The following is a 72,089-nucleotide window of genomic DNA, read 5'->3' on the forward strand; positions in this document are numbered from 1 at the left end:
ACTCACAGAGTTCGACAGCTACTAAGGCAACTTTTGCCAAATACAATATAAGCCCAAGTATATTGCAACACAACTATATATTAATTTAATAAAATACACAATATAGCTTTTGTACACATAACAATTTGGCTCAAATGCACAGAAATTGCAGTAAAATCAATAAAAAATATGTCAATTTTTTTTTGATGTAAACACATCTAAATTGGATACATTTACACATATAATGATATTATGTATAGTGAGAATGTGAAGGGACATTTTCTTCTTCGCTTATATTTTTGGATATTTGTCTTCGAAATAATGGCAGTGTCCTTTGTAGTTCTTTCAGTTAATACGCCGCTCTCGACCTTAACGCCAGGACACATTTCGTTTAGTTTCCTCATTTCGTCTTCTTTTTTTTTCATTTTCTTACAAAATGTATAAATATTTTTGTTAATATTTGGACACTATACATGGATTCATACATACAGTCATCTATATAATCATATAGATATCATCTTTTCACAGTTGAGGAAAAATGTCCCTTTTTTTTTTACAACTTGCCTTAAGGCAGAGTCACACACATGATAATTCACCGTACACAAGGGACTGAAAGCTGATGACGTACATGTATAGGACAATTCCACAGATGGACAGTTGTGTTTAAGCATTTGTGTCTATGTGTGCGTGTGTGTGTGTGTGTGTGTGTGTGTTTGTTTGAGTGTGGTGAGGCATCAGTGCGTGTGTCAGCGTATGTTTGCGCAAAGTGTAGTGCACGTGTGTAAACTTGTGTGCGTGCAGCTACACCGGTCAGCAACGTGAACATTTAAATAGAGGTGTGAGACAGACACAGCTTACACATGTAGCTACAAATGACAGGTGAAGCATGGTTACACTGGTAATAATTCACCTTCAGCGGGACACTGAAGCCACTCCGACCCCCGAGTTCATAACAAACCCCTGCGAACACACCCCTGATTAACCAATCTTTTCAGACACAGGATCCAAACACTTAGATTAAATTCAAAAAGGATAAGGTCGGCTTGTGGATTTCGGTCTTTTTACTGCCCCAAACAGATTAGAATTTGTTTCTGCGTCCGCGTCGATTGTCGCATCTGACCATAAATAGTCCTTTTTCGATCGTTTTTGATGTCCATCACACATAACAGAAATCCACCTACACACTTAAATATGTAGGATTTCACGAGACCATGAACAACACACTTATGAGCTGGTGGGCACTTAGATAATAAGCTTGCGAGGTGCCTGAGGCGAGAACCTCTGCAATTTGCTTAGGAATCCAAAACATAAGAGTTTATAAATTCAGAAGAATTCAGATGTTTGTTACCAAGTTCCTTTCTGTTGGTAGGGATCTCAGCACCGAAACTGGTGCCGAATGACTGATATATTAAATGTTCAGTGTTTTCTTACAACAAATACAGTGAAAAGAGCTCCTGTCATAGGAGCCATTTAAGCTTTTTTCAGTTTGTTTTGGTGAGAGTTTTGGTATGAGAGTTCGTGGAATAGCACCCTACTCCTCTCTCTACCGTCTTGACTTCTTTTTGCTGCAGTTCTTTGTGTCACTTCCTGAGCGTGCCAGTGGCTTCACTTCCCCTGCAGTCCTGCAATAGTTTGTCGATGTCTCTCACCACCTGGTCAGCGTCCATTCCGTCACGGCTTGCGTCTGGCTCCACCTGCTCCAGGACACACTCCATTTCACCTGCTGCCTCTTGGCTGATCCTAGAGCGAGCCTCTGCGAGCACCTTGGCCACTGGGTCTGAAGGAGGCAAGGATGGGTAGACCCCCTGTTCTCTGGTTTGTTTGGTGGGTGACAGGTACTGACCATCAGGAGGCCCATAGTGACCAGAGCAGGTGGCCGGAGGTGGTTTGCCTTCGGCCCCGTCGGCGGGGCTTTTGATTGAGGAGCAGGGAGACATGGTGGAGCAGCCCTTGGTAGGACTGCTGGATGCTGAGGGTACCTCTTGGAGCAGTGGGCTGAGAGCACGTTTCGCCTTCAAGTAGGGCTTGACGTTGGCAACCAGGATGGTGTGGTCACGTCTCTCCTTGCCAAAAGTACAGAACGTTTTCTTGCCATTGGGGTTGACAGTCTCGTAGGTCTCTGTCTCTGGCACAGTCTCCATCCCTGCTGGCACAAACATATTGTTGCGGTAGTCGATACCCTCTGCCTGGTTTCCTCCAGTGGGGAACTGGGGCATCCAGCAGCGGTCAGAATGACCGAGTACCCGGCACTCCTCTGTACAGTTCAGACAATCCTCATCTGCAGAGAGAAAAAAAGGGAGAAGGGGGGAGTGGACGGAGAAGAAAGTGATATTTATGTCAGTAGTGAGCACAGAATTGAGTACAACCACACAGGGAGAGGGTAGCAGATTCATAGAAGTATCATGGAACTGAGCTGCACAGGAAATAGGAGCCTTAAGTCTTAGAACTAGAGCCAGTCCTAATGAAATGATGCAAAAGAGGAAGTGCCCGATCAGGCTCCCCCTATCAAACCACACATGCACACACTTATATTTATGAACACGTGCACTTATACACATATAGTACGTGCACATAGCTTTTCAAGGGGACTGGGGGACACCTGCTAGCAATTTCCAAAGCTCTGATCAAGGGGATGGCAAAGCATACAGAAAGGATGGGGAGGGAGCAAGAGGAAAAACAACAACAGTTGAGGTTTGGCAAAGGCATAGTGCCGTTATCATAAATTCATGTCAGTGGGCTTTGAAGCCCTCCCTAGACAGAGAGGCTGTGCCAAATGGCTTGTGCTTCTTCCCTGTGTGTTTGTGCCTGTTTATTTGTGTGCTCTTGTTGCTGGCGTGTGCACGCATGTGTGTATAAGTGTGTGTGTTCCCCTCTTTCATCTCTATTCAGAAGGATGCACACTCTGGCTGATTATGGGAGTGTTCATGCCTGTGTCAAACGGATCCAGAACTTGGTTTTAAAAAGAATAATAATAAAAGAAGAAGCACGTTTTTCCCTCCTTTTGGGCATAAGTGAAAAAAAAAATATGAAAAATGAAACAAAACAAACAACCAAAAAAAAGCATCTGTTGTCCCATAATAAATGGAATTTCTCCATTGGCTGGGTGGGACGAAATCAAGAGGACACACAGAATGACAATATCCGAACAGTTCCAAGAGCACAAATAAAATGAACACAAATAGGTCCTTGTTTCCCATCATCATGAGATGTGACCGTGAAATATACTGTAAATGTGACTGAAAAACATTATCACGCCATTAGTTAAAGACGCATAAACTTAAAAAGGGACAGGTTGGGGCAATCTCACAAATGTTATAACACACAGGAAAATTTAACAGCCGTCTCCGGTATAATACAAAGGTTATTTGCACAGACGTCTAAAGAGCTCAAGCTAATTGCATATTACTTTTGAGATACGCCATGTGCCTTTTTCTGTTTGTGGAACCAAATATGGTAAACACCATATTTCCGATTTCTTGCAGAAATGCAACACTAAGGCAGCTGGGCTCCAGGGAGAGAAGCAAGGCAGTTCTAGTCACAGGATTTTCATATCTGTTTATATAGCCCAGTAAAAGTGAGAGCAGAACAGGTGGCAGACAGAAATAATTGAACATCTCTCTTGCTCATTTTCATTACAGCTTGTCACCTCTTTCACCTCTCTGGCTGACTGTTAATGATTTAAACCTTGATTTCTTCATTGTTGCACACTAAGTTTGGAACCAAAGCACATTTAAAAATCAGCGTAATTTATCTTCGTCTAACAAGCCTGTTGTGGTTTCAGCTCTTGAAACGCAAATCGGTAGGTGGAATTTAGAAGAATTTGTTACCAAGGAGAGTGTTTGCCTTGGCTTTGTTTTAAAGGCGACATTAATTGCAGTTAAAATGAGGCTACTAAGAGCAGCATTCCACTATTATTTCCAACTAAATGTGAAAAGACAACATTGCTGTTAAGAGCTGCGACGCTACCCCCATCAATTCCATTATGCAATGCATGAACCTCTGCAGCACGGTGAGAGTGCTGCTTTAGAGACCACAAACTTGGGACTAATACAATCTTTGGTTGATGCGAATGAGCAGGCAGAGTGGATGTGCTTGAGTGCACTTGGCTAGGCTGTCTTTGCTGCGTTGCGGGTCAGCAGTCTAGATTCCTAAGAGACTGCCCTCCTAAGCTGTAGAGATGAGCTTAACACTTCACAAATGTTTGAAGAAGCCAAACAGCGCTGGCAAAGAGAGCTTGACATTTCCCATGCCGAAGCAGTCATCTGAAGAGGAAATAAGGTGAGCTGGAAAGCAGAGGCCAGACCAGTACGAGACGGACTACATTTAAATAGTGTGGGGGTGAGTGCATGCGTCTGCACGCACTGAGAAATGGGAGAGTGTGTGCCTGTGTTTTGTGCAAAAAGTGATTTGGGTAAGAAAGTATAAACAACATGTCAAAGCGCAAAGATCGATGATTCGGTCCAAAGCTTGTGCATGAAAAACAAAAAAACAAACCTGAATGCACTTTCCAACGACAACGCGCTGTTATTGTGATCCATCACCAAGCTACAGCGTACAGGGAATACATGTAACCACGCTTGGTTAACAAACCAGTGCCTGAATTCCAGACACAAACAATTCATCTGGCCTCAGCAAAGTCTGGTGATTGTCCATTCAACACGTGTATATTAAAGTATAAATAATCCATTCTGACATATTTCCCTCTGTTTAGTTGGAGGAAACCTCTGATAGATTATTCATGTCTCAGCTGCACGTTCAACCTTGAGGCGTTCTCCTCATATCTATGACTACCAATATGACATATGAGAGCAGAGGTGACATTCATCTCGCGCTCCTTCTCTCACTTTCTTCACCTAGTCTTGACCAGCTCTCTGGGATGGGCAGTAGATGAAAATGATGGCACACATGGGCAAATGGGCACACATTTGCCTGTGTTGATATGGCCACCAGGGGCATGCTCAGCAGGTTCTCTCTTGCGATTATGTGGTCCAATATAAACTACACCGATTGACTGAAAATCGGCTCATCTGAACTGATACTGTTTATGTTAGCCAATCATCGAGGAAGCACATTACCTGAATTATATCTCCACCACTTTATACCTGCACACGTTTGGCATCTTCAATTGGAAGTCGATATTCTAGATATTTGTTGTAAAATCAAAACCTTGAGATGAAAATGAAGATATTAATCCATATTTACACCATGCACAGAGGATTTTTTTTATCTTTCTTTGTTCACTCATTTGCAAAACTGGCCTAAACACCAGGCATTGATATTATAAAGAGATCTATATTTTTAGACTTCATGTTACATTCAAGTCTCGAAAAGGCCAGTACAGCTTATAATCACAGTGTCTGTGAAATAAATGGGAACCCATGAAAGGCAGGAGGTGATCCACTCATATTTAGCAAAAAATGTGCGATTTCTCAGTGTGTAGGATGACTAGAACATCTTATCATTAGAAAGAGGTAAGATTCAGCTGCAGCTTCAAGGCAACGTGGGACTGTAACACTTATCAAAATTCCAAGTCAAGAGTCAGGCAGGGTTGATTTTTGTATCTTTGTAGCCATATTGTAGACTCTTGACCTGAATCCTTTATTGAAATCAGATATTTATTATACCTCTATTGCCAGCAAAAAGGTTTAATTCCACACACACCTTTTTTTTTAAACTTGTGAATACTTTCTTAACAGAGAAACAGAGCTGCTACATTTAGCAGGGTTAATTGCCTCGCTTATGGGCAAAATTTCAAGAATGTGCGACAATGACTTTGATAGGACATCTCTGTAGCTGCCAGTTATCTTCAATGCTAAAAGCACATTAAAATGGATATAAAAGTCGGAAAGCTGCTCTAAGAAATATTTCAGCAATAGCAAAAGGACACAATGTGTCAAAAGAAAGCAAATAAGTACATGATTCATGTTCACTGTTTTATTTGTCAACATCAGTCTTGTGAGATGAGCCAGAATAAGATAATAAGTTTGGTGAAAAGAACAAAACCTGGCTGGATGAAGGAACTTTATTTTCTTTAAAATGACCTAATGATCAGTAGTAACACCATGTAACCCACAACATCCTCAAATCTCTCTGAGAGCTAGCTAAACTGAAAGCTAGCCATTACCCTTTGTTGTTATGCTACATTTGATCAAATTTATACTTATTAACACCAATTTGAATTCCTCTGTGATGTTGTCCATGGCCTTGTTTTCCAAGGAGATCCATGTACTGTAAATACTTTTTAAGAATTTAAGGATTATCGCAAAAAACACGTCTTCTGAGGAAGATTTAAAGTTGATTTATTAGTAGTGGTTGAATTAGAGTCTTTACATTACATTTTTTTCTGCTTTCAGTCAGTTCAATAGGTCGATCTTAAGGATCTACCGGGCTGAAGCTGTGTTCCACAGAAGTGTAGGATCTATAATACCGGGAAACTATTATAAACCTACTATATGAATAACAATTGAGTTTCCAGAGTTAACAGCCAAGAAAGAATGAAGATGATGTTACCAAAAAAAGGTTGAAAAGTTACACATATAGTGGATTAAAGAACTGTGTCTCGTGCTATCATTTAGTAAGTGATCATATACATTCACACTCTTTTACTGTTTCAAATTTTCAGCTTAACAGAAATTTCCATTCACCTCAGCATCGCAGCAGCAGTTAAGGTGTTATTCTTTAATGAGCCACAAACACCTATCGCGTCTTTCTAAATTACAAAAAAAAAAAAAACCTCCCTCTCATTTGCTCACAAAAAGAAAGTCTTTCTAAATTAACACTTCATTAACAAGGACTGGGCCACATGACATGACACAAGCAGGCAAAGCAGTGACTAATAGAGAGGTAATGGTCACATCTCTCTAAATAATGAGTTGGTTTTTTTTTTCTCCTCTTCAACTAATTTTTCAAAGTTTTAGGCTGGATGCTTTCAATATGATGTGCACAGGCTGTGCAACGAAACCTGTGAGTGTAAAAGTGTGCCTGTGTATCAGTGTGTGTCATAAAGCATGGTGTGATTTCCCTAAACAGCCTTTTCTCCCTCCAGACGCCTGCCCCCCTGGCCCTACATGCCCATCCCTCCTCGCTTTATTACCCAGCCCTGTGATTAATGTCCCACTGTCACACACTGTGGTTCCTGGGAAGGGAGGGATGAACCAAGAGGGAGGTGTACTCAAAGGCTGCAGCTAGCAAAAACATAACACTGGGAAAATCCACAGCATGTTAGAGTGCTCCCTAAGTTCAAGAACTTGTTAAAAACTTACAAATCATAAATTTCATCAGTCATTTTCCTCTCAGTCACACCTGGGGAGTCTTTAGACAGCTCTATAAGCTACAGAAGTAGCCTGTGAGGCTAAAAAAAGATCTGATATAATGTCAGTGCATTTGTGTATATTTGCGGTTGTGTTGTGGTGAATTTCTCCCATACCACCCAAGGTGGACAGGAGGAATGGCAGCTGACGAATCGCGCAGAGCATCTGTGACAGACCATGACTGCACCTGTTCACCTGGGGGAGCTCGCAGTGTGGGTTTAGGTGTGCATGTGTGTGTGTCATTTTCCTTTTAATCTCCTCACCTACTGCTATCTAGCCCAGCTGATCCATCCGTATACACCCACCCACCCCACACGCACACACATTCCCACATTCTCAGCCAATCAGGGTAACTAAATATTTGGACTGCACAGATGAGAGAGTCTCCACTCTGACTGAGCCTAATGTTTGCTAAATATCTGACTTCTCAGGTCGCCGGTCGACCAAAAACAGTACTTAAATAGAGAATTTCGAACTTTGGGTCTTAGTGAGTAGACTGTGCTACATTATCTTGTCAAGAATTCAGTTGACAAGAAAAAAAAATTATTGAAAAAAATTATTATTAATGAAAATCTGTGGAAGTGGTTTTATGCTGCCCTCTGTCATTTACGTTGTTGACAGACCTGTTATGCTTTAGCTTCTTCCAGATTAAAGTCAGTCTATATTTCTTTTTAGCGGCACAGTTTTGCTGTGTTGAAAATGAGGACATTACTCAAGTGAATTACTGCATCTGATACTGTTATGAATCTAAAACAAAGCTGTGCTGGGAACGTTGGCTGTTCTCTACAGTTGGCCAGTATGTTTTGCCAACTTAATTTCAAGAGGCTGGAAAACAATAGTATTTCCATGAAACTGCTGCTTTGGTGTACTCATCACAGTTTGCTAGGGGACCAGCATTTTACGCCGGTCTACTGCTCTGCTTGAAACCAAAAACAACACTAAATTTTGCCTGTGATGTGATATAAATTGGTAATTTGGAGCAAGCTGAAGTTTTAAATAGACTTTTTTGCTCTGTTTTACTGTATGTTCCTGCTAAATTGTGGAGTTGATGTAAAGCATACCTTAGAGTGAGTAGATTTTATTTTTCATGTGTAGTGGGTGACTTTGCACAATGAGAAGGGTAGTCCTCTCCAGCGTGATAGATTTTATCTCAGTCGGAGGCATAAGAATGCCGACTTATAGGCAGAAATGCTTGGCAGCGGCGGTGGGGAGCACTGGGTGGCTGGCACAGGAGAGACAGAATCAAGGGCAGATATCTTAGGATCAAACACGTCCTCTCTTCAGGCGTTCCCTCATGAGCTACAAGTCTCTCCGTCAGCTAATGCCTGGCTAAGTTGTTCAAAGAACACCTTGGGGAAAGAGTCTTTATGCATAGGAGAGAGAGGGATAAAAACCCAAGAGGAAGAGGAAGAGGAGCATAAGCTCATATTCAAACAAAAACAAACAGACAAAGCCCAATCAATGATGAACAAGCACTGCTGTGTGCAGTGGGTGGCAAGAAGGGTCTGTGGGTTGTGTAGATGAGGGCGGGCGGATGCTCCTTAGCTTAAATGACACGGTGTGCTCAAACAGCACTTTTCCTTTAACACAAAGCAGAAATGAGGGCAGTAAAACGTGGGATGCAGTTCTTATAAATACAAATTTGTTTGCAAATGATTTACGTGGTTTTATAACCGCTGCTGCTTGTAAGCGCACATGTGTGTGCCTGTTGACGTCCTTGCGGAGTGACCACTTAGAGTTTTCCCGTGCCAGTGTGCAGACAACTTGAGGACATATCGATTGGTTTTTAATGAACCTCCATTAATATACCCGGTTCGAATATGGATAGCCTTCCCTGAATTTAGTGCGTTTTCAGAACATGTTTTAGACTTGCAATTCACACACAATCCATGTGCTCCCTGACAAAAATATCAATTATTGAAGATTTCCACCCGCTTAATTGTTAGCAAAGGTCAGCCTAGGCACAAGTGCGATAAAAAAGAGGTGGATGTCAGCATTTCTCTGTTTGTTGACAGGCAAATCTCAGACTAGAGGAACAGGTTCCACAGTACTAAACGGCCACGGGAACCAATTCAAGGCCAAAAAAGAGCTGAGAACAGGCAAACTGTTGTTTACCTGTAACCACATCTTTGACATGTGACAAAGTTCCCACTGTTGTGTTTGAGAAACCTGCTCAGCCAAGTTCTGCGTGTTCTTCACTAAGAGATTTTCAATGCTGGAGACACAGAAACAAAGGAAAAGAAGGCTAACTGCAGAATAAACAAAGAAAAAATATATATATATTATCGAGCATGCAGCAGCTCTGAGTATTCGGTGTTCACAGCAGCCAGAGACACTCACTAAATATTGTATGGTCAGTCAAGACAGATTCTTTCCACGGACAATCCTCCCAACCCCCCGAAAAAAAAGTCTTCCTTTCCAACCTGTGACTTAAGACCTTGTATAATTCACATTTCCTCTGGCAATAGATCGCTCCTCTTTCTTTCACCCTGTAAGTGTTTTAATGGTGGAGCAATTTCAGGAGAGTAGCCACAGGGAAGCTATTAGATATAGATGTCTGAGAGGAACAGCCCTCAGACATCTATCCTACTGTCATTAAGCTATTTATACCTAGCAAACAATAAATCTGAAAAATCTATAGCATTGAAGAACATTAGCCATTGTTTATACAAGGTAACTCTACAACAACTCTGCACTAATCAGCTCCAATGCAATTTGTTTATCATAAGTTAATTTAACAAAATCTTAATGTTGCCAGAGTCCAGATGACTTTAAAGACAATTCCTCACAAACATCATGCAATGGGTTATAAATATGCATTTGGCATTAGCCATATAAAGTCATATAAATGCAGGATTACAAAAAATATTTAAAAAATCAGTAAAAAGAAAAATAGAAATTGTACTATCAATAATCTTTAAATGTTGTCTCTTATATTGAAAGCATGTAGAACTACATGAATGTTCAAAAACAGGTCCACAGGTGAGTAATAGTTTCAAACACCTCTTTAAGACTCTTTATGGCGACGTGTTTGAAAGTAAAACATGCTCATGCTCTCTGAGCCAGGCGTGTCGACAAGATGTAACAAAGAAAGAGAGAAAGCCGCAAGTCAATAGTATCTTGCTACCTTTACCTGGAGAGAAAGACATGGAGGGTGGCACAAAGGGTGGCAAGGAGACAAGAAAGGAACTTATTAGAAGATGAGGCGAGAAGCGTGGTGAATCAGTGGCTAATCCTCCGTTTCCTCTAAGCCTGTGTAATTAGGACATGGGGGATTGCACCGTGACAGGGGATGCTTCTGGACCGCCTTGCTTCCCCCCCCCTCTCTCTCTTTTGTTTATTTCTTCCCCCTTTAGCCTGGGTTTATGGCAGTTTGTCATCTAAATATAGCGTGCTTGTGTGTGCCTTGTCTTTAGAGTGTGCGCATCACAGCATGTTCACTCATAAGCAACACAAATAGACGCAGCAGGCCTGCACAATGCTTTATTTCTACTCACTACTACTTACTGTTTGCAGATGTGAAGACAGTGCACTCTATTTTTTCTCTTCTTTTGCCTTCGTCTCTGCATGACACTTTTAAATCGTTTTGGGGTATATTTGTGCGAATCAAATGGGCTTTTCAGTTAAACAGCACTTCTTCCACCGCATGCCAGTTCAAAACAAACGCAATGTGTTCAAAGGGAGCCTATAGCCCAGGATCCTCAGGAGGAGGAGAGCACAGTATGGACCGAGCATTAGAGCAGAGACCAGAAAGGCTGATCAGCATCCTTCTGCCTGTTAACAGCCTTAATCTACTTCCTTCCCCCAGTAGACAGCAAAGAAAGTTGCCTTGGCCCATTTAGAGAGACAGTGAGCACAAGAAATAAAGTGAGAGAGAGAGAAAGAGGAAAAAAAAGAGGGAGGAGGCAGGGAATTAAAAAAAAAAATTAAGCCGAGAGAATCTGTGACTCACCAGCTCATTACAGAAATCCTGTTTCTATCCAAGGAGAAAACAGGTTTAAAACACCCTATTAAAGAAAGAATGAAAGGAAACCTTTTGTTTCTAATTCACATAGGGTCGTCTTTTGAAGTGGTTCCCTCCGACAAATTTTTACATTTTAACCATGCTGCGTTAATGATCCACTTCCATTGCTCTAGAATTGGGGGATCTTTTCTTAAACTGACTCGATTTGTTGCCTAAAAATAAAGCGCCGCGGCCCTGTCCTGATAACCGACCCAAAACAACGAGGAGAACTGTGGAGGCTTCATTCGGGCAACCCATACAACAAGAAGATCAACTAGACATAAAATGATGTCACATTTACTGAATTAAATCACTTTCTTTTATTGTCTCGCGCTCTGTCTGCCGCTCTGTTTGTCGCTCTCTTTTGAACAAAAGGATTTGAACAACTCAGAGTGTCATGGCTTTGTGCAAGTAATCATTCCCATGTGTGCTGCTTTAGCAGGATTAGGGAAAGTGCTTCTGACGCTCTGTCTCCACAGAACCATCACTGTAATACAACACTTACACACACAGCATAAAGCAGAATAGTACTATCCTTACTATTGCATTAGGACATGGTTCCCTCATATCAAATGATAGCACTATTCTGCTTTGCAACTGAAGTCTCAGATAAAATGCATTATCATACAAAAGAAGGGCAAATGGAAAATTCTGCAAGCCTTGTGGACATTCGACAGGTTGTTGCCACTAGCAATACTGTTTCCTTAGCAAGTAAAACAACAGAGCCTGATCAATAATATCAGCGATACATATTATATATTAGCTGAACCGCATTGTTATGTTGTGGTAGTGAGAACTCATAAATAATTATACTTGATAAATATTTTGGAAATTTGTTTAATGTGTGTGAAAGAAGAAAATCTTGTGCAATCTTTTTCAATTACCAATTATCAGTATAGGTCTTAGAAATTGTAATTTTTTTAATCGTAATTTTTGTAAGAAGCCTACCTTAAATATTACTGGGTGATGACGGAGGACAAACCCCCGTGATTTGCTATGACATTCGTTTTTCTCAGACTAAATTATACAGAACTGAAAAACCAACCAATCAGAGCATTTCGCATTTCTTAGTGACACTTTTAAAAATGTGTATTTCTCTTACATTACTTCAGCTGAACTAAAAGCATCCCCTGGGTGAAAAAACCCCCCCCACAAAACAAACTAATTGTGAATTTAATCACGTACCTGACATGACACCACTCAGATGTTTTCAAACAGACTATTCTGACAGACCAAGCCTGCTTGTTAGAGTGTGCATAATATTTTCATTTTTCTTCCACTTTGACTCACTGGAGCACAGAAAGTCAGTCTGTCTACATTAATCGTGTGTAATCACAATTCCTTTAATCAGAATCGGCTTTACTGGCAAAGTGCGCGCACACATACAGGGAACTTGCCTCCGGATACGGACAATATCAGCGTGACATATGCTCTACATATTGTTATTGTCTATTTATACGCGCAAAGGTCCAGAGTGCGAAAATGTTGGAGTAAATGATGAAATAAATAAGGGATGGATCAGCTGTTGCTTCATACGGAGTATCTGATATCGCCGTGTTGTGGTTGCTGTTCCTGCATCATCATCATAATGTTGGTCCAGGAACAACATTAGTCATGTTGTTGTGATGTTACAGAGAAAAAGGCTCTCATTTATATAAAAAAATCTTTTAGAAGAAATGATCAACACTTTAAGCATTTTCTTTATTCATTAATAAAATGCAGTAAATGCTGGTTTTGCTATTCATGGTGGTTTGCTTGTGATAACTTCCTGGCTAACAAAATCAAAGGTCAGTTGCGATGTTAATGTTTGACCAACATTATTGATGATGATGATGATGATGATGATGTAGGAAGAACAGCAAGATGGGAATATCAGATCATGCGCTATTTATATATATATATATATTTATTTATTTTTTTTTCAGGAATGCACACCATTTACATGTATTTTTAAATATTATGGCACAATTTAATACTAGCTACATTGTAACTTTCCACTCTACACAATAAATGGCATATATTCAAGTTAAGATGACTTCTTCTGTATGCATGATCTGTCATATAAAAAATAGTATGATGACTTACTGTCATAAAATGGGATCACCCACACCCCGACTGCCTGCTGAACACTGAAGCGAAGCTGCCAAAGGAGGGAAGTAAGTGTGAAAGCACACCAACTGTAAAGCTACCTGCCACGCTGCATACCACCTACCTTCTCTAAATTCAGCACTTCAGCACATGTACTCATGAGACTAATATGTGGAATAGGAAAACTGCACTTTAGCATCAAGTCATCTGATCAGTCGTGCCAATGAGCAGCACTGGAAAAAACCCCACACCCCCAACCATCCCACCCCACCCCCCCCTCCAAGGATATTGGCGGGTGTTGAACAGAGGCTAAGTGGAAAGGTGAAGTGCGGTAGGTTGAGTCGATGGTGTTGGCTTTCTCAGCCCCGGGGCCTAACACATTTAGAGAGCTAACTGACACACTTTGGATGTATTAGCAACAGCGAGCTCTGCCAGCCTCTCTATTTCTGCTGCGCCACCTCCTCCTCCTCCTATCGCTCTCTGTCTGTCACTGCAATCTCCTCTCCATGCAGAAGAACATGCCTAGTGTTTCAGCAGCATTGCTTTAGCATTGATGTTCCTCCATGCGCCAGCCAAATTGGTGTTTGCCGTCTAGACACTGGTTGCTTATGTCTCTGTATGGATGAATATACGCAAACACTAACACTCTCACTCATCTGTTTATAAGCATGATTAGATTAAAAGAAACTGACGGAAATGCAATAACAGTCTATTAGTATAGCCGTCAGGGAGGATAATCATTTCAAATAGAAATGTGTTTTCCATCTCACTATCTAATTTATACTTTCTTTGCCTCTCCATCTGTTTCACTCCTGAGACTAGAGGGTTATAAGCGCGAGGCTTTAAAATAGGCTGGGTTCAAGTCCAGGCCACTGCAATAAAACACAAATAAATAGAAATATATAACAATAAATACCTTTCAGACTCACAAGACAGAAAACCCCAAGGCTGGAGGACCCCAGCTCTCGCTGACAAATGTATGCATTGAATTTGAAGGTGAGAAAAACAACTCTTGTCAATCTGCACTGCCCCATTCTATGTGACGCTTTAAGATTAGGGTCAAAGATTAGAAGGCTTACACAAGATAAGAATGGGATTAAAGGAGCTCAGAGATGTAAAATTACAGATCAGAGAACCACTAAAAACACACCTGAATTGTAAACAAACTCATAACACGGCAGCCACCTGTCCTGCCGGACAATATCAGCGTCGTGGGGGGAAAAACAAAACAATGTATTCCTGACAAGAGAGAGGGAAGTGGGTATTATGGAAGCAGCATCCAATATTCCAGAGAGGGATTCAGCACACATCAAAGGCTGCCTCTGCAGTAAGTCTGTTAGATTTGGGATTAATGGACTCCAGAGGGGCCTGGACACACACACGCAGGCACACAAACTCACAAACACACACACACAAAATCCACTACCACAACTCTGCCTGATAAGATTCACAACCCAGGCTAGCAAAGCACTGCAGTGCAGACTGAGTATCTATCCTAGTAACTCTCCTCAGTAGGCTCTCAGCTGCAGTGTGATACAGTGTTACAACATGTGATAAGTCAGCGAGGGGTGGTGAATGTAATTTCTTAACATTCCAGTAAATGTTGGAAAATAAACGCTTTGTATTTCCAGGTGATTTGGGGCCAAGAACCCAGGGAATGCGGCGCAGCTTCTTTCGGCCGCGTTTATTAGATTGTTTGGACTAGTTCTTTATTTTGCTTGTCAAATTACAAAGCACATGCCAGGAACGCACGCATGCCTGCACATGTGCACACACAACCGTAAGTTGCCTCCGAGCTCCGATGAGTTCATGCAAATTGCGAAAATGCAAATACGGGTGGGTAGTAAGGCTCAGCTGGCCTCTGATCCATTTTGAGGAAAACACAACAAAAAGAGGGAAACTCAGAATGAATCTATTACGTTTAATCTCGACAGACAGAAAGACAGTCTAATCCGAAATCTGACTTCCTTTCCACGCCAGTGCCCAGCCTCTTCCTATTTTGCCCCCCACCCCCTTCATGCATCCCATGCCCTCTGGGCCGAAACCACAGGTGCAGCCAAATGCAAACCACTGGGTGGAAAATGCTCGTTGACAGCATTCTGGTGTGTTTGCGATTGGTCAGTGAACAATGAGGGAGTTTCCTGAACCACTTGTCGTGCTGATGGAACAGCTGGACACCAACACCAGACACAGATCAGGGTGGGAGGAGACCATGCAGAACAACAGGGAAGTTAAGACCTAAATGAGATTCAGCAGAGCTTAAGCTTACTGTCATTTTGCAAACTGTAAGTCGCAAAGAAAAGCAAAAAAAAACCCCAAACAGACTCATAAACAAAGTCCCAGTTTGTTGCTGTTTCACACTGCAAATGTTGGGGTTTTTCTACCAAAAAAGGTGCACTGGATGAAAAAAACATCTCATAAACTGTTGAATTTTTCAACAGACTTGAACAAGCAAACACTGCAACTTTTTTAAAACAATGGCAAGAAATAACAGTGATGCTTCTGAGCAAATGGCACCATCTTCATTATTTAAATAAATTGTTAAAAATTAATCGATATAAATTTTGGATACCTTTTAAAGCCATAAAGATTACAATTATGTGTTTCATATTATGGCAACAAATAAATACCTCCTTAGGATCTGACAGATACAGCCTGGCTGCTTTAAATCTCTTTTGGTTTAAAGCATGTGGTGCCATCGTGGCAGAAGAAGAAGAGCTCTCTGTTTTAGTGATTTTCCTGCCAACTTATTTCCTAAGAAAGAAAAAGAAAAAAAATCAAATGTAAAACTGAGAAAACACTCAGAAAACTCAAAATAAAACTGAGCACAATTTAAAGCTTCACACAACAACAGATTGGTTTGCTAAGTGAGCATTTGCTAGCACTAGCACTTTCCATCGTTTCAAATTAACATCTATGTTTTGCATGCTGAATGCTGAACTTGCTGCAGTCGTAACTAGAATAGCCAGAGAACCTGATGATGATTCAGTCATCCAGTCTAATCCCAAACATTTTAAATTATCACTACGATCTTCAAAAGTTTGTGATCTTTGAGACCAGCAAGAGGCAGATTTCAAATATCTGACCATCTGATCCGGTATTGGTCCCCTCTGCAAATTCAACAAGACCAACAAACCAACCTACCAGCCAAGCTGAGACAGCTAAGACTTTCTCCTCCAGCTCTACTGGAGAGACACTGAAACTCCAAGTCAAAAGCAGAAGGTGTGACAATCCAAGAAGCTCATAAGAATCCCTCGAAATTCAAATGATTGGATCTGCTGCTAACTCTTTTAGTCGATGATGTCAAGGCACACAAGTCTAAAGTCAGAACAAAATTTGGCAAATCTGATGTATTTGGGACATGTGCCACAAAAATGGCCTTTGTTGGCCAAAAAAAACATTAGAGCTAAATTACAGATTGGAATAAAGGCAAACCAGGCGTTTTTAAAAGAATGTGTTCTGGACAGATGAATCAAAGATAGTTGCTGGGGGCAACGAGTGCTTGGCAGGTGTTTAACTCGATATGACGTGAACCTCTTTTTATCATTCATGCGCTTCATTTAGGTTTAAAGTTAGGGGGAAATGAAGCACACGAAAATGCATGGATTAAAGTTTAGTAACCCCATATTGCTTGTTAGGTAAATGAATAACCATGTTAAATAATCAAGATGAAGATACTGATCGAAATAGTTCGGATTATACTTTTTGTCAAAAATGAGCCGCTTTAGACCAACTCTGAATCTTCGCACAGGCAGCGTCACAGACTTTTAAAACTTGCAGTCATTTGATTCAACTAGAAATTATGTTATGAGTGCTAAATTTAACCTGGGGTCATCCTTTGTTGAATCGTAAGCTGACTTTTGACAGGCTAATGATCCTAAGTAATGGCTCAAGAACAAAAGAAATGATGGCTATGAATAGCCAAGTTTTCAATTCCAATTAAATACTTTTGAAAGAGACAGCACCTGCTAACATCTCACAAGTGAAGCACAGTCAATGTCAGAGACTTGTAGAGACTTATGAAAAATGTTTTAAAGAAGTCATTTCTTTGAAAAGGATCTATTAATTGTATCCACATAGTAACACATCTATTGAAATTTTGTGGAATAAATGAAAAAATGATAACTGTCCTTGTCCTTCAAGCATATCACCTTCATCTGTAGATACTGTATCAAAGAGCAGTACCCACGTATGTCTGCCTGTCTAAATATGTCAAACTGCAATTTGTCTGTAAACAGCTGCATTGTTGCAAACCATCAATTAATATTTCATTACAATTAATCAGCCTAAAACTAAAAAGGAAGATGGTGGCGATCACCTGTTGTTTGATATGTCTTGAATTCTGATGTGGTTGCCTAGATACAGCAACAGCCTATTTTCCATCAGCCTATGTGTACTATTTCAGTGGCTCACTCTGCTATTGTCTGCCTCTTCTCTTTTGAGCACCAACACATTGGCGCACAAGTACATGCAAGCATAAAACCCACAGGCACGAGCACGCCCCAACCCGCTCTCATCCACACGATCATCCCGAGCAGCATTATCACAATCTAGGGAACTAGATTATCCCTGGGCTCAAAACTTCATCCTCTTTGATCCCCACTTGGGAGGGGATGAGAGTCAGCACAAGGGACCATTACTGAGATTTCCCACTTGTTAATCAAGGCAGATTTTGATCACCTCCAGGGGCAGATGGACAACTGTTTTCAAAACATCACCACTGAATGGGCGCTACGCTATCAAGGAAATGTCCTCCAGTAACACTAACCCCACAACGCCGCTAAAGAGCCTACACTAATCTCACTGGTGCTGATTTTCTAAAAACTGCATCAGATTAAAACATTTCAATTAACGTCATTCATTGTGTGTCCGCAAATTACTGCTACTTCCCTTTAAAATGAGTAACACTGAGTTAAAACACGCAGTGTGTTTACGTGTGATAGGACACTCTGGTAAATACTTTTAGCTTCCTACAGCAAAAGCAAAACTTGAATGGATCTGGGGGATATGTGCTTTGATCAAATGCTTTCTTTAAACCTGTTACAGAAAAACCTACACATCAGCAAAACATCCATCCGTCTACCTCACCGTGGCTCTGAATTTCAATGAAGCACGTGTATGCAAACACCCATAAGCACTGTAGGAAGATCCATCACACTTAGTTGTTTACACTGCAAGCCTTCCAAATCTCCATAATAGATCTTTGTTGTGGTTTGAGGTGGGAAGGTGAGGTCAGCTTGTTAATTGGCTGCTGGTGATTACAGATGCATCTTAAGCTTGCTGACATTGTCCACGGGGCTTTGGAGACCCTTGCAGCTAATGCACTGAGGAGACACCTGCAATGTACAGAAAAATTACACAAATCCCACTCGCGCATACTCAAGTAGCAATTAAAATTCCTCCTGTTAAGTCTAACCTAGCGTTAACCCTGTAAAGCAGGAAGCTATGGGAAGAGCATTTACAGTAGCACATAAGCAATCAGATCAACCTTTCGCTGGCCACACCCCTCTTTATTAAAATGTTCATGTGTGTCATTCTTGAGTCCATTGCCAGTAGCCGTGAGGGTGTTTCTGCCCCATCTGTGGGGCTGCTTCGCGAAAAAGAGAGGCAACGCGGGGACATTTGCAGCCACCCAATTAAATCTGCGTTGGCCTCGCAATTCCTCAAGGTATTGCCATGTGACAGTTTAATTAACCAAGCCCCTTATCTTAATTTAGCAGGATCAAAAAGTAACAAACTGAGGTTATCGGAGAAAAACACTCCCAGTCGCCATCCTCACATGCTCGCAAAGAGACACATATACACATGCTCTCGATCTCCTTCGGTAAGGGAAAGCTATAGTGCGCCGTCAAGCATGTGAAAAAGATATTTGATGAAATTCTTGCGGCTACTAGGGCAAACAGCACAAAGTTTACATTTATGTTACAAATGGTTCATCCCACATTTATCAGGGCTCTTTCTTTTTATGCTGCTGCAGTGACACCAAAGAACTTCCTGATTTTGTGTGCATGTGATTGGGTTTAGGCGTGTGTTAGAAGGGCATGTGTTTGCTTTGACAGGTTTTCTTTCTTTTGAATTTGAACTTGAGGCTCAGTGACTGCAGGGGAGCCAGGCACCATGCTACTTAAGCCAATCTCCCATGGAGCCTGCCTGCTGTCCCGCCCCTCTTCATCCATCTTTCCATCCAACCACCCATGAGATTTTCTCATCCTCTGATTATTTACAACTGCTTGAGATATTCTTCCTTCCTTTTCTGCAACCGTTTTCTTAGATTTCTTATATTTTAATCCATTTTTATATATATATAAATATATATATTTCATGCATTCAAACCCCAGTGCTATTTCTCTACATTATATCACATTTGCTTTTGATTATCCCATCCACTGCCATCACATAAACCACATCTCGTCTCTTTGTTTTAGCATTTCCTCTTCTTCAAATACTCCATTATCTATAGCACTGCAGGCAGAGGATGAAAGGACATTACTAGTTATGGTTGAGCAGAGAAGAAGTCCCGATGCCTTGGACAGGCCAAGCCCATTTATCTCCCTGGTTCCTGATGCTGTGTAACATGGGGAAACAATGCCCCAGGGCACCACAGATATTCATTTACATCAGCCAAGAAAATAGCCCAGACAGAGGGGCGCTCGCACTCGCATCTCAGTGATTCAGAGGAAGATGTGCAGAATTCACTGCAGGAATTTTCACATAATCAAAGCGGAGTAATTCGCCCACTTTGTAGCCGACTGCACAGAATTGATCAAACAATCTGTCATTTGTTGTTTTCATAATTTATATTGGTACTCCACTCAATATTGTATAACTGAGCACAATACAAGTCCAACTATACAGCACTGTGGCATCCAAATCTCACAAAAGATTTTAGTCAACTGATTGTGACCGCCCTATTAAATCGCACACGCACAAAACCATCATGTTTAGATGCCCTCTTTAAGCCGGGTCTGCGTTTTTAAGTTAAATACTTTCAGAAGAAAAGATATCAGCTGTAATGTTTACGTTTCAGAGGACATGAAACATGCAAAACAAACACCAACTCAGACCTGGAAAAACTATGCACCTGTTAGAAATGAGGGATTCAGTGTTCAGACTATTATTGCCAGTAAAAGCTTCAGCAGATATCACTGCAGAAGAAAAAAAAATGCAGCAATATCTGCACTCTCTGAATCCAGCACCGGAGCTTCTGCCTTAAATGAGACAAGAATTCATTAAGAGATGGCAGGATGGTGAGATCAGAAACAAAGTCATGTGGAAAAAAAGGAAGATCTCTGCAACCCATAGCTTCACCTCCCACGATATTGTTAAAGCTGACAAGAGAACGGGCATCTCTACTTGTGTGAACTGGCTAGAGGTGTGAATTTGACATATGTAACACGGCCCCGCTTAAAGGTAAAAGCTGTACCTTTCCGTCAGTCACTCTGTAACGAAGGCAGATGCTATATGTGCTTCATTTAAAGCCATAGTATAAAGTTGGGTAAGAGTAAAGCATAGAATAATCCTCAGCCTATTAAAAATACAAACTGTACCCAGAACAGGCAACTCTTGCTGTTGCGACACGCTATCAAAGGCAAAATTTCCAATTTATGGTATTTTACCGAAGACAAAAAAAAGTGCAAAAACACAGCATGTAAATACAATTAAAATTATCGTAAAAACTAAAATATGAACTGTTACATGTCACTTCCTGTAACCTTTGTAATGTGTCTCAAATTTTATAGCCTTTATCCTCTCGGCTCTTTAGCTTCTCGTGATTTGAAAGCGATCACGCTCGCTGGAGGTGGGAGTTTAATCAAATCAGAATTCTTTTTAAGCAGTCTGATAGATGTTAACTTAAGGTAAAAACATAACCTTTACTTTGTCGCTCAATATCATATTCTACTCACATATACTCCGCTGAGGCCTTCAACTGTATTTTTTTATAACAGCTCTGGACATTATCATTATCTCCATGCAAACAATTGGTTTTCATTTGGTGTTTGCGCCTCACTGTCTGGCCATGCCGCAGCTGCAGAGAGTGAATTTTTACTTTCACCTTGTGTTGTCCATAGCAAAGGAACAGCACAGTAGAAATTATATTAAGCCCTATCATTAAGTTTGTGTGCAGTGCATTTAAGAGCATAACGGCTGACAGGTAACAGCATGTAGGGTTAATACTAGTTATACAGGATGTTCCTGAAGTTTAGGAGCTTTCTTTAATGACAGGTAAAGTTAGATTTACTTTCATAAATAACTGTTTGGGGTTTTTTCCCCCTTATTTGCAGGTGCTTGCTGACTTGGTAAGAGTTAAAGGAAGCTATTGTAAAATGGCATATAAAAGATTTAACTTTGGCCTAAAAAAAAAAAAATAAAATAAAATAAAATCTGGATATTTCACTGGCGTAAAAATGTTTCCAAAGTGGAAGTAGGTCATAAATTACCACAAAAACGAGAAGGCAAAAACTCCCGAGGCCAGCACTGCTCTGAGTGCCAAGATAGCAACAGATATGTGCAACAGCAGTAAACCTTCAAGGACTGTTTTTCCCCCACTAACAAACTCATCTTTTGCCTGTAAGCACTGCAAAGAATGACAAGCGTCAATTAGTCAGTTAATTAATTTCCATTTGAATCTAATGTATAATGATTTGAAGAGCAGCAAAACAAGCAGCGCCTTGCTCATTAACAGTACAAGTTAGATATTTTTACTTTGTAAAACCCTAGTGTGCCTCAAAACTGGAAACCCAGAGGTGTATGCGAGAGAGCACTGAGAGAGAGAGAGAGAGAGAGAGATGAGAATGGCCATGTATACGGCTGAAAAATGATAGGGGGGAAGCAGAGGCTATCAAAGCATATGTAAAAGAGCTTGGTTAATGTCTAGAATTACATCGGAAACTCTCTAACACACACACACACACGCACACACACAAAAGCACAAATGCCCGGCTGTCCATGGAAAGAGGACAGATGGCCGCGGAGTGGCTCTGGTCCAGGGAGTGACGATGTTCTGTATCATTATAATCTGCTCCGTAGTATCCTCCCTACTGCTGTGCTGGACAACATGTTTCACCCACTGAGAGCAGATACTGGAACAATTCTGCTGCTGCTCTGCAGCACATACTGCAAGAGTGGCGCTGTGACAACAAACTTGCCTCGTAACTGTTCTTTTGTTTAACTTTTGGATAGTTGGGGGTGTGGGGGGAAAAAATGGTCATTTCGCAGCCCACAATTCAGTGTCACACAATGATCGATGATTTTGTTTTTAATGCAGAAAAAGAAAGCCACAAGGACGGTCCGACTGTAATACAATGCCCGCTCTAAAACCCACTAAATCAGCCTTTTACAAACCGGGGTGACAGGAGTTATTGCTGCCCTTCAGTCTGTGCATCTAACAGACACACACCACTTCAGAATAACCGTTTTGCCTGTCGGATGTTTTTCGCTAAACCTACACTCCTCGTGCCACCCAGGAGCTGAAAAACCCCCAGAACCCCAGAAATTTCGCATGCGAGATCTTCTATCTTAAAATATCTTTGAATCAAAAGTTAGAAAAGATACTACCCTAATTGTGTTTGTTGTAATCGCAAATTTAATTTCCAGGGAGAGGTTATCGCCTGGAAAAAAAAGAAAAAAAAGAATAGAGCTGCACAGCCATGGGGCTCAGGCACACAATGTTAATTTAATTTACAGTACAGACACCACATCTACAAGGTTGTTGTTCATGTGATTACAAAGAGAACAACTAGGAGAGGAGACACGTCTGTCACGATGATGGAACTGATAAATAACTGGATTGTGTCTCTCTCTCTCGTGCACGCACACAGGGTGAGCGATGGTGTGTAGAGTGCAAACACGTGTGGCAGTTATTTTTTTTGTTAAGTTTGCAGAATGAAAGCCTACGCTCCCTGGATGATGATCACGGCGATGATGATATGAACTACTAGTGTGTTTACAGCAAGCAAGACTGTGTGCGTGTATAAACTGTAAATATGAAACATGCAAACTATTCAAACCGCCCAGCCCAGCTTTCTGAGCTCTATTACGCTCAAATGAGGCAGTAAAACAAACGCATACAAATTCATCTGCCAGGTGTGGCGTCTGATACAAAACAAAGAAGATAGAAGCAGTTCTGGGTTAACAGTCGAATGTAACCGAGTGTTTTAATACTTGGTATCATCCCTGAGGTTTTGCAGTTGGCCTGACAGTGGATGAAGCCCTAACAATATGGTTGAAGTGTGATTATGTTTAAATCTCCATGACTCTAATCCCTATACTTAGGGCACCTACATTTTTTTCATCAAGCTTCCAGTAACATTCTCACAGTGTTTAACGGCTTTGTGTGTCCTCTCGATGTATTATGAGCGGGCACACACTTGGATTAATGCCCTGTCATGTTCTCATTACACAGCGGTGCGAGGAGAGAGTGGCCGGGGCACCTGTAAGCATTCAGGTTCAGCGGCAGAAACGCATTCTCTGTGTTGTTTTTCTTTTCTTTTCTTTTTTTTCCTGCAGAGTTTTTAAGATCAGAAGTCCAATCATGCTATGTCGAGAGGTTATAATGGTGCTTAGAATGAAATAAGACATATTTTTACTCACTGCTTCCATAAACATGCCGTAATTATTCATTGCGGCTACCAGGGGAAAGGGATAATGTCAGAGATTTACGGCCCGAGTGGTAAGAGTCTGAGATATTCATCAATCCTCTCCAACACTGTGGTGCCACAGTGCTTGAGAGAGGCTTCACTAGCTGAATGAGGATCAGGGGGTGATGCGCCATGCAGTCGGGCCCAGGTTTAGAGGTGGAAGTCGCACTCCTGCAGCCAAGCCCATCAGCTCCAGCTCGAGAGGAAGGACACAAGAACGGACATTACCCTTCGTGAACTGCAATCATAACAATGGAATTTAATAAAACTTTGTGTATTGAGGAAAATAGAATAATCCCTTTCAATCTCCCGTAATGAGAGAGAAGAAATCCTAAGACTGTGATATTTCCCCTCCCTTCACCCCACAAGATTTTAGGCTTTCAACAGGATTCCACTAGCTTAGCTGCAAATCGCCTCACTGCTGTGCGATACCGCCACATCCTCTAAGAACGGGGTGAACACACGATCTGGCACATGTGTATGAGCACACAAACACTCACAAATCTTATTTGACTTTGAGTGAGAAGTCCAGATTGCTGATGGTTCTCATTTTCCCCACCAGGGAGGTGGCTGGTGATGCTGCCATGAATCAGACTATCAGCCCAGCCAGGGACAGGACACAGAAAGCTGAGAAGATGAGGAGCACGAGAAGATGAAAGACAAATCCTCGCTTCTCAATGGCTTGCACAAACAGTAAGAAGAAACACGAGCATCTGCTGTTTTCAGATGACGGTCGATTTTCTAATCTACTACCCAAGGCCATGCTACACACTTATAAATGGATTCTCTAGTGGTCTGATACTAAGACAGGACAGATACTTAATAAGGAGAAACTAAAACTCTGTTTGTTTTTTTGTTGTTGTTGTTGTTTTAAATTACTGATTACTCACGAAAAGAGCCAACAGGCATTAAAAAAAGAGCTTTCACGCTGCAATGCGAGAGTTCATCAGAACCATGCACATGCATGTCTCTGCTGGTGTAGACACAAAGCACTGGGTGTAAACATACCTTGATGGCCTCAATTAATCATGTTTAAAAAGACAGATGTGACGGCATCACACGAAACTATGACTCCTCCATATGCTACCTGTTTGGAGTAATGTTTGCAAACTGACTAATTACACCAGTCTCAGACGAAGCCTCTCTCTCAGCAGATGTTTGTCCATTAACCTGCAGGAAAAAAAAGACTTTAACATCGTGTGAAGAATAACATATTAACAATGCCCTTTCTCTCAGAGTACGCAAGTTTTGCTATCCCCTTATGTATATATATGCGTTTCCAATGTATGTGCAAACATACATTGGAATACAGTATATGAGGCAAAATCAGTCTTCAGGAGTATTCTTCATGCTTCTTAAAGTCTACGAAAGCCAAACTGTTTCTATAATGTTGGTTGTGGGGAGGCCAGTCCATCACTGATGGTGTTCAATTGTGTATTTTTCTATTCACATATGTTTTTTTACTGCACTTGCAGCGTGTTTGGGATCATTGTCATGCTTAAAAATGAAGCCGTTGCTGATCAGATGCTTTCCAGATGGTATTGCATGGTGGATCAAAATCTGATGGTACTTTTCTGCATCTGCAATTTCATCAATTTCGTCAAGATCTCCAGCACCACTGACTATAATGGAGCTCCCAACAATCACTGCTGTATCTCTCCTGACCTCCATCGTACAGACTTATGATGATTTGAACCAAAGGCTTCTAGTTTGGATTCAGCACTTTAGTCCAGTTCTTGTGTAACTTGTCACACCTCAGCCTTTTCTCCCTTTTTCCCTAAGAATGGCTTGTTGACTGCAAAACTTGTACTGAGACAATCTGATGAGGCTTCACTGAACAGTAGATGGATCGAGTGAAAGGCCATTTGCATCTCTCAGGTCCTATGTCAGGTCCTTGGTGACTTTTTTCCTTGTTTCTTCTGGTTTTCGGGTACTGATCAAATGTGGAAGATATTTTTTAGGCCTTCCACTTCTTTTTTTTTCATCCTCCACTGGTCCAGTTTTCTCAATTTTTTTATGACACACTGGACACCACGCTGAGATATGCCAAGTTTCCAGCTAATAGCTCTTTGGGAATCACCTTGTTGGTTCACAAATGCTATTTTGTGCCTGTCAAACCGGCATTTTTCATTCAGCTAAAGACATGGGGGAAAAATATGTGCTTTTGTGACAGGCTGCTGGTAACAATGTGCCTAAAGATACAATTTAAAATTGGTTCGTGCTAAGTTGTCTATTTTATATAGACACAACACTAGTTCATTTACTGAAATAGGTGTTTTTTTATTCAAAATGATTTATAGCTCAGTGGTAATTGCTTTAAACAAAGGTCAGATACAAGAACTGGATGGAAAATGAGTTAAAAGGCAGAGAAAATTATATGAAAGGTTCAATACTTCTGCACAGTACTGCATACTGAAACTGTTTTCCTGCATTTGTTGTAGCTGATCATGTACAGATGTTCTGTGGACTGCACGTTACGATTTATAGGTATGAAGATGAACCTGCAGAAAAATTTGATCCACATTAAGTTGTGATATTAAGAGCAGGTTTGAAAACCAGCGAGTTCTAAAGCTCAAATATTTATTCTGAGCAAAATGGCAATGAAGGTTATAGGATAGCGCGAAACCCCTCACACCTAAGCAGCCCACTATTTGACAGGCCAGAAGGATTACAGCTGCCCTTTGTGTGAGTATATCCAATTGTAATATTCATTTTTCCCTTTGCCTGTTAAACCTTTTAATGAGCAGCTCATGCAGGACAAACAGGGCGGGGGTTCTAAGTTAAGTGCAGGTTACACTGTGCAGAAATATCACAGGTATGAAGGATCTATAAATAGGAATATGAACCATTAACCACGTTTTCTGATACTGAGTCATCATTTTTCAGCTCCCTCTTTGCTGCTGCTTTTTAGTTTCATCCGATAAATCGGAGTCACGTTCTGGCTGTGCCGTGATTTCATCAAGACTCCAATTTGGATTCAATGCCCGGCGGAAATGTTTCAAGAAGAAGAATGCATCTTCAAGCAGCTTGTCTTTCAGCAGTTAGACTTTTTTTTTTTTTAATGCACAGTGTCTGAACGTTTTTTCTGTCTGATTGCTCCGTCTTTCTCTCACTTTGACTGAAAACTTTACTTTTATTCTAAGCAATAATTCATCCCTAAAAGGAAACCCACAAAAGAATTATTATTTTAAAAAAAGAGTGGCACGAACTCGTCCATCAGACTGTGACAAACCATAATTCACCATAACTGTTTCTAATAAAATTTTGCACTAACAAATACAACCAAGAAAACAATAACATCTCAGTAATATTTGTGCCCAGTCTTTTTGTTCCTTGTAGAATTAGTTGGCCACAATAAAGACTTTGCTAAATATGAATATCTTCAAATTACATAAACACTGTGATCATGATTAAGCACAATAAGCACTGGTTACTGGCCAAAGTGAACTATTTGTATCAATAATGTACGTGCACATAGCGAACAGACAGCGTTCTTACTGAGCTGCATTCTGAATACAATTTCAGAAGGATTCAAATTAGAGATGTAATACACATCTACCCACCCTATGAAAAACATGTCTGCATTTATCTGTCCATGAAATATGAATGACGCTGAATGGAACGGCCTTTTCCACAAGTCAGATAAAGGTTTATTGAAGGCCAGAGAGAGAAGGATAGAGGTTGCCATGGCTACAAGTGTGAAAAGGGCATCTGATCAGACTTCTGACCAGTCAATTAATCTTGGAATTGCATTTTCTTTTATCAAAAGGTTCACTCGCGATTCAAAATTAATTGCTCCGAATAAAAAGGAAGAAAAAAAAAAGGAAAAAGGCCGAGATTGTGGGGAATCAAGACCCTTTGAAAAAATACAGTAACGCAGGAGTCTTAAGATTAAGGCTCCTGCGTAAGGCCACGGGGGGAAGATGGGTGAATATTTAAGATGGATTGAAGTCTGAATAGTTAGTTTGTTCTCAGTGTGCAACGGAAGAGAAAGCTTATTATTCAACAACATAACTTATAAAAGACTTCATTTTCTCCTGATTGTTTCGGACGAAAAAATGTAAAGTCATGCCCTCTTTTATTTTTTATCTCCAAAAGTGTTGCAAGGCCATAATGAGGACTCTATTTTTTAATGATTAAAATAAGTGATGTATAATGTGCTTTATAGCCAAGGAGGCATAGTTATATAGTATGAAATCCTATATGTATAAAAGTAAGGAATTCATTTTATACTTTTATACTGATATCAGCAGATATTCCCTGCATACTGCACATTATGTTCACATAACATAACAGAGTGTGTTTTTACCTATTCAACTGTCTATTTAGCCATCTACTGTAGCAGCAAATACCTTGACCAAGACATAGTATGAGTACTGACAATAAAGATGAAGTCAATATGAAGCCAATGCTGACCGACTTCAAATTTCTTGGCTTCTAATTGTAACGTTCTTGATCTCTTACCAATTTTCAGGCAAGGAAAATGTTTAAAATCCACCAGGGAGGTAATCCGATTTCATAAAATGTACCCATTATATATATATACATATAAACTGTTTGCCTCCCAGCTCCCAGGACTCACTCTCTTCTCATCACCATAAATTGCTGAACACCTACAGAGAAGACAACCATCTTGGAAATGAAGAGCTAAATACGGCATCATCATTTATTTATGCAGCAGATCTGTGCGTGCACTTACATCACTGTTTAGTCATATTTGTGCCAGGAGTTTGTGTGCGTGCGAAAAATTGACAAAAGTCTGACATTTCCCCTTATTCTGAGACATTCACGAGCTGTGGGATGCTGTGGGGGTGGGGATTTTTTATCACCCCTCAACAAATAACAGAGGAAAGTACATTTCATCGCTTTCTACCATGCCGTCACAGAAACACGTCTCTCGCTGTCTTCCCTCACTGTACCCACACTGTCCTTGTAGTATCATATCCTCCCCCTGCCCCCCCACCCCCTCCTCTTCTGTCACACTCGAGTTTCTCTCTTTAAAACAAGGCAGGAGGCGTTTTGATTATCATAATCCAGTCGCAGCTAATTAGGATAGGTCAGCTGGTACAGTTAAACAGCATCCGTCCCCTTCTATTCTTTCTGCTCTTCCTCCATCATCATCTCTCTCTCTCTCTCTCTCTTTCTCCATTTGCTCGGACAGCTATATCAGTGGGTAACATCTCCCAACACCACTGCCGCCTGTCTGTTCGTGATAGCGACTGTGGCAGTCATCTCCACAGAGGCGAGCGATGTGCTGCCAGCCACTCCGCTAGAGCCAGACAGGCCCACATTAATGTCTGCTGCAGGCACGCTGGAGCATCAATTAATCGGCGTTTAAAACTGGCAAAAAAATGCATTTGATATACTTAAGCTTAATTAATACATTGCTACCACTTTTGCGGAGCTAATTAATCAATTTGAGAGTGATCTGTGGTGCGAAGATGTCCAGATTATGTTGTCTGAACACTGAGCATCAGAGGAGACGATGGATTGCACGCACGGTACGAGGTTAATGTATGTTTTTCGTGGCTGTTACTGAAAAAGAGGAGAAAGGAGGAAAAAAGCCAACGAGAATGTTAAAAATAGAAATCAAAATAAAAAACAAAGACACAGTTGTAGATACGCTGTAGGCTACAACCTAGCAAGTATAGGGGCTATGACTAAAACAGGGTTGGGAATTGATTGGGACTTGAACTACATGCTTTGTGCACTTGTAGTTCTGTTTATACGGAGCCAGTGAATGAGGCCGCAGTGTTCTGGCAGGAAAGCAGAGAGAGCTACAGAGAGTAATTGGGAGGGCTACGCTTAGAGGGAAACAGAGGACTTAAGATGGGATGAAGGAGGGAAGGAGAGGAGGGGGGCAGAGAGGGAGAGAGAGAGACCTATGAAGGAGACGCTAAGTGCTGAGATCTGAAGAAAATAAGCCTGCAGGAATACGACCCCAGAGACAGTGACCAATGACAATCTCCCTTTTCTTTCTTCTTTTTTTCTCCCATCTGATAATAGACAGACCTGTGTGCTTCCATGTGCAGCACAAGAGTATGCACACACACACACACACAGTTTTATTTAAATATTAGGCAGTACCTGAATGTAGCCACATCATATTCCCTTTTAATAGTTCACGTTTGAGTTTCCTCTGTTGCCTTTATTCTTTGATTTCTTGTTATTTCTTTTAAAAGAAAGTCTCATCAATTTGGCATAAAATGATTCAGTACCAATAAAGTCAACAGTAGCACTGAGAGTGACTGACCATGACTGCATCGTGTAATATTTAGGTGCGGTTTAACTCACAGCGAGGCCTTTCAGCATTCAACTGGTATTTTTGCAAGTTAATAAAGACAAGCTGGAACACCGCCAGAGCGATGTTTACCACACCTCACTTCTCACTACCACTCCAGCACCAGGGCTTGGCCTCCTGCTCCAGCCCTCCCCCACAAGCCTAGCTAAGCCTGCATGTTATTGGCAAAACACAGCCAGCTGCAGCCAGTTAACTGTCTAATCTCACATCAATCGATTTCCCCAAACAAGGAGCGGTAGAGAAGTGTAACGAAAGTCATGGAGCGGGGCTGAAAACAGAGCAGAGGGTGAGAATAAAGTGAGCGAGAACAGGCAGTTTATAGCCCTTCACTGAGCTTCCAGCACCGCTGGCCTTCGCGCGTATATGTGCGTATTGATGCGATGATCTTTTGTACGAGAACAAGACATTCCTGATCGAAGCAACACGCAGGAAGGGCGGAAGGACGGGTCGCGGCTGGCGCAAAGGCCGACGGGGCCAGCGCGCGTTCGCCCGACACCACCAGCAACAGCTTTTGCACGCCGACTAATGCCCGAAACTCTCTCGTCTCCCTTTGTCATGTGTCTTGTGTGTAGAAATGCAATCCATTTAGTCCCTCTTGGACAATTAAATGAGAACATTTTCAAAATGAGAAACATATGGAGCTTTTTAATTGGCCAATTTCTCTTGCCAACATGTGTGGGCTTTTTTTCCCATTCTAAAAACCAGTGAAAAGGAAAAAAAAACGCTATCTAGTGAGACATGCATATTGCAGCACAGAGTGTTGCACAAATTGTCATTGTCCTTCCGCAAGAAGTAAAAACAGCCCGTCTGTTCCCTGGATTAATAGCGTCATTATTGAGAATCCATGTTCAGGATACAGGACTGTACTTCTGGATCCTGTCAGCCAGACTTGGGAAATTTGTATCTCTGTGGGAATCTGTGTACTTCCTAGCAGGTAATGATGCACGCCGATGTACACGACTGGCTTAAACTGCAGGGAGAATTTCACCTCCCGCCCCATCACCTTACTCCACACTCGTGTGTGATCTTGACTTCCTGCTTCCTTCCCCTGACCCTGCACGAATCATGCGAGGTCGCTGGGGTGCGGGGGACCGCAACAACTCATATCTGGGGAGTTATTGTTCTACACATGTCATGTGTAATCTGCCCGACCCGCAGCGCTTAGAATAATTATTCATATTTAATCACCGCACTACAAAGCTACATCGCCTGCCGCTCACTAAGTCATTTTCCATGTTACATTATCAAAGTTTCAGAGACGGGTGCTCGAGGAAGGGGGACTAAATGGAGAAGCTGAAGTAGTTGGGCTTATAAAAACATAATGGGCTTGTCTGCTTTGATAAACTGAGGACGTGTATAGAATGCACACTCGCTCACACCCTCCGATACAACCGCACACCCCCATGCACTTTAAATGTGAAAAGTGCAGAGAACAAAGTAGGGGAAATAAAGTAGCCAAGTATAAGTTCAGATTGGGAGCGCTCAGGCAAGTCAAAAGCTCAACCATTAATACAAATAACTTGAGCAGAGAAAACGGAATGAGAGTCCTTTTTTTTTTTTCCTCATTCAAGTGTGTTGGCCTGCACGACGCTCCTTTATTTCTCGTGTAATCACATTTTTTTCCGGTAAGGGCTCACCTTGCTCCAGAGGTGGTGGTTTCACGCCTGCAGCCTTCAGCTTGAGGGCTTCTTTCGCAGACATATCACAGCAGGAGCCTTTGTTGGTGTCCTGGTCACTGTCAGCCTGGTCGCTGTCACCATGACCGCTGTCTCTGAGGCTTGCTCGCTCAGGGTCTTTGAATGTTGAACTACTACACAAACAAACAAATAAAAAAAAAAACAGGAGTGTGAGTGCTGAGTGTGGTGGAGGATTTCTTAGTGGGTGTTTTTTTTTTTTAACCCTCCAAGGAAGTTTAGAGACACCATTCTTGAATGCCAAGCAAGGAACATTATTATAATGATTTAAGGATTTAGGATGTAATAAAACGCTTCTAAAAATACTGCACTAGCTTTGCTGTCTGCTGTGAGTCCAATCCTGTGTGTGATAATGTTCTAGTAACACAGAATATTTTTAGTGACCGACTTTCAAGCTAATTAAATGTACACGACCGTCTTCTTCCTTTTATTACTCACTACAGTTCATTGTCAGCATAGTTAATGTTAAAGTAGTTTGTGGGGAATAAAATAAAACTGAAAAAAAAACAAGGGTCTGATGTCTAGTCAAGGCCACAGATCCCAACTCTTACCTTTGAACAAACTGTTGTCTGCTACCCATATAATTAGGCTCAGTGGGGAAATTGTCCGTCTGTAGAGAAGAGAGAGAGACAAAAGTATGCTGTAAGCAAGAAAGAAATGAGTCCTGCTGCGAAACAAGAATTCCTAGTGACATATGATTAATTATGCATAAAAAAATAAGGCAGAGGACAGATTAGGGGTGATAAAAGCTATAAAATTAAAAAAAGGGAGCCCTTCATGGCCGAGGTTTGAGCATTTCATTAACCACATAAGGCAGGCTAATTAGCCATTTGAGAGTAAACCACAGAGCCGAACATCAAATCTGGCAGACATCATATAATCAATGAGCGCTAGGACAACAGTCTTGATGAAAATAGAGAACATTGCCGATACGGTTCTGGAGTCCTGGTCGGGGTGTTTGTGCAGAATTTAAAATGCTATTTGCTCCTTGTTCCTTTAACAACATCTCCACGGGAATCTGCTGACACTCTAAGAATATCCTGCACTTTTTTTTCTCTTCTCTATTTTTGTGCACGAAAATAAATTGTTTGTGAGGAACTGCATCTTGCATGTTCTGGACCCTGTGGTGCTTTATTTCATATGGGTAACCCGATCGTACACAGGGGCCTTCTAGTAACGTGAATCGATAGGAAACTAAAACACATGCACATGCTTTTACGCACATGGATGCAACGAAACAGAATGGCATCTGTGATAAACCATAGCAGTATAATGAAATACTGGTAGAAGCCCTACTGCATAAACAGGATAAAGCACCGTATGATTTGTCTCAGTTTTACAGGGTAAACAAAGTCCCTGCAATGCTCAGGTAGGGAGGAAAGGCGGAAACAAATGTCTTTGAGAGATATAGCTTTCATAGTGTTATAGCAGTATTCATCACAGCAACACAAATAATTACCCTGTGTTGTGCACAACTCTCTGTGTCTTGAATTCGTGGCGGTTAAATGTCATGTTTAGTGAGTAATGTCTACTTGTGCCAGAGTTTTTCACATGCACAGCTTGACTCACAGTCGATAGAGTATTTCAATGTCATCCGTGCGCAGCGGTGGCTCGGTATGAAAAAGGGTGTGTGAAGGTCAGGCGGGCCACCTCAGTTCTTTGACCTTCCATGCTTTCACCAGCACCTTTATCTCTACCTAAACACTTTATTCCGCCTCAGCCTTCAACCAACACTAAAAGAAAACACCCACAGAATATATCAAAGACTGGAATCTGACCACGAAGTAAGGAGAATGAATGAAATCGTTTGGCATTGAAATGATAACAGCCTGCGTTTTTTTTCTTTTTTTTTGGAAAAGAGAGTTGGGAGTTTTTATATTGATGTGCCCCTTCTGTACTTTTATGACCAGGGTATCAACCTTGGGCATATTTTTCAATCAACTCAGCTCTGTTAGCACTGAGCAGGAGGAAAGGACATTAACAGAAAATAGTTTTCCTGCCGGTTATATGGTTTAATTTACTTTCCCCACCTGTGCACACAAAACAAATAATATCCTTGTGAACAGAACTTTTACTTTTTCATTATTATAACAGACTCAAAAAGTTCTTTTTTGTCATCCACATGGACCAAAAAACCTTGAAATGTCAATGGTCTGTTGTACATTAGCATTAAATTTGCTTTGATTAGCATGATGAATGGAAATGCACATCCCCACTGCACGGTATATACGATGGTATTTTGTTTTGTTTGTTATCAAAAAGGGAAAAGAGACATTTCACACCTAAAGTACATGCTCCACCCCGCACGAGCCAATAAAAAGCACATTAAGCCACTTCATAGGACCCTGTTTCCTGCCAACTATTCCAGGCTGATCTTAAGGCTCCATCTCTTCCTGTCTGTCTGTACTGCCCAGCCCTTTCACTACAATGGGCCCCTTTCCAATTAATGGGTCGATAATAGCCGGCACGAGATGCTTTGTACTGAGCCGGTCAGCGCCCGCAATGAATACAGGATAATCTGAGGGAAGGTGATAAAAAGTGGATCATGTCTGTTATCTTACTGTTATGATTTCTAGTAGTATTATTAAATGCTGTATCAAAGAGTTAATTAATTAGTTTAACATTACAAGTGCAGCTGACTGTTTCATACTGCGTGTTTCCCAAATGTGAAACCTACTGAAAGTGATCTGAAGTGAACTGAATAAAAAGAAAAAAAATCAAAGTAAATCGAGTGGAACTAAACTGACCAAAACTGCAATATCTGTATATTTGGCCTATGAGGTTTAAAAATCTGACTCATTTACTGGCCTAAAATATGAGCTTTAGACCTTAAAGGCTCAGAGAAGCACTGAACCCATTTAACGCGAGATGAATTCATAGTTCTGGGTCGATCTACTTTGTGCAGATATGATCAGAGGTTAGTTTGTTTGGTAGCGTGGATGAAAATTGCAAAAGCATGTTGTCGATTTGTAGTGAATGATGCGTTGTATCTGCTCCATGTAGCAAGGCCACAGAGGTCAGAAAGATACTGAGTACAGTGTGGCTGAGTAAGTGTAAAAAGCTGCACTCTATTCTGTATTCCCATTGAGGTCCCAAGACTGACCGCTCAGACAGCCGGCCGATTGAGACAAATGGGACGAGCATATTGGAGTGCTATTCTATTCTCAGGGCATGCTGGTGCATTTTGGGGCACTCTTCATTTCTATGGGGCTATATTTGTGCATATCTGCCTTTGTGTGTGTTTGCGTGTGTATTTGATATCTTAGGTAGGGATGGTGAACGAGGACAAATTGCAGATTCTCTTTCACACATCACTGGATTGCTCTCTTTTATTCACAGGAACAAGAGTACACCCCCTCCCTCCACCTACCCTGTTAGGTATGATACATGCATTTGTCCTTTACTGTCTGCCAGGAAAACACACACGCACACACAAACACACATTATTCTCATTCAGTGTATGCTTGTGAGCACATGCGTTTCTTCACATCAAGCAGTGCGAGTGGCTCCTACTCAACCCCTTCTCTGTAAGCTAAAAGATAAACCCTCTGTTATTGTGTGTTGCTATGTATCTGAGTGACATCATTCCAACTGGAAAACTTAGAGCGGATTAGCTAAAGCTATACAAAAAAAAACATGTAAAACAGAGAAAATTAAAGGAACAGATCATTTTTGTGCGGTGGAAGCTGGAAATACATGAAAACAAAACACACAAAAAAAACCCAGAACATCAGTAACATAGTAGCTCTTTCGGTTCATCACTCATCACAATTTAGAGGTTATTGTAATGTGTAAAGTGCAAACACAGAGTTACAGTTTTGTTGTCTTTTGGCTCTATTGCGCAAACGAATAAGAAGTAAAATCCAGCGAGAAGTCAAGGAAACCAAACAGCAATGTCCACAACAAACTTATCTCATTTCACTAAAATCTGACCAATCCTGTAGAAGCAGTAGTGATTCTTGTGAAGCGACAAATGCAACCTTGAATGATAAAGGCTAATTAGTTGATCACTGTGTGCAAGTTTCACCAACATCTTAACTTTACCCAGGAGGAAAAAGTGACAGGAACAGGCAGACGATGGACGCCTCACCCATCACTCCTTTGGCTAAAAACTGAAAACGAAAGGCATAAAAGCAAAGTGAAAAACATCTTAAGAAAGGGGTGGAGACAGTAATTACACTGCGATGATAATCAACTGGCTCAGATGCACAAGGGGTCAGATCAACTTAACATTCAAATATCTTCCTAGAGACAATCAACCAATCAATCAATCAGTCGTCAGTTAAGTAAGGCTCTTACTTAACTTCTAAATAACCTAAAAGGGGTCCAGTCCAAACAAGTAAACCAATCACAACTCAACAACCACAGTTAGCCCGTGTGAATCTAGATACTACTTTAACATTGTTTCAGCAACAAACTGGTGATGTGTGCAAACGGATGTTTAGTGTAAAGAAAGGCATCCTTTTGCTATGTGATGCAAAAAAAAACCCCGCTGGACTGTTACTTTCTGTGACTAATCTCCAAGAGAAGGTCGTCCGATATAACATTGCGAATTTAAAGGTTTTTTGATACAGTTTTTCTATTTGTTTTTTAACTTTGTCAACCAAACACACAGGGAATGGTGAGTGACATGCAGGCTCTGTGTGTACATAGTCTAATGAACAAGGAACAAGAGAGAAAAAAAAACAATCATAATACACCAACGATGGCAGAGCCTTTGCCCATATCAGACTCAGGTTATTTTGCACTGGAGTTCAGGTTGCAGGTTTCTCCACCACAGACAGATGAAGCAGCGTACGCAGCATCAGAGAGGGGTGCGTATCTGCAGCATCCCCCTTCCACAAGCACGTTGTGCGAGTGCTACGCATTACAACTCTGCCACAAAGCTTCCACCTTTTTCGACAGCATTCTGCGTGCCGCTCTTCCCTCGACACCACAGAGACTGGCAGTGGAGGAGGAAATAGCTTCACTCCTGAGTAAGGAAGCAATAATGACAGTCCCTCAGCCAGAGGCACAGAGGGGCTTTGTCTCCAGAGTTTGGTGCTTTAAAGTCATTTACAGCATTATGTCTGAAGAAATGAGGCACTGCATTCAAAAAAAATTTCAGTAAAAAATTACAATTTCAGATGAAAAGAGATGCATTTTGTATGCAGATACAGTCATCTACAAAACCACCCTCATCATTATATTCAGAACGATTAAATCTTTATTAATAGCGCTCCTTCAGTTATACAGAGAAGCTTCTTATAGTTTTACACATTACTACGCAAAATGTCATACCCTCCCTCCCCCCTGGTATTGGGCTGCTCTAATGTATAAACATCATCATAAAATAGTCTTTGAAAGAAGAATTTTTCACATTAAGACAATTTTGGATTTCAAGGTGACATGGCATTCTTTAGACATATGTAGCGCAGGCACGATACGCAGGCTGAAAATATGCCTTTCGATAGGACTATGAAGGCTTTCTCTAAGGGAAAACATCTTTTTGCACCGTTTTATGGTATGTTGCACACGGACTTATCTGACTCCACTCTTCAACTCTGCATCTTTTTTTTTAAATGTCAGTGCTTTTAGTTTGGCTTTGATTTAGCCCCGTAAAGCCTCAACCATGAAATAATTGCTAGAAAATTAAAATTTGGGGGTGAAACTTGAGTTTTTATTGAACCTTTTGACATAAACAATGTAATTATTAATTAAATTGTATCAAATTAAAAATATGTGCCATTGATTTAGTTCTTTTGGGGGGGAAATCACACTTATATGGATGTCTCAAATCATCTCATGTATACAGATACAAAAGAAAAATCCTATGCAAGTATTTTGAAGTCGCTCTACCTCAGAATAACAAGCAAAAAGGAAAAAACTCCGCTGGTTGCATTTCTACCACATGTCAGCGGCACTCAAACACTTAAATACAACCTCTAGCATAATTCTAAGGTGCCCGGGTGAGCCGTGCTGTTGACAGAAGTTCAAAGCAGTAGTTAAACTGGTGTCTCCCAAGTGTGAGCGAGTGCAGCTGTATAAATGACACGAGGCACAGCTAAAATCAAGCATGCGTGCTCAGCAGCCCTCTGTATAAAGCAGAGAAAAGGCTAAAAAAAGGTTTCTTTATGCAGTGCTGTGAATCATCAGGAAGGGGCATTCACACCTAGCCTGTTGTTGTTTATTTTGCCACACCTCTAGTACAGCAACCCTTAAATTCAGCTACTTTAATTTTACAGATATGCTGATTATGTGTACACATGAAAAGAAACCCTGTGGTTGTCTTTTCTTACAAAAACAAAAACACATAATAGATTATAGCTCTCATTATCAGAATATATTGAGAAGCAGGTTTGATATTTCGCTTCCAAGGAGCCAAAATTTTAAAGACTTTTTATACTAGCTGTTTTTTCACTAATCTTCAGCTCAGTCCTTGTACCTGACCGTTTTGTTTAAGCCACAACACTGACCTATGAATCATTCAAGTACAAAAAAGGGCACCTAACTGAAGAAAAGAATCAGTGTTTTGTCTACACAAAACAGACACATTAGCAAAGAACCAGTTTTAAATTGTATCTTTAGCCACTTTGTTACCAGTAGAAACGTTGCGAAAAGGCAATTTGTTTAGTTGACTTGATAAAAATCTATTTAAAAAAAGCCAAAGATAACACAGTGTCAGACATAAAACAGTATTCTTGCTCCAACAAAGTAATTCTCAAAGAGCTATTAGCTAAAAACTTGGCATGTCTCATTATGGTGTGCATTTGAGAAAAGTGGAGCAGTGAAAGACAAAAGAAGAAGTGGTAACCCTGAAAACTACGTACAGCAGATGAATAGTAGCTGAAAAATCATTTCATATTATACACTATTGTTTGATTCATGGTATCGCAAACTACATTATTTTTTCATTGTTTGGATGGTCACCACGTGGATGCAGGCACAGAGAATACCAGCATGGACAGTGAAGATGAGGCAGAACCAGGTAGCTCCAAACAGAAGGACCAATCAAAAACCGATCCCCACCACAGACTCAAACACGACACACCTCTTCAACCACCTACGCAAGAGTCACGTGAAAGAGTATGGATATATATCGTTATCGGGATGAGAAATTTCTTATATTGGGATATGAGATTATGGTCGCACGGCCCTAGACCTGACACAGGACCTGAGAAATGCATCTGGCCCTTCAGTTTATCCACCTACTCTTTAAAAAAAAAAGTCTCATCGGAAATGGTCACACTGGGAGGGGAGTGTCAGGAAGCAACTGATAGAAGAGAAACTGAGAGAAGGCTGAGGTGTACCAAATTACCCAATAACTGGTCTGAGAATCAGTGGCAACAGGTCTTATGGAGGCTGAATCCTGATTTAACGTTTTTGGTTCAAACAATATGCACCAAGGAGATCAACAGTAAGCATCTACAGGTATCTGTAAAACATGGTGGAGACTGGTTTGAGGCTGCATTTCAACCAGTGGTGTTGGACCACTGGATGGCTGGATTGACAAATATGAATGCAGAAAAGTACCATTACATTTTTATTTTTATATGCAATACCATCTGAAAAAACTGTGATCTGAAAAAGTGATTTCATTTTTCAGCATGACAATGATCCCAAAAAGACTGCAGTAAAAACACAATCGAACACCATCGCTCATGGATTGGCCTCCCCAGCATCAACACCCCAACATTGTTGAAGCAGAGAACTGAACAAAAGGCAGCCAACATCCAAAGAAGAGCTTTGAATGTCCTTCAATAAGCCAGGAGAACTATTCCTGAAGACTACTTATAGAAATTACAAGAAAGCCTACTTAAGAGAATTCAGGCTGTGTTGAAGGATAAATGCAGTTTTACCAAATATTGACTTTCAAGCTCGTTACAATTGTACAAACTCTGTGTTTGTCTTATATACTGTATTAACATCTATGTTTGCTTGTAATAAATCACAGCAGCTATTTCCCATTTCTCTATCAAATCATAAAGAAATGAAGGTCGACTGAAGAATTTTGAACATTACTATATGTTTTTCCTGCATTCACAATGCTGCATCCTTTTTGACCACGCATTATGAAAGAGGTTTCATTTGATTTGATTTTTTTCAGAAATGTCTAAAGGAAGAGAAGGAAGCAGAGTACATCTTGTGAAATCAGTGGCAGCACAACGAAAACATATCAGTGGGGCTTATCTCAGAATATATTGATTATTTGTCCCACTTGTAGTGATTTGTCATTTAAAGCATCTTTACCGACAGCCTTCCAATCTCTTGTACTGAACTCCACTTCGGTACCATGAATCTAATAAACTTGGGCTGAATAAACTTGGCCACTGTGTTAAAGGTGCCACTGCCTTAAAATACTGTGACTGTGTTTTATTAAAACTACTACAGGCCTTTTTGTAAAATTGCTGGTTTATTGTGACTCAGACAGCTCTAATCCAACTCAATAGTCTCATCTTGTTAATCATGGTTTGCCGCAATTCATTATTCATAACAAATGCATTTCTTTTTATTCTTATCATTTATATATTTTTATATTTATTGTTCATATTCATTTGGTGGGAGTGGGGCCTTTTCTTCATTAAATAGGGCTAAGTAGCACTTTAGAGGCTTTTATGTATAGTCGCATAAACAGCATGACCTCTCCCTTGCATATTCATTCCTCGCCAGCAAACACACAATATTCATAATTTGTATGCAACCGCTCTGATTGATTGTCTATTATTTTTGGTTGACCATACAGCAGCATTAGAGAAACTATTAGAGCCCAGCAGAGTGCACGGAGTCGCCCAACTGGCACAAGGGCTTTTTTAAAATTATTATTCTTAGTCTTTATTTAAGAAACGCTGCACTAAAAAGAAATCAGAAAACAGAAAAGAAAGAGATGAATTGTTATTCAAACCACACCATAGTATAAAAGACTAAAATCAACGATAGGTGAGAAGAAAAATAGAAAGACAGCCTGTGTGATTACTGATGATATATCATTCCATTTGAAGAAGAGCCTCAGCAAGTACATAATATATATAATTTTCTCTTCTGTCTACAAATGACTACTTTGGTAGCATTTCTAAGGTAGGATCTTTATGTGCAACTGGGATTGCTGCATCTGCCTTTAAGAGTAACAGCTATGAAAGAGTCTATCAGTTCTAAGAGCTGCTTTTGTAAAGCACATTCATCTATTTGTAATAATGTTTGTCGTTTAATTTTCCAGACTAAATTACTTTTAAAGAGCATGAAAAGAACACTCTGGGGGATAAACACAGCCCGAGTCTAAGAGATGGTCAACAAAGCATTGTTAAAATCTTATTCTTAAGCCTGTCATTATCATCTTGAGAATCAACTCACGCACAATAAGAAAATGCAAACCTCTGGAGAGAGTGCATATCCTTGAACTTGTTTCCCTGGCTCGCACTTACACACAAACTTCACACACGCACTCTCACAGGTACAGGAGATCTGACAACCCAGCCTGTTTTATAATGCATGAAAAATCAAACGATGGGGTAAACTACATCCTGCATAAACAAAACGCCGCAGACGGCTTGTCTTAATACGCAGTGATAGAGAACAATCTGTTTACCGCAAAATTATAATACATATATATAAATATAATAACCAGTTTTTAACTTCTTTGCATGTAATTGTTTTATTAATTGGCCGATTAAGCCCTCACTGAGTGAATCATCCTTATCTAACTAAAAAGAACAACATTTCTCATAAACAACAATAATGCTGACCAACATCCCCTTGGGGAAAGATTACAATTATCTGCCACACTGGCAACACACGACAGATGCTCTGTACTATGGCAAACTGTCAGCGTCTCTTTTTTTTCATTGCTTTTCCTAAATGAAAGTAAATGAAACCAATTTGAATGTGACCCACTTTATGATGCATCTGTGGTATGAAATCAAATCACAGGAATTCAAGATGAGTGTTTCAGAAAAAAAAAGAAATCAATAAAAAACATGCATGTATTGCAGAATAAAAGACGCAAAAATGCTCCATTCATAAAGAAGATTGATCTGATCAGACCATCAACGAGGGAAATGCAAATGACTGTTAATAAATATTTCATGTTTAATAAAAACATCCTCTTTCTATACATGTTAGAAATCTTGAAATCCAGACACTGAATGTTTTGTGTATACAGATGCATATCTTAAAAGCCAGTAGTGTGATACTAGTAGTATTATAACACCATTTATTCTATTAGGCATTAGCGAATGCTGCCAATGAGAGGTGTGACAGTTTTGTCATTTTTTTAATCTTTTTTTTTTGTAATCTCATCATATTTTTCATTTACCTATAACATCCCAAAAAAAAGAATCATTCTAGACATATTTTTCTAACATAAGAAACAAAAAAAGAAACCCTAAGAATGCAATATTGTAAAATTGCACTGCCTGCTCACCAGCTGCTGTACATTTGTCTTTAGGCAAACTAAATGTGGGATTGCTGAAATGCCATGCAAGTGGGATATTCAAGCAGTAAAATTAATTCCAGTTTCATAAGGGTGGCATTGGCACAATTCACATCCTAACAAGCTGCAAACTAAATTCAAATTGAGTGAATTCCTATGACTGACCGTGGGGTTTTGGAATTGAGTGAGAAGTCTGCCATAATCCTCTTCTACCAGACCGGGGAATTGGTCTCTACATGTGTCAGGGTATCAGTGTATGTGTTCATCTGTGCATGTGTGTGTGTCATTGTATTATTCATGTTGTGGGGACATAAGAGTGTTTACACAGTCACATTATGAGTACCTACCGATCTTTTGGGGACAAAAGCAGGTTAGCATAAACTTAACTTAAACGAATTCATGTTTAAAGGGCAAAACTCAGTTTAAGGCTATACTTTACAAAGTTTTAGGGCACCTAAGTAACAAATTCAATAACATAGTCCATATGAAAACTGCATATATTTAACTCAAGTTGAGAAACTCAGACCTATATAGGTAGATCATTGTATTATAAACTACATAATAAATCCAAGCTGTTACTAGCCAATAGATTGTGTTTGCTTGATATGCCCACATGGACTGAAACTTGGATTTTCCTGCCAGCGTTTTGATATAAACACAAACTCATAACTGAAGGATTTCATATCAGCTTTTACTCCATTTTTGCTATTGTTTTAAATGGCCCTGAGGTATTGGACACCATGAACAGAGGTCAAAGTTCAAGCAATTTGAGCTTTGACCACTGTGAGTGCACAAACTCATGACAGCGCTTACTGCAGGTGTGCTTTGGTCAACACAGCGACAAACTGTTGTGGTGTAGCTTAAGCCATTTAAAATTATTGGTTTCAGAGCTCTGTGGTGTTGCTGGCACACACTGAGTCTCAAAGGTCCACAGAAGTTATGATTAGGCGAGTAGGGTAGGTCTGCCAAAAATGAATCTAAGTCAGTATAAATGTCCCACCGTGGGAAAATGTGTCTGTGTGTGTGTGTGTGAAGGAATATATTTATTAACCAGTAACTGTGCCTTTAGTGATGTCATTCCAAAACTAAACTCACCAATTTTCAACATGTTTATTTAATTGCATTATGTCATAAACACTTAGGAATTAGGCACATCTTGCTCATACTGGGATATACCCAATTTTTTCTTCTGAACTGCCACGATTCCTCCTGATTTAATTGCCGTCATGCCTGATGTGAGCCCAGAAGAAGATGGGTGCACTGCGATCATTGCGAGGATTGATTCATGCTTTCACCTAGTTTACACCAAATTCTAAAACGTGCCATCCAAATGCAAAAAACTGCAGAAACTGAGACTCAGCACCAACAATAGTCCATTCATCTGATCAGAGAAATAATGTGTCATTTCAAAAGATCAGATACACCATTACAGGATCTGTTGAGAAATTCTATGGTATGCTACCTAGCAACCATTTATATCCTTTGTTAAAAGTATGGCAGCTTATTAACACATAACCCCAATGTTATTAGTGTACTCGATGTATTAGACAAAATTACTGCTCATTTTTATATATTACTGAGAAAACATATCAGTCATTTCTGACTATGTTTATATCCTTGATCTTATATTCTAAGTGTAGGCTAGCGGAGGATTGAGATTAAATTGTTTTCTCATCTCAGTTTTTATAGTCTTTACTCTATTTTGCCATGGAAAAGATAAAATAATAGGACGTTTTTGGCGAGCCACTATGACCTGTAGCCTCAGTTTTCCTGGTCTTAGCTGACATGAGTGGCACCCAGTGCGGTCTTCTGTATTGAGATGCTCTTCTGCACACCATGGTTGTATTGAGAGGTTATTTAAATTAATGCTGCATTTGTATCAGCTCTGTGATATTTTATCATTTTATTTTTTTTAGACCATTCTCTGTAAAACCTAGAGATGGCTGTGCAGGAAAATCCCAGTAGATCAGCAGTTTGTGAAATACTCAGACCAGCCCATCTGCTACCAACAGGCAGGTTCAGAGTCTCTTAAATCACCTTTCTTCCCCATTCTGATGCTCAGTTGTTATCATGTGATTGGCTGATTAGATATTTGCATTAACGAGCAGCTCAACAGGTTCTTCTAATAAAGTGTGCAGTGAATGTATGTGAATGAAGTGGTGACTGAGACGAGTGTGTATTCATATACTATTCTGCAGCCAGAATAATGAAGTGCAGTCGCAGTTATGTGCAGAGCAGTATAATGAGGCAGCCTGTTCGGTAGTTGGCAGTCAAATACCAAGCCAAAAATAATTATATAGGACCTGGAAATTAAATAAAATTGCCCTAAATTACAGCCTCCTTAAAAAAAAAGAGGCAGACTGGAACATGTTGTGACCATATCTCTATTTTCCAAAAAGTACGCCTCGTTCTAATCTTACTCAAAAATTAAAGGCCTTGTTAAATTTGCAGTCATCTTCTGCAGTATTACTGTATGGATGGCGTTCCTACCAGCACTGCCGTTTATAAATACAACAACAATGGCAACAATTCAGCAGGCAATTCAGTCTCAGCTGCCATCTCTGCAGCCAGCTCGCAGAAAACTTTTCTGAAGAGGAGGGGCGTCACAACATGGCATGTTTGTTCTTCTATCAACACAATCCACATCTGTGGCAGTTTAGCCTCAGGAGTAAATGATAAATGTGGCTTTTGGCATACATATTTATTCCAACACACAAAAACCCTTAACGCAGCAGTTTGCCAGCTTTCTAAAATAGCAGTGTTGTTTTCCCTCAATGCTTGAGACATTTTATGTAGACTAACCAGCTGGTCTGGGAAGCTTACAGCTGGGACCAGTCTTATTATTATTGATAAAGGAAAATATGTGAACTTGGGGTAAAAGAGAAGTGAATGAGGAATGGGAGTTAGAGGACTTTAGCTAAAGCTACATTATTTATACACCTTTGAAACGCATGAAAAAAAGAAAAGGTGTGTAGTGTATGATCTTGATGCACTAGATACTAATCATTCAGTACTTGCTCATCAATAGTTACAAAAGCTCTGCAGTTAACTGAAGTCATGAGTCAGCTTTGACCTTCCTTAACTCATTATTCCAACGCCAAGTCAGCCCAAAAATCTAAAGCAGAGGTAACACACTGTTCATATGTAAGTGTAGGAAAGAGCAGGAATATAGTATTTGAGCACTAAGCACTTTTCAATTTGAAGTAAAAAGTCTGACAGCTTGATAAATATGCTTGTTTGTTTTGGTTCAGAAGACTGACAGCCCCCTAATGTCTGTTCACTAAATATGAACTTTATGGTGACAACAAGACTTGAATGTTCAGCTATCAAATCAATCAATCACAGCAATTCAGTGCATTTAGGCCTGCAGCCTGGTCTCCTGAAGCTCAACTTGAGGATCAGAATGGGGAAGAAAGGTGATTTAAGCAATTCTAGATATGGCTGGTCTGAGTATCTCAGAAACTGCTGATCTGCTGAGACTTTCTCCACACCACCATCTCTTGGGTTTGAAGAAAAAGGTTGTGAAAAGAGAAAATATCCAGTGAGCGGCTGTTCTCTGGGTGAAAATGCCTTGTTGATGTCAGAGATCAGAGGAGAACGGCCAGGCTGCTTGGAGGTGATAGGAAGGCAACATTAACTCCAAAATCCACTTGATATAACCAAGGTTTGCAGAAAAGCATCACTTAAAACACAGCATGTTGAAACTTGAAGCAAGTGAGCATCGGCAGCAAAAGACCACACTGGCTCACCAAAATTAGACAACAGAAGGTTGGATTTGGTGTAAAGAGCATGAAAGCATGGATCTAACCTGTCTTGCATCAGCAGTTCAGATTGGTGTTAATTGTGTAATGTTTGCAGGGATTTTTTTGTTTGTTTGTTTTTTTGCTACACTTTGGGTCCCTTAGTACCAACTGAGAATTGTTGGTGGTTATGTCCATCCCACTATAACCACAGTGGACCAGTCTTCAGATGGCTGCTTCAAACAGCATAACACAAAATGTCACAAAGCTCAAATCATCTCAAACTGGTTTCCTGAACATGACAATGAGTTCACTGCACTCAAATTGCCTCCACAGTCATCAGATCTCAATCCAATAGAGCACCTTTGGGATGTGGTGGAACAGGAGACTGATATCATGGTTGTGCAGCTGACAAATCTGCAGCACGTCAATACGAACAGAAATCTCTCTGAGGTGAGCTTCTAGCACTTTTTTGAATCTGTGCCATAAAGAATTTAAGGCAGGACTCAAGGCAAAATTGGGCCCAACCCGGTACTACCAAAGTGTACCTAAAAAGTTTGCTGGTGAGTGTGTGATTACTGATAATAACTATTAAAAGGGTGATAACGTTGAAAAGGATACACAGAGCCAGTCCAGCCAAGCACAGTTGTTAAGCTAAGTTAAGCAAACAGTCTGCTTGCTATAGCAAGAAATAGTTAGCAAGTAGCTACAGCCAGAGACAAAGGCTATGTAAGTTACCATCTCCATGTTTAAAGTGACCACATTGAAACTGTAAACTGCCCCAGGGTAGCCCCACCCTCACCCGCATGTTTCATATGACAATGACAACAGCAGTTTTTTAGGCATATCACCTAGCCCTAGTTAGTATACTTGTATATGGCACACAGACAAAATGAGGTTCAAGCTAATATTTTGGTAACATTGTCAGGAACTGCTGCAATTATTATGCAAAATTCATTCTAAAGGGCGAAGAAAATAATTCTTCTTTCATATCTTTAATATAATTAAATAATGGGGATTTACACAAGTAACTAGAAATATCTACAGAGTAGGGCAAACACTCAAGAATACATAAAAGGCATTCATAAAATAAACTCACCAAGTCTGTATCCTTCAGCTTTTGGAGTCATTTGTAATAAGCTAGTGTTTGACTTCGGCTTATGTTCACATTTTCCAACTAATATTATTAAACCCTCTCATCTTGTACTTATCCAACATCTATTCTATTTTTATTTAGGAAAAAAAAGAAAGAAATAAAAAGCTTTTTTTGTAATTTAGTGCTAAAACAAGCCATCACAAATTGTGGTCTTGTTTGTGGGTTAACAAGACAGAAGCTGAGCGCTTGTGAACAAAATCATTAAAGAGCAAATTATTCCGTTTGAATTGATGGAGGAAGAGCCATTCTGTGGATGAAAGGATTTTAGATATTTCCCCAAAGCAGCAAACCAAGGCCAGACGCAGATTCATAAATACACACACACAGAAAAAAAGGCACAGAACGCGTGCATATGTCTAATATCAATACATGCACAAGTGCACATACACACACCTGGGTTCTCCCTGTCTGCTGCAGATGGACTATGTTTCACTTCAAGGTGACCTATCTACTGTACATGTATCGGGTCAGCGGGGGTGAGGTAGCTTAGCCAAGGAAGGAGTGGAAGACAGAAAGGATACTGTCCGTGCACCTGGGTAAAGGCTGACAGAAAAGGCTTTAGGATAATTCTCCGTTGTCAAAGCTCCGGACGTTGGTTTCTCTCGCTCTCTTTTAAGTGTGTCTATGGTGCATTAAGAATCTGTCAGAGCAGCTTTAGTATTAATCAGCTAGCCCACAGAAGAAACAATCGCACATAATCTCGCGCTCTAAACCCCGCTGACCTTCTCTTCAAATGCATAGATGAACTCCCCTTCAAACCACAGTCATTTAAAGACACACACAGAGGCAAGCACACACACACACACACACACACTCTCATAGGCCCTGGCACCAGCGCTGGTAATTTGTTTCCTCCCCGCTCTCACCCTCCCTTGCAGACTACCTGATTGGTTTCTCCCACGGCTGCACCCATGTCTCTCCACCTGGGAGTACATCGACTCTGCGTGTCAACGTGACCTCAGAAGAGGACGCATTTTTAGACAGTGTGTATGTGCATGTGTGTGTGTGTGAAGAGAGACGTTTTACCCCATCAATCCAGGGAGTAGAGACGAGGGGAGAGGGAGAAGGAGAAGAGAGGAAACAGGAGAAAAGGAGACAAAGTTCCATTCATCATCTCAGCAGCGTTGAGAGTGTATAAAAAGCAAGACGCGTTCAGAGTCATCACTGAGCCAACGCTTCCATCGTGGTACTTCATTTATTAGGACAGTGCGCAGATCAATACGCCAGACATATACACCCTGTACTGTTGACAAGATAATCTCATCATTATGAATTTGGCTTGGGTCGTCAGTAACATGAGCAATCGCGACGCTTATCAGAGATGACAAGAGCAGAAAGAAAGGGAACCCTAAAATGGGGAGAGAAAGAAAGCACGGGAAAGCCAGGGAAGAGCGAGCGAGCGCGAGTTCTTCTTTTACTAAACAATCCTCAGAGCGATAGATAATGAAAAACAGTATTTCAGTACCAAACAGAGCAAAAATCAATAAGAAATGGAGCAAACCAGCAATTGATCTGTATGCTAAAGGCCCCAAAAAGATTTCTCTCTAAGACATAAACCCAGAGAGGGGGGCCAATTGAGTACATCTGTGTAGTACAATAGAAAAAGATGAGACCGGCCAAATATCCCATTTTCAATACACCATTAGCACTCTGCATCACCATCGCTACCCCGAAGAGCAGGCAGAGGCGACGTTTGACGACAAATCTTGTGTGCCCACCACTTAAAGGGCCTTTTGTTTAGACAATAACATCTGAGAGCGCCGACTCATTCGCCTCTGTTGCCACAAACACATAACAGCCACTGCAAAACACAGCGGCTGTCAATTCCCTTCAGACGCGCGCAGGGCTTTAGACATGGGAGTCAGATTTCAAACTGCGCTACAGATAAGCTGGAACAGAAGAGACAGTGGGATCTCTGGATCGCTCTTATTAGAGCGTCAGACGTTCGCAGACACATTCACAGCACGTGCACGCAAAAAACAGAGAGTGGCAGAGTGAGGAAACAAAAAAGATGCTCCTCATATTGCAGCAAATTGTAATTTCCTGATTGGGAAGAGTGTAATGTACTCTCCCAATCAGTAGTGATTGCGTAAAGGGGAAGAAGTTGTTTGGAAACAGATTGTTTTTGACACGCAGTTAGGTGAATTTAGAGGAAATAAAACGGTACTCATTGTGTATCCCTCCAATCAATTAATCTCATTACTAATGTAGCTGTGGAAGTGCTGAACTGTAAAAGGCAAGGACATGGGGAGAGAGAGAGAGAAGGAGAGAAGCGAGCGGGATAAATCACTCCTCTAATACTAATGAGATAGAAGGTGAGAACAGATTCGCATAACTCATTCTTTCGGCTGCGTGTTGTTTCTGCAGCACATGCCTAGGGGGCACGGTGAAGGAAGATGTGGCAGAAATAAAAGCTCTCTCCGGTTGGACCGGCGCCAAGACACAGCGGAGCGAGCGAGTTCTACTTTGTTTGACTTTGAAAGTGTTTGATTTACAGCAAGGAGACCCAGCTGCTGGCAGCTCAAAGAATGCATTGCCACGCCGTGTGCAGCACGCAGCCGTCGGTGTGCTTGTGTATGTTAGCGCGCGTTACTGTGTGGTCACTTTTATCTATACCCATCTATTGCTGCGGCTGAGACACCCCGCTGCCTAAAACGTTAAGTCTAAAGACCCCACGGGGGATCTAAGAGTCTTCAGGGGGCAGGCGGCCACTACAGGGAAGCCCATTCCAATCTGAGGGAACCAGCAAGACCGGTGCTTCAGAGCACAGCCGGTGGTAGCTCTGAGGGTATGTGTGTACACGCACACAAACCCCCCCCACAAACACAGGTAGACACATGGTAGCTGAATGCTAGATTCCTCCACTGTGAAGGTTATGCTTTATGTTGTGTTCTCGTTTGTTTGGGAGCTCTGTTAATGCCTGGTTGGCTCCTTGTGCCTGACTTGTTTGAGCACAATGCCAGCAGCAACAAGGTAACTAGGGACATGCACAAATGTTTATTTATCGCAATCTTCCGTCTTCCTTTTATTTTTCTCCCCCTCCTTGAATGAAACATGACGCATCGGAGGGTATTCTCTTTAAAAAAGAACACCTTACAGTAGAAAGATTGTAAAGTGACAGCATCCACGGTGTAGGCGTGCATCTGCCAGTGTCAGCGTGGTCAGGAAAAAAAGACACAGCGGCAGCCAACATAGGCAACATCAGCTCATGGTCTCAGCAGCCTTGTAATTACAGAACAGCAGAGTAATTAATAAGTCGCAAAGGACTCGCCAGCTCGCATATGAAAAGTAAACCAAGCTAATCAACGGCACTTGCTGCTCAATGGAATGACATGATAAGATGAAGCTCTGGTGTCAGGGAATTAGGCAGAAGAGTGCTGCTCATCCACTCCACCTCTATTACACACACACACACATAGAGGCACACACAAACACACAATAACTAAGGAGTGGATGTCTACTGACAAGCCACAGTCTTATTATCATGCCCATGTCATCTCCAATAGGCTGCTTCCTACTGAACCAAGCAAATTGGTTTAATGTGTCCGGCCAATTTGGCTATCACAGAGCTCAACTTGTGTTTTCATATCCTGTCTCTTTCTCTACCCTCGCAAAAAAAAAAGAGAATACAATTCTTCCATTGCCTTGCACTGTCACCCCGCTGGGTCTGTTAAAAATAATGAAATTACGCAGCGCACAGGCACAGCAGCTGGCTAAAAGGACATCTAAATAACACCAAAATATGGCACTCTTTACATACAGCACATTGTTTTTGTCTCCTCTGTATCCATTTCAGTTTGATCCACAGTTTGATTTGACTTGAGTTTAAGTTACAGAGAAGGAGTGCGTGTGTGTAGCGGTGAGCATATAGTCAGGGGCCAACATTTCAATTATTCAGCAGGGTTACTTGGATTTTTGAAAACTTGCAATAAATAAAACATTGACTTCTACAGCTGCAGTGAAATCTCAAGCAAATTCACCGGATACTCGTAGCATCTATATTTGCAATGAACTGTTAATTGCACGAATGGAAGTTTTACGCCTGTGAGTCTGTGTGATGTCTTCTGTGTCTAAAGAAAACATTAACAGTGAGCGAGGAAGACAAAGACATCAGATGTGTGCGTTACTACCACACCGGACTTTTCTAAAGTCTTTCAGGTAACTTTTCTAAAAATCTAAAAGCGTCACCGCCCCACAAGTAGAGGGGAAAACGAAACGCACCGTAAGGACAGGAACGAAGCGAACGAACGCTCAAATTCTGCTTCTGTCAGAGAGTCTCCGTCTTCTGTTTCCATCTTGGCTGGCGTTCTTGCCCACCGTCTTCCGCCCATTTCCACAAATATGTAGCCAGAGACCGTCGATGCTTATCGTGACATCTTCCGCTTTCCTCTGATTTGTTAAATGATTTATTAATGAAAGAGGATGCAAACATAGCTGCTGTTCTGTGCATTACAAGAGCTGCTACAGCAACGCTGTTGAAGCGCGCACCTTTGCAGGCACCACAGATGAAAATGCCAATAATGGCAACTAATAAACAAAAGCGTTTCTGTGTTTTGGCTTAAGAGAGATGTCCTGATTTACAGCTCTTCCCTCAGGCAACGCTCTACGGGTATCTATCATATGAGCTTTGGGGAGATGAAGAAAAAAATAAAACCGCTTATTAATAATTCAGATTTTCAGTGTGTAGCGTTATGTACAGTAGCAGCAGGTTTATTTGAGGAAATATGAAGATATACCCTGAGGTAAGCTGATATTTTTTAAGGACTGGCAAGCTCAAATAAAACTAATCTTGCCCGGTGATTCAGAGGCTCAACTGGGGGACAAATGCACACAAATTGCAAAAAGTTGTTGTTGTTTTTTTTTTTAAACTGTCTCCCATTCCTGAAATGACTGCCTGCGCATCCAGTTGCTATGCTGTCGATCAAGGTTTCAGTGCGTACAGGTTTACCAAACTTGTTCCAACAGAAAGCTCCGAAGGAAAGTAGTTATCTAAAGATGAAGGGAGAGAAATGAAATAAAGAGTGCTTTTCTATTCACTGCCTCAGTGGCCACTGAGGTGTGGGAGCAATTTCAATACAATGCACAGCAGAGGCTTTGATAAGACTTTTCAGCGGAATCCTCAAAAACAGTTCTCACACGTGCATCTGTGTGTTTGGGTGCACGAGCGCGCGCGTTTCTTGGAGGAAGGGCGTTTCAACGTTCGGACAAATACAAGATTGTCACGCTCATAAAAGAGTAGGGGCTCTGTCACGGAGCCTGCCAGCTAAAGGCTTAAATCACACGCCTGGAATACACAATGACGTTAAACCCACACACATCCACACACACTCACACAATCTCCCTAAATTATGCAGAGTAAGACCATTCCTCGAAGCATCAATTTTCAACATCTGCTCCGGCTACATTGCTGGCAGGTATGTGCTCAGTCCAAACAGATGAAAACAGTGATTTTTTATTTTGTTTGTTTGTTTCTTCTTAGTAAGTAGGCTTTTCAAATGATCACAGTCACCACACTTGACGTTTGTTTTTATTCCAGGAATATTTAATTCACCGAATAGGATTTTGGATCTTTTTATTGTGTGTGAACTCAATCCCAAAATTCCATAAATCCAGATATTGCCACTCAAAGAAGTGCGGCTGCTCGCCTGGCAAATCCACAAGAAAAAAAAATTATGCTATATTTCATGTGTTTGAATGTCTGGCATTTCTCATTAGAGCAGCAGGGAGTCTTCTTTGCAAATGACAAGTGACAATGTCAAGTCAGCAGAGACTGGAGCCCCGTTCCTCCCCGTCACCCCACACAAGGCAGAATGCCGCCACCTAAAGGCAGCTCTTATAGCCTTCCTGACACCCCCTTTTCTTTTCTTTTTTTTTGCCTTTGTATTCCTTGCACCTTATTAACACGAACGGTCTCCCACTAAGACAAGAATCTGTTTAATTAGAGTTTTGTGGTGAATCTAATTAGAAATACTCAAAACTCAAAACAAATCAATATGATAAAATATGGGCCGTTTGAACGCCATGACACAAGGTGTCTTTAACTGTTTGGTTACAGTGATGATGTCAGCTGTTCACAAAAGTAAAAGAAATGAAAAGAAAAGAGGAACGTGCATACTAGGTGCACATGGCTGCCTAAAGCATGTTCGTGACAGATTGGACTTGGGCTAAGTGTGAAGTGATGGAAAGTAATTCCTTCTTCCCGAACACTGAGACAATTTGCTGCAGACTGGTCTTAACCTTGATTCTACGCTAAGTAATTCCCTTCAACGCCTTAAGCAAAATTAGGCATCATTACATATCATCCATCTTCTTATTCCAGGAATTCTCTCTACAAATGAATCTGGCACTGTGGTGACAATGATAAGGTCAGCAGAGCTCTGCTGATGTGTTCGTATTATTCCCTTCTCCCAGCTAGAAACCAGCCCTAGCCTTTCTGCCAGCTCACTGCTATAAAACATCATTAGAGGCCAACAGGAGTATGGAGAAAGACTGGAAGTTGAAGACAACTACAGCGGCTCTACTTGGAACAAGTTTGGTAAACCTGTATGTACAGATGAAGACAGCGGCACTAAGGTGCCCTTGTGAAAGTGAGTGACCATGCGATATGCTCACCCAGTTTATCCATCTCCTTATTTATTTTTTTCCCACATAGCCTCTCCTTTGTGACAACCGTAGTGACAGATGGGCTGAGAGGCCTTGGGATCGATAGAAGGGGAATTCTGTCTTTGTTTCCTGACATTTTTCCCATAGCCACGCTAGCCGACTCAGGTTACTTACTGTCCACGCGCAGGGAGAAGCGAGGATGGCGTAGGGAGGAGGGAGGAATGAGATACGCTTCTGTAAAGCCTCTGAAGAAACTTAATGCCTCAGGCCATCTCCCTCTACACAGGTTTCTGTTGAATAATACAATAGAGCACCCTGCACGCCTGATGCGTCGAAGGGGACCGTCTGTAAACAAGACACCAAGGAATGTGTTGTTGCCTTTCCTGCTAGTTTCCCCTTTGACAGTCTGAATAAAGAGCGAAAAGGAAGCTCTCAAACTATGTGTGTGCATGTGTGTCTGTGTGTGAGACAGCCTCGTGTTGTCCAATTCATCATCACTACATTAGCAGAGAAACAGCCTGCAGAAAGGCCCAGCAATTATTCTCTCTCTCTGATTAGGAAGCCTTAACGATCTTTTTGCTGACCCTTGCCCTATGCAGCTGGTTCATAATAGAAGCAGGGATGAGGCTGAAAGTGAGAACGACAGACAGTGGTCTTCCTCCCTGGTGGGAATATGTCACATCTGATCACCGTCACGATCAAGTCCACGTCCACTGAAAGCAGTGGGGAAGCAAAAAATGTAAAAAAATAAAAAAAAATAAAAATTAATAAAGTGCAACTGGCAAAAATGTCCTGCCCTAACAGTGTGAAGCAGTATAAGACTATGATATAAAATTCAGTGCCAAATCATAGCATATGTTCTCTCAAGGCACTTAACACATTAAGGTCATGGCACCAGAGCATAGCATTGTCAGCTGAAAAACCAACAAGCACTTGGAGAGAGTGGGGAAGAAGATGGAGGTTCTTTTAGCAGGAAGAAACTTACAGAACCAGAATCAGGGTGGGCGGCCGCTTTGGCCAGAGTAACGGGTAAATATCGCAATAAGGGTAAACTGTGCCACGACTGCCCATTATCCCCAGCATTACATACCAATGTCTTAAGCAGGCTCTAATCCTTGTCTGACACGACAGACTTTTAATGGGCTTAAGGCCAAAGACACAGAGAAGTTATCACATTAGAGGCTTATACACCCAGTACTCCGCTCAAAGACTTATAAAGTAGCTGTGAAAATAGGTACAATCTCCTAATCTCTAGGAATTAAAACCCACTAGAATAAACCTCATATAGCTATAGAATGTCATGTCTCACCAAAAGAAAAGGGAGAAAAGAAAAAAAGAAAAAGCATCAGTCACTGCTTGGAGGAGCTTCACTATCACTTTAGGACATCTGTTGCTGTCACCCTGTATATGTTTAATTTAGAAAATATTCAGGTAAAAATCATTTAAACCAAACTGATCTAGATGTAATTTTTTGGATTAAAGCAAGAACATTTCTTTGGAATTATGACAATGGTCCAAAATAGGATATATACCTGCTTATAACACAGGCTAAGCTCTTGACTCTACAGCAATGAGATGACAGCGACTGAAAACTGATTTCAAAAGCCTGCCGTGACATATTCCAAGCACAACCGATTTGTGTTGATGTCACTGGCTCTGTTCTATGAGAGCACCAGAATGACTGTTTAATCCTTCTAATGCTCACCCCCCCCCTCTTCCTTTCTTGTCTTTGTCTCAGTGCTTCTGGGCCTCTCTGCCTGTCCTTGTCTTTTCTTTTTTTCTTTCATTTTACAAAACAAGGGGTGGGGGGCTGATACAGGAAGTGGGACCCTTGTGAGTCCTGTGACGTAAAAATGGTGGCACAACAGTGAAGGAGTGCAATTTCTCTTACCTGTATGATGGACATGCGGTTAGTAGGTGTGTCTGTGGTGCTGGTGACTGGGCCTGTGAAGCTGGTGTGGCATCCCACGTGGCCTTGGGGCACGCTGAGGTTATTGGCAGTGGGCTTGAGGTACATGACCTCTGACCTTGGTGAGCTGAGTGGCAGGCGTGTCTGGTAGTCAAAGTACATGGGAGAGGTGGCCAAGGAAGGGCTGCTTACCACATTCATCACATTCATGGCATCCCGCTCCTCCACCTCGCTCTGCACCAGCATGATGTCGTTCTTGTTAATCTTCTTCTTCTTCCCTTTTCCCAGCTGAGGGTGCGAGTACTCTGCAATGCGACAATTGTAAGTGCGAATCTCCTTGTTTTCCCGCTTGCACTTGATAGCTATGGTCACCATGGCAGCCAAAAGCATGATAGATATGATGCTAAGAGTTACAATAAGAGGCAAAGACATGTCCCAGTTCTGATTGTCCTTCATGTGCGGCAGTCCATCAGGAGGTCGTCCATTGGAGGCCTTGATGATGAGCCTGGCGGCAGCGGTCTGAGTCGGCTTGCCGTGGTCCGATACTCGAATGATCAGCTCAACAATGGGGCTCACGTCGTCCCAGAACGGGTGGGCCGTTCGTACCTCGCCGGTCACCGGATCAATCTCAAAGAGGTGCTCCTCATTGCCATCTGATATCTCATAGGTGAGCCGCCCACTTTCACCGTAGTCACTGTCTACCGCCCTCACTGTGGTGACAATGTAGCCAACACCAACATTACGTGGCACATGGATTTCAGCGGTATCATTCTGAAGAAGTGGCAAAACTATGACAGGGATGTTGTCATTGACATCGAGAATACTGATGCGCACTGTGGCGTTGCTCTCCAAGTGCGGAGATCCTGCATCCTTAGCCAGAACCTTGAAATCAAAATACTTTATTTGCTCATAGTTAAAAGATCGGACAGCATAGATGGCTCCATTAGCAGCATTCACATTAACATAGGTGTTGACATCACCCCCACTAACATTGGAGTTAATTATGCTGTAGTACACGGTGCCATTTTGCCCAAGGTCTGGGTCATGCGCCAGAACTGACCCCAGGTACTCCCCAGGTATGTTGTTCTCAGGAATCTGAAGAAGGTAGACTGACTTGGTAAAGCGAGGGATATTGTCATTCTCATCCAGGATCTTTACTGTGAAGGATTTTGTGGAGTTTAGAGGAGGCATGCCATTGTCTTTGGCCACAATGGTGACATTGTACTCGTCCTGCATCTCTCTATCCAAGGGCCTGTCTGTCACCACTGTGTAAAAGTTGTCATAGTTCTCTTCAAGTTTAAAAGGTACATTACCTAGGACTCTGCATTGAAGCTGCCCATTCCTGCCCGAATCCTTGTCTGTGACACGGACCAGAGCAATGACAGTGCCTGGAGGAGCTGCCTCACTGATGGCCCCCTGTCTCACAGACACAAAGCCTATAGATGGCCAGTTATCATTCCTGTCAAGCACTTTAACAGTCACTTTACAATGGCCTGGGATTGGATTGGGACCTAGATCCTTTGCCTGGACGTCAATCTCAATAACTGGGCTTTCTTCATAGTCAATTTCACCCTGAATCTTTATGACTCCTGTTCTTGAATCTATGGAGAAAAGCTCTCGGATTCTCTCTGGAGCATAGCCACTAAAAGAATAGACTACTTGTCCATTGTTCCCCTCATCAGGATCAGTGGCATTTAGATCGATCAAGACTTTACCAGGAGGTGAATTTTCAGGAATTTCCACAACATACGAGGGCTGATCAAACACAGGGCTGTTATCATTGGAATCAATAACTTTAACATTTATCTGCATGGTACCTGACCTAGGATATTCACCCCCATCAGTGGCTGACAATATAAGGGTGTGATGGCTTCTTTCTTCCCGGTCTAGTGGTCGTTGAATAACTAATTCTGGGAATTTAGTCCCGTCACCACGGGATTTTACCTCCAAAGAAAAGAGATTGTAGTCATCGCGTGTTATTTGATAGGTTTTCAGGCCGTTTTCCCCTGCATCTGGGTCATGTGCGCTGGTCAGGGGAAAGCGTGTCCCTGGGACTGCATTTTCAGAAATGTCAATATCAATCTGATCCGAAGGAAACATAGGTGAGTTGTCATTGATGTCCTGAATATCTATCTTGATCATGCATATCTCCTTGTCGTTGGCAAACACTTCCATTGAGAGCTGGCACTTGGGGTTTCTCTTACACAATGTTTCCCTGTCGATGCGCTGTTTCGTATACAGCAATCCGCTTTGTGGGTCCACGTCGATGAGATGCGGGGCTGAGTTCTCCAGCACTCTGAAGTTGGCTTTCTTACCCTGTCCTCCCTGCCCAGTCTGTTCAATTCCAAGTCTGGCATCTTTGGCAATGTTCCCAATCACTGTACCCGGACCCTGCTCCTCTGGGACAGAGTAATTCAAGTTTTTCAATGTCAGGGCTTGAGCCCACAAGAGCAGGAAAAAGAAAATAGAAAGATACATCTCCACTCAGTTAAAAGCTGCTATGATCTGTGTTGAGATTAGCCCCTCCTTTTAACTGTTGATATTTTGCTCAAATGTGGTATTTCTGTTATCCAGGACAAAATAAAGAGTTCTGTTCATCATGCGAGGCCTTGACATTTGTCTTTGTGGATTGTTTTTGCTCTGTCGCTCTCTTCCTCTGCGAGCAATCTGTGGCGCTGAGCACCTAATTTATATTCAGCTGAGCATCCAGACTCATCTGAGCAATAATCGGGATCCAGTCTCCAAACAGAATAGTCACTGCAAAGTGTTCAAAAACCACCTAAGAAGGAAAACAGAAACAAGATATAGATGTTATAATATACATGAATCAATTAGCCACTCAAATGAAAAGACACTGAGCCGCACTGGCCATTCTGCCAGTAAGAAATCAGATCCACCTCTGAGCCAAAAATGAAACAAAGCTCATGTGTAATTCATCTCCACATTTACGGAGGAAGCTTGTCAATTAGTTAACCTTGGGAAGACACTCCACGCAGCATAAAATACATGGGCAAATAATGATTCTCCTTGTAGCTTATTTACTCCATAAATACCACATCCTCAGTGCATTTTTTTCAATCTATCTCTAATGTACAATGGACTACCTGACCCGAGCGCGATAATGGCCCATTCACACATTAGGAGAACTCAAACTGTAATAGGGCAACTTTAATAATGTGGTATCACTGCAGGCGTACAACTGAACACGGCCTATTGTGGCGGCTATTTGAATAAGTGTGTATAAAATGAGCCTCTTACACGCATTAACAAATCCGCATAATCCGGATATTTAAAATGAGCCTTATAAAAATTCAGAAATGAGCTGCCAACATCTCAGCACAGCCGTGTAATTCTCTCCACTCGTGCTCTCTGCCTCTCTTTCTCCCTCTTTCTGTGAGAGAGATTCATCGCTCCTTGGAAGAAGACGAAGAAGAAGCTGTTGCATCCGCATGCATGGGGATGGTTGCGAGATAAGGTTCGGAAACGAGCAACAGACAGTGGAAAAATAAGAGAAGAGATGTCAAATGATTTCAAATATATAACTTACCAAAAGAAACTGCGCAAATAGTCCAAGGATACAACTGTACAAAAAAAGACAAAAGATAATAACAATAAAAGGAGAAAGACAAAAATTAAAAAACAGTCAGTTCCAGCAGGGTTTAGGGAGAGTTTCGTCTCCTTAGCCCACTTCAGTAGGTGCCACCCGTATCCTCCTTCTCCTCTTTGTGAAGAGGGAGAGAGGGGGAAAAGCCACAAGCCTCCAATGCACACGCAGGCTACAGTGCAGCGCAGTGGAAATAAAAAAAAAGTGCTCCAGAAAAGTATGACTGTAATGTCAATGAGCTGAAGTCCTCTCCGCTGTCTGATTAGGATGCAGCGGCTCGCCTTCTGCCTGCAGTGAGTCACCGTTCTTCAGGAAGGAAAACTGAGAAATACTCTACGAAGAAAAAGAATAAGAAGAAAGGAGGGGAAAAATCCAGATGTGTAGTAAGGTAGATCCAAAGTGAATATTTGAAAGGCAGTCAGTGTTTTTTCCGCCGTTCGAGACAGCACAGAGTTACTGATTCCCGTAGTGGCATTTTTGTCCTTGCCCGTCGTCCCCGTCAAAGTCCACGCACACACACAGAGGCACACACATATATATATATATATATATATACACAGATACACAGAGAGACAGCTGCTGAGGAGGTGGTCAGCAACAACGCCGCATTCCGGCACAAGTCTCCCCTATATCTGTCAGAAAATGTGTGATTTCCTTCAGCACGCACGCACAGTCGTTATTTACTATTTCGCGCACGCAGCACAGCCCTAAGCCCACGGAGCGCTTCCTCTCACTGACTGAACTCCGGACACCGCATGGTGCATTAAACATTGTCGCTACTCCTCTGGCAGCCAATGAATTTGAAGAGGTGGGAAGAGAAGGAGGGGATTCAAAAGCCGCTGTGGGTACTGACTACAAATGATTGGTGGCTTGCAGTTCACCGGTGGCGGATGGGTTTTTTTTCAAACCGCACTTCATTGTTGTTTACAATAAAGGAAACGGTGCGTTTGGGGGGCGGGCAGGCTCGCCGACATATGCACTGGGGCCAGGATAAAGTGGTTGGAAGTGTCCGTTAGAGCATCAAAAAATAACAAGACGACAGATTTGAATCCAGTGGAGGTAAATTTCTCTGGTACAGAGAGCAGAAACCTCCCTGATCCCGACGTAAAAGCGCCTGTTTAATTCTTTGGTGCACAACTGTCTTAGTTTTCTTAAGAGGGATTGTGAGTGTTTGGGAAGTGCACGTTTTAGGAGCTACTTACTACACTTAGCAATTACCGGTCTACTTTAGCGTTTTTTTATTTAAAGTTCTTGCTAGAGGCTTTATTTGCCGTGCCACCTGAGAAGCAGCAGAGATTGCGTTAATCATTTCCTATGTAATTAAAGCTGCTAAATGTCTAGGCAACTGTATGATGGGAATTTATGATACATTTTGAATTAAACACTGCAGCAGGCAGCCTATTCGATAGTGACAGTGAACTGTCATGGCTGTTTCTAACGAGAAGAATTAACAGTAAATGTCCCTTAAGCACTGGAACAAGGGCTAAGCTGTTCAGTCAGTCAACAATTTTCTGTTTTCTTGCTTCTTTAGTCATAAATAAGCATATGTTGACTATCTGTGCTTTTAAATGTGTGCTAGACAAAATAAGGAATTTAAATAAATCATTTCAGACTTTAGGAAAATGTGATCAGCATTTTTTTTTTTTTAAAGCCTTTCTCCCTAGCAGCATCCCAGACAACTAACTCAGGCAATATTCAGATTCAACAACATTAATAATACAATTAGTTTTTAACTGCAGGCTAACTCAGAGAGACTTCCACTTCAGCTGGGTCAGGACATGCATTCAGAAAAACTGATTAGAAAAAGTAATAAAAAGTTTTCCAACCAACCCACTGTGTCACACTGATGCTCGTCATCATCCGTCCCACGGTTAGTAACTGGTGTGTATCCGCAAAAACGGCAGATTACAGGTCAAGAATTTTCAGTGATACTTTTGGCTCAACTATCGCTTCATCATCACTTCAGCGCCAGCAGAGCTTCTGCTTCGCCAGGGCTTTACTAAACCTTTCATTTGGTGTTGCTATTTCAACACGTCAGCTTTGCTCAATATAATCATGTATATACATGGGTCTCAACCTCTTTGACTTTCCCGCTGACCTTTCTCCCTGACGGGGGGAATGACAAAAGTGTCAGATACGTTCAGTCAGATGGCGACCAAAGCTCATTATTAAACAGCAGGTTTGATGTACTAATGTCAAGATGTTGATAACTGATGAAGGTAAATGTCACATCATTGTCTCTATCTGTGCGCTGTGTGTGTTTGTGTGTGTGTGGATCTGTGGTGCATATTTTCACTCCCTCACTGTGGCCTTCTTTAAACCTTCTCATCTGAGTGTTCACAGAATTAAGAGTTAACGTGGTGGACTTGTACCAAGCCAGTTTTTTTCCTTCTTCTCCTTTAAAGTCGATTGATTAGCAGCATTCTCTGAAATAATTTCTACATAATTCAGCCTCTTGAACTCAAGTCGGATTAGTTGTTTTCCTCAAGACCGCATTGTCTTCACCGTTGGGTTTTTTCATAATTTTCCTAAATAAAATGATTGCTTTATTTTGCTTTTCAGCTATGAAATGCTACGTAGTGAGCTCGAACAATGTCTGGAAAATCACCTGCCTTGATGAAATGTCGCCAGTGCTGCCAGAGATAAACCCAGCCATTAGCAGCTTTCTTCATTAGCCCAATTAAATGGCCCTCAGGAAATGCACTGACAGAAACCGTATTTGGAATGGGCTGCTGGTGAACAGCTGCATTAAAACCCTATTTTGTAAATTAAATTTCAATCTAATGGCAATAGCCTTTCTTCAGGTGATAATAAGAGGAAGAAGGCCTCTTCCTGCCACACTGTTTAACCCATTTTTTTAATTCCCTTTTCCTCCTTTTCCTATAGTCTGATTCACCTCTCCTTCCCCCCTAACAATGAAAAGTTTTACACTCCTACCACTACAAAGAAATTTAAACCATGAAAATGGAGCGCGTGAAGCAAGAGTTTGTTCTGAATTGGTGTCAGAAGAAGAATGGAGAAAAAAAAATCAGAGCTGACTTTTACACATGGAGAGTTTTTTCCAGCAGGAAACTGTCACCTCTGTCACCGCTACTTTTTACTCGCCTGTTGTTTGTCTCCCACATAAATTCTTGCCATGTTGCCATCTCTATCTGTGTCTCTCTTCTTCTTTACGCTGTTCATCTGGTTCGCCACGTATAAGGGAGAGGGGGTGTTTACATGACTTTGCTGGGGTTCAGCAGGAGAGAAAAGCTGGTTTCCTGTGTATCTATCAGCCCACTGTATGGCCATATTGGGTGAACGCTGTATCAGTAAGGCTTTGTTTTTACTCACATGACGGTATGAAAGCTTAGAGCTTCGCACTGATGATGTTTTTTAAGGAAATGTGTCTCCTTTGTTTTTCAAAGAGATAAGCCTTCGGCACTGTACATTAGCTACAGCACCCACCCAGTCTTGCTGCTCTATAAATATTAATCTCTTTCCAACAGGTCGCTTGCATGAGATCCGCTTTACTGAAAGTTAGTTCAACCTGCATTTGACCCCAAATACTGTATATTTTACAAGTTAATCCCTGAGTGTCTAAAAGAGGCTGTTGAAGCGGTAGCTCTCTGCACTTTAACGGCACAACATATCCTCAAAATGAACAGCAAAAAAACTATAAAAAAAATGTGCAACATAAAATAATACCCTTTCAGCTTCATTTGTTTTTGTCTACTTATTCTCTGCCTACAGGGAGTTCTTTCTCAATACCTTGGTATCTAAAGGTAAAGTGTGTGTATGCTTCAAATGAAACAGGCAATGCACACGTTGTTATTTTTAAGGTAAATTCTGGCCATATTGAAAAGCAGGGTGAAAAAGTCAAAGAAAAGGACACCATGAATTTTGAAAAGGAGATACCATTTTTAAATTCATAGCGAGTCACTGAGTCTTAATAAATGTAATTTAAAGCTCAGCCCTGATGTAAGAAGTTCATTTTAGATACCAAAGCTGTGCCTCGTCCAACCCATGTTCTACAACCGTGTCATGAGGAGAGCGGGACGGCAGTGTCAGATACCATTGATCCATTCAGCAAGATGGACAATGTGGGCTTAACTCACTTCTGTAAGGCTTGGGCCACGGGAAACACTGTTTCTGTTTGTTCACCTTGCAAGAGCAGCTCCCTGACCTGGAGTATCATCAAACCTGAAGCAAAGCAGTGATTTATGCAAACGAGATCATAGACAAAAATAGTGAATTTCTAATTACTGATTTCTAATTCATCAGGAAATGGGTCGTGTGTAACAAACGCTTCTTTTACTGTGGTTGAGCACATTTTGAATCTGTTTTTGTGCCTGTTTTCTCTTTGTGTTTGTCGATCAAATGTTCAGTGTTTGCACGTGTCGAGAAATATTTCCTTATCAATGCTCGTAAATGATTCTGCCTTATCAGTGAAAAAGCTTTTTTGTTTGTTTTGAGATTTTTACTTGTGAAGCAGCTTGAACACAGAATGACAAAAACCACAATGAGCTCTCAGTTTTTTTTGTTAGTTTTTTTCTGATAGGAAAATAACACGGATGCTCTGTAATTTTACATTAGCTATAACCACAGTTTTATTGGAATAATGTTTGTCAGAACATGTGATTTTTTAAAATATAGATTCTTAAAATCAATGCTCATTGTTTGGACAGGTCTTAATGAAAATAATGGCCACAGTTATAGACCTTGGTGTGCTTATTATGAATTTGAACAGAGTTACTCTAATGAGTAATCTTCATTGCATCTATTTAAAAGACTTCATCAAATAGCTGAGTAAATGTGATTCATTTTCATAATTTTTTCTAACAAGTGTTTGGATGTGGGTAAGAAAGTCAAAATGTCCTCCACGGGCTGATTGTGTTGACGTTTCCTCAAGTTCAGTTTTGAGCATTTCAGTTTTGCAAGGCGGGCTTTAATCGGGCAGTAATGTAGGAGCCCTGTACAGAAGAAAAAAGATTTGACTATCCGAGAAAAGTCGAGTCAAGTTCAACAAAAGATGCAATCTCTGGCAGTGAATGGGGCCTGTCTAGACGCAGAGAAAGCTTCTGGTTAGCAACATGATGTGTGGAAGAAATGAGTCTCGTAACATGTTTTTCTTGCCGAGCTCCTTTCTTGCTCAAATATCATGCCTGTAGAGGCAAACATACAAAAAAGCTAAGGATCGCAAAGGCAAAATTTGCAAACACGGGCATTCAAATGGAGTCTCCATGTGTACTGTTACAAAGGTGGATGCTCATATTAACTAGTTTCAAACAAAGAGTTCCCCATATCTGCAAGTATTTGGACTACTAACCCAAATTAATATGTTTTCAACCAATTACAGTTTATTTTGCTTGTATGTGCTACATGTAGCTAGTTACTCCCAGCATATCTATATACCTTTGATCCTATATACACATGCCTGCACAATGACTTTTATTCACTTCAAAGTGAAAAGAAAATCTGTGGAATATATAACAAAACAACCGATACAGCCACTTACAGCTTCCAACCTTGGGAAGCTGTGGTTTTGCTTATTAATATTAGCAGAGATTAATTAAAGCAACAATCTTGTGTTTATTAGACGGCATAAAGGGCTTACCGATGTGACAGAGTAGCCCCATGAGAAACAAGTCACAGGCAAAAGCGTTTCATCAACACTTATTAGCAGGACTGGGTTTTTTTTTTTTCCTTTTCTTTTCTGGAATGCTGACAATTTAAAACTGCTCACTCTAATAAACCATCATTCCCACATGTTTGTTTCACAACAGCAAGGACATCACAATAAAGATGGTGATATTCAAATGATAGCAATTCGAATGTTCGCACTAATGATGCATCTGGCAAATAATGCATAAAATGGTCTTAAGAAAGTGATACTGTGTGTAGTCTATAATTAAAGCTGTTTAAAGGCACAAATTGGTGTTGAATACAGATCTGAAAATCCTGACTATATTTTCAACCTATTATCTTTCTTGCTCTTAAATGTAACATATTACAAAAAGTCAAAAATATGCATGTTTTAGTTTTGTATTTTAGTCCACAGAGCCATTAAAAGGACTCTATCAGTCAAAAAAAAGTTTAAAAACTTCAAGCTTAGTATCACATATCATGTCAAGCACTGTTGAGAAATGACTGTCACTATACTTTCTCAGTCTGACTTTGAGTGCATTCAAGAACCATTAGTATTTCAGGAATATATATATACACAGCTCAAATGTGCTGTTTTTTATCACTTGACTCATACACTGTGCTGAAACAATAAACTAGATCATTTGATATACTGATACTTCTGCCAGTGTTAAAGAACTTGCCAGCACAGCTTTATATGCTTAATGCTCAATCTTACCATCTTATCTCAGTCTAAGATAATACTAATTTGGGATGGTGTTGTTTCCTTAGATTCTTGCTCGCAGGGAGACTGTGACACTGAATAATGTCTATACTGTTCAAGAATATGTCCAGACTTGTTCCTTCGTTTCATCCGCTTAATCTAATTTATATTGTAAAGGACAGAAATAAGAACATGGACTACTTTACATCAAAATAGGTCAAAGTGATTTTCTACTGCCGAGATAGAATCATGTGGGTCACTGCATTATTTCTGGAAATTCAGACAGAACAAGTGTTGTAGGATTGTTGAAAATTACCAACCAATTTTATATAGGTGACCCAGTAGAGTGTCTATATTTGTCGTGAATAGGGTTTACTGTATTGGCGTGAGGGAGAGGATTTGTCTCTCCCTCTATTTCACGTTTCATCTCATCATATCTGGACTTGATCATCTTTGTTCTCTCTCGCTGTTACATGCCTGCCAGTATGTGTAGCTGCCCATGTCTGTCAAAGCAGAGCTGCTGCATTACTGCCGTAACTTTTCATGTAAGAAAAAGAAGCACATCTCACATGGCTCACATTTTGTTTTAGTGGCTCACGGTTTTGTGTCAACCAAGCAGTTTCAGGTGCAGTGACAATTAATCACGCTGGATATCTAATGACTGATCTCAGAATTAAGCCCAGATATCTTAATTGTGCTATTTTACTCAACACCACTTCTGGGTAGCGCTGTCATTTTGATTTTAACACATTGGGGATTTGCAGGCAGGATTTGAGATTTTCTCTTTGGTGTTTGGCTTGACTTGGACTCAACTGGGCCAGCTCAATTTGTCTTGTCTAAGGCGATTTTGACTCTAGGGATGTTCACAGTTCACACTCTGTAGCTAAGAATGTCTGTCTCTTCCTTTTTATCGCTGTCTCAACTGCTACTTCTTGCTTCTTCCTTTTTTTCCCCTGTCTGCGCACTACAGCGACCACTCCTACCTCTGCTTCCCTCTCTGCGACCTCTGTCTCAGTCACCCTGTAGTGAACAGGTGTATCTGTCTCTCTCCTGATGAGTTTATTACTCTGAAGTGTCTCCATAGTCCCCGTGGACCCCCTGCCTCCTAATACGCTTATCCCTCACAGCTTATGTCAGCCGGAGTGGGTGGTCTGATAATGCTCCACTTGATCAAGCCATCCACATCAGGGTCCATCTGGTCTGCAGTCACTTCGGTCAGCTTGCATGTCAGTGGCTTGACACACAGACAAACACCCATATAGAGTAACCTCCCCCTCAACCATTAAAGGTGATGGGGGTGACACTGCAGTGTGGAGTCAGTGATAAGCTCTGCAGACCTTTGAAATGTTTCTGGAACCTCTTTTTTTATTGTCAGTGAACTTGTATGGAGATTAATGCAGAGTGACTCAGCTTGGTTCCTTTAACACATCAAGCTGCCTTCCTCTCAAGAGGAATCAGGAGGGAGTTCATTGCATATACAGCAGCTGAAAGAATGAATTCTCAAATCTGAAAAGGTATTCACCATTTTTACAATTTAAATAGGTAAAGCTTTATATTTATCAAATAGAAGCTACAAATGATTTTTTTTGTATTTTTTGTTTTTGTTTTTGTGGTTTGATTTGATTTTTTTTTTTTAATAAATCACTGAGGCAGCTTTACTGATTTGAAATATAACCTGGAGCATTTTAGGTGATGTGGGACAGCAGTAAAAAGAGGAAGACTTATGTTTTATCCCATTTCAAATACAAAAGGCCAGCTGGTTTAGCAAACATCTGCTTAATATGATCCCCCACAAATCCAAAGCAGTGTTATCATTCATTTCAATTTTTAAATATTTTTTGATTGTGTCTTATGGGTCATAGCTGTTAAAAATTCTCCTGGAAAAGTAGATATAGTGAGAGATAAGACAGTTCCTGAACTGGCCACTTGGGGTAGGCTTCAATGGAGAGTCAGTCCCCACAGAGTCCCATGTTAAAAGGTCCAACATTACTGCAGAAGAACAGTTGACAGCCTGGTACAACTGCACAGGTAGTGATTAAAGGTGTAGCTGCTGTCTGTCTTCTAATGCAAGTCACTGATTATGACTTCTGGACCGTGTTGGTGACAGCGGTGGCTTTCACGCCATTTTTAATGCAAATATCTGACAATATCGACTGACCAAAGAGTCTGTTTTCCAGTTTCAGTGAGTCAAAGTGTGGTTCAACCGTAAAGGCTATGGATGCTCCTTGCTGATTGCTAACTTTGTCATCCATGCACCTGGCCAAAAAATGTCATAATACTAGAATGATGGCTTCAGTATGGAACCTCATAAACCCATGGGTGGTGTTACCCGTATTTTCTATGCAGTTTATGATTGAAATATGTTGAAATGTTCCATAAACAGAGGAAAGGCAAAGGTGCATCAAGGCTCATAACGTGGCTTCACTGGTATCAGAGTCAAATGTTTTATACGTACAGTACCCGAGTTTACAAGACTGCATCTTTTTTACATTCATCATCTCACTCTCCACAGTATATAAATAACAGCAAGCTAACACTTGTACTGAGTAATCCACTGTGGCTCTGTGCTATGATCCTGGACAGTAAAGGTAAAACAGGAGGCTTTTCTGTTTTTTTGCTTCGTGTTAAGCAAGATGTGATACCAGCCCCCACCCGCCTTGTCTCCCTTCCTATCTCTCACTTGTGTGTGTGTTTTTTTCCCCCTCTGTCTTCTACTTGCAAACGCCTGCCCCTCCACCTTCCCACCAGGAGATATCAAAGGGCCTGAAAGCAAAACAAAGATTGCTGCCCATCCCTGATGGAGCAGCGCGGCACTCGCGCTTAGATGTGCATCACACTCAAGTTAAAGTGCACCACCTGATTCCCTCTGAACTGCTGCAAGTCTTTGTACACTCTCAAGGCCTTGAAGTATGCATATGGGTTGTGTTCATCATCAGTAACTGTAAACAACAGCAGGAGACAACCTTTTGACTTCATAAAGAGCCTACAGGTGCTACTTGAATGTGATGTTTCACACACAAACTAGCATCAGCTGCAGTGCTTACATTCAGCGCATTCCCCACAAGCATCTGAGTGATTTACTGAACCAGAGCTGCTCGCACTCGCCTAAGATGAATGGACTGAGTAATAATAGCTTATTTACAATGATTCAATTTATGCTGTTTGCATTATCCATTCCCCGTGTTTCAGCATCCACACAGTCCTCATCAGCTGGAAAAAAACAAAACAAAGCACTCTATACTTTGCACCTTTACTTTAATATCTGGTTGTCTATGGCAACCGCACATTCCCCTTTTTCCTCCTTTTGTGGATGCAGAAGATGCACACAGCTCACACAGCCCCGTCATGTCTTTTCTCTCCTTCCTTCATCACATTCACCACAGACATTTTAAACGATTCTGTTTCATTTGCATCTTTAACATTAATGGCCCAAGTATTAGAGATGGAACATCCATCTGCCGAGAGGAGTGGAAAGGCAAACACATTAACACCATCTAGTGGTAAGCCTAGAAGAGCCTTTCTGAGCCTCTTGTGTCCCACTGCATGAATACACATGAGTGCTACGCTGCTTCACTGACAGCCACTTTATTTAGAAGACCTTTAATAACACAACCACATTCTCTATTTTGCCTTTGGTCAAAATATTAGGAACAATTTCACCCCATACTCCAGAGAATATGACCTCAATAAAACATAAAGTACTCCCGACTTAATATCACCCATCAAGCAAAACTGCCACGAAAAGACTGTTGCCTTACTTTGCTTTACATTTCACGTGTTACGAACAAGGTCACCAGTGAGTGTATGTGATTATGAGCTGCGCTACCATAATGTATATCAGCAGAGATAAAATAGGATCTCAGAAAATGAATTAAATTGTCTATTCTGGTACACTATCGTCATGCCTTGCAGATAAGTGCTGTGATTAAGAAAAAACTAGAGCTAATTAGCCAGATAATAAAGAATTCTGAATGTCAAGTAAATTATGAATTCACTTCCAGTGTGTTCAGGCATTTATCTTCAAATGTGTCCTTTTTAAATCCCCCTTTACCTGTTAGAAATTGCCAGTACTCCATGTTTATATAATAGATGAACCCATTTGCCCGGGTATTTAGAGACTGCTAATAAGCCTTTCTTCTAAAAGTCACGAACCCATCTCCAGACCATCAAAGACATCAATGCACATAACCAGCTTTTCTGCGCACATGCCACGGCACTCTCCTTCCATGATTAGCAGAAATTTTCTGGTTTGTGTTGCTCATGAAGATGGGGATGTTTGTGTCCGTGTTTAAAACTAATTCCGTTTTTGGAAGGTCCGACTTATAATTTGGTTGTGTTTCTTTGAGAGCAGGATTGGTAGCAGCAGACTGAACTTCAGCAGATTAAATATTGAATCTGTCTGGGATCTTGTAAAACCAGCGCCTCACTCCCGTTTCTGTTCAGTAGCTGTCACGTTTAAGTCCATTTTCACTGCAAAATGTTAAAAACTCAACACTGTAAGAATAATTTGACATTTGAGTAACAGCAATTACTTCTTATTCAAATGCTTTTCAGATTTTTGGATTACAGTTCCTTGATATAAGAATCTGACTGCTCTGTGTTGGTGCAGTCGGTTTTTAAAGTATGTATATTGTTGGGTTAAATTAATAAGAAATATAATATAATATTAGAAATTATTCCTACTAAAAATTATTAACAAGCAAACATGGCTACAAAAACTGGAAAAAAGATCCTATATGAAAGACTGTCTGTGTTGTAAAACATAGAAGACGAATAAGAAAGCAACACATATAAGTGGTTCTAACTCACAATATGTATTTGGATGAACTGACTACTTTTTCTGTGCCCCTTTCATTTCTCTCTTTCAGTCTACCATTTTTTTCATCTCTAGTCCTCTAAGACCTCTGATGAGGGCCACGCAAGAAGCATGAGTAAACATAGCAATTTAAGGACACTGCATGTAATTGTAGTCTTCTGCTAGTACAAAAGGAAGAAGGAGGCATGAAATCACAGCGTGATATTTTTTGGGGTCTTATTATGGACACACATGGAGAGAGTAGGAGATAAAAGGCAAAGAGAGAAAGCAGGGAAACATGTAGACTGAAAAAAAAACTGAATTTGCAAATTATTGGAGACCTAGGTAGCTTATTTGTTGAAAACACAGCCGTAACTCCGAGAAATTAATTTACAAAAGTATGGCAAACCTAATGGGGATGCTGGTTTCTGTTCACAGACAAGGTTTTGTTTTAATCTCTGCAGTTTGAAACGCTGCATTTACAGCCAACACACTGACACAGAATACTCCAGAGTAGTTTATTTTTCCTAAATGTATATGATGAATCAGGACAGATGCTTTTGATAAGGAGACTTCCCATAAAATTGAATGACACCTAAACATGAAACACCAAACTGTATAGGTCTTTATCAGTTTTTATTTTTGAAACTTTAAGAGATACTGTGATATGCCGCTGTGTGTCTTTGCTTTGAAGTTTCATAGGCAGTTTAGACAGAGACCTCATGTCAACACGCTGCACTCTAGCTCTCTCCATGGTGCTGATCTTGCTCACAGGCTACTCTTGCTGCGCTCTCTCTCTCTCTCTCCTTTGCCCAAGCCAGCGTGAAGGCTGCAGTCAGCTGGAGGTTCCAGCCAATAACTTATCATGTCTAATCACTGACTTCACTTGTTGCCAGACTGTTAGTGTTTCCTGTTTGCTGAGTCTTTAGTTCACTTTTCACGCCTCCCTCTGCCAGAAATTACCCGTCTCAGTTCTGCTGTTTTCAGCACAGCCTCGTTAGTTGTTGTGGTTTCCGTTTGCCAGGATTCAGGTATTCAGCCTCCTGTCTTGTCCTTTTGTCCATGTCAGGATGACGCTATTAACTTTCTCTCTCTTTTTTTAAACTAAGGAATCAAGCACTTTAAACCATCTGCTTTTACATTTTAGTGACAAACCATATCTCTTGTTTTAAAAAAAGAAACTAAAGACACGAGTGACCTCCTCATTAGAGCCTCCCACATGTTCATAAAAAGGTGGTCAGACTAGTTCAATGGACAGAATTACTGTAAAAATATGAGACCATGTGGTTTTGTTTTTGATCATAGCCACTTTTTTTTTTTTTTTTAGCACATTTACTTTAACCTTATATATTTATTTGCTTAACTGAGCAAGTTATAGCCTTGTTATTTAGCTAAAAAAATGGCGGAAATGATCAGTAATGTTGAATGGCACAGAAACTCATTAACAGAACCACTGAGACAATTCAGATCTCCTATAGGACATTTTGGCAGTGTTTTGGTATATTTCTGATGTGTTGTTAAAAAATAATTTGCATGT

At 41.0% G+C, this 72,089-nt stretch overlaps 1 protein-coding gene and 1 long non-coding RNA gene across 3 annotated transcripts; both read right to left on the reverse strand.

The window, feature by feature from the left end:
* Positions 1-403: 403 nt before the first annotated feature.
* On the reverse strand, positions 404-60,174 carry LOC100698850 (protocadherin-17). 2 transcript variants are annotated; one of them, XM_025905534.1, is made up of 5 exons: positions 59,373-60,174; positions 56,018-58,604; positions 32,564-32,622; positions 31,956-32,128; positions 404-2,257 (listed from the first exon to the last, which is right to left on the reverse strand). In XM_025905534.1, the coding sequence occupies exons 2-5, from the start codon at positions 58,301-58,303 to the stop codon at positions 1,560-1,562; spliced, it is 3,216 nt and encodes a 1,071-aa protein (XP_025761319.1). In that variant the 5' UTR covers positions 58,304-58,604; positions 59,373-60,174; the 3' UTR covers positions 404-1,559. The 2 variants fall into 2 exon arrangements, with proteins under 2 accessions (XP_025761319.1, XP_003445769.1); XM_003445721.5 differs by having other exon boundaries at positions 55,808-58,604.
* Positions 13,684-18,176, reverse strand: LOC112846191 (uncharacterized). The gene is made up of 3 exons (XR_003219046.1): positions 17,699-18,176; positions 16,011-16,134; positions 13,684-15,618 (listed from the first exon to the last, which is right to left on the reverse strand). It is a non-coding gene; the product is annotated as an uncharacterized LOC112846191 (long non-coding RNA).
* Positions 60,175-72,089: the final 11,915 nt, after the last annotated feature.

This window comes from Oreochromis niloticus, linkage group LG1 (genome assembly GCF_001858045.2).
Source record: "Oreochromis niloticus isolate F11D_XX linkage group LG1, O_niloticus_UMD_NMBU, whole genome shotgun sequence".
Lineage (NCBI taxonomy): Eukaryota > Metazoa > Chordata > Actinopteri > Cichliformes > Cichlidae > Oreochromis > Oreochromis niloticus.

What these genes read in the sequence shown, in the direction of transcription:
- LOC100698850 (XM_003445721.5), bottom strand. Translation starts at nt 58,303, where the DNA reads ATGTATCTTTCTATTTTCTTTTTCCTGCTCTTGTGGGCTCAAGCCCTG. An exon ending in AGACAACAGTTTGTTCAAAG is followed by an intron (nt 32,129 to 32,563) that starts GTAAGAGTTGGG and finishes TTGTTTGTGTAG; the next exon opens with TAGTTCAACATTCAAAGACC. An exon ending in ACCACCACCTCTGGAGCAAG is followed by an intron (nt 2,258 to 31,955) that starts GTGAGCCCTTAC and finishes TTCTCTCTGCAG; the next exon opens with ATGAGGATTGTCTGAACTGT.